The sequence below is a fragment of the Sus scrofa genome, chromosome 7 (assembly GCF_000003025.6).
Source record: "Sus scrofa isolate TJ Tabasco breed Duroc chromosome 7, Sscrofa11.1, whole genome shotgun sequence".
NCBI lineage: Eukaryota > Metazoa > Chordata > Mammalia > Artiodactyla > Suidae > Sus > Sus scrofa.
Window position 1 is genome coordinate 32,286,133 of NC_010449.5, and position 71,113 is coordinate 32,357,245.

The following is a 71,113-nucleotide window of genomic DNA, read 5'->3' on the forward strand; positions in this document are numbered from 1 at the left end:
TGGCCTCGATCAGTGGGTTACAGATCTGGCATTGCTGCAAGCTTTGGATTTGGTTAAGATGCAGCTCAGATCTGGCATTGCTATGGCTGTGGTGTAGGCCGGCAGCTGTGGCTCTGATTTGACCCCTAGCCTGGGAACTTACATATACTGCAGGTGTTGCCCTAAAAAAAAAAAAAAAAAAAAAAGTAATAATAATAAATAAGGTAACAAGTCCCATTAGATGACAGTCTGATTGGATTACTCATCCATTCCTGAACTACTGGGGGGGGGTCACTAAGAACAGAAATGATTCAATTAACTGGGGGTGCTGATGTCTCTCCCCCCTGAAAAAGTGGAGTGTAGCACCCAACTACACCTAAATGTGGTCAATAATGTGGTCTACTGTGAGAAAGGTAATTCCTCAGAAAAAATCGAGAGATGTTTGTTTGCATATGATACATATTTCTTGTCCAAGAAATTCTGTTATGCTCTTTTTTTTTCTTTTTCAGTTATGTCCTTTTGATGCTTCCTGGAGCTCTAGGGTCTAGACAAGAGTAGTTGATGGTTGAATAAATTTAAGGGAACATTAAAGTATTCCATAATTTAAATGGATAAATCACTTGACTGCAGTTAGCAGAAGATGGAAAGTGTGTGTGGATGGGCGGAGGAGGTTCAAACGGTATTTGGGAATACCGTTGGAGGGATTAAAGTGCTCCATTAAGATACACACTAGAGGTCCTGTTGTAGCTCAGCAGGAAATGAATCCGACTAGTAACTATGAAGCTTTGGGTTTGATCCCTGGCCTTGATGAGTGTGTTGGGGATCCAGTGTCACCATAAGCTGTGGTGTAGGTAGCAGATGAGGCCTGGATCCGGCATTGCTGTGGCCGTGGTATAGGCTGGCAGCTGTAGCTCCATTCGACCCCTAGCCTGGGAACTTCTATATGCTGTGAGTGCAGGCCTAAAAACCAAAAAAAAAAAAAAAAAAAAAAAAAAAAAGATACATGCTGGATTAGCATTACACACACAAACAAACAAACAGGAAAAATGGTGGTAAAGAATGGGATACTGATATGTGAAAAGAACATTTGGGAGTTTCCATTGTGGCTCAGCTGAAACGAATCTGATTATTATCCATGAGGACAAGGGTTCGATCCCTGGCCTCACTCAGTGGGTTAAGGATCGGGTGTTGCCATGAGCTGTGGTGTAGGTCGCAGATACAGTTCGGACTGGAGTTGTTGTGGCTGTTGTGTAGGCTGGCAGTTACAGGTCAGATTCAACCCCTAGCCTGAGAACGTCAATGTGCCACAGGTGCAGCCCTTAAAAAAAAAAAAAAAAAAAAAAAAAAGAACATTTAAAAAGAGCATTTTCGAGCAAGGGTTGTGCCAGCTTATTTATCTGCATTATTTATTTTAATTAATTAGATAATTAAACAAATATGTATTGATCATCTGCTCTCTGCCAGACTTGTTTTCAGGCCCTGGGGAGGCGGAGTGAGCAACAACAGTCCAAAGGTGAAGTTCCTGGAGTTCCCACTGTGGCTCAGTGGTTAACGAATCCAACTAGGAACCACGAGGTTGTAGGTTTGATCCCTGGCCTTGCTCGGTGGGTTAAGGATCCAGTGTTGCCATGAGCTGTGGTGTAGGTGGCAAACACAGCTCGGATCCCATGTTGCTGTGGCTCTGGCGAAGGCCAGCAGCCTACAGCTCTGATTAGACCCCTAGCCTGGGACCCTCCCTATGCCACAAGTGCAGCCCTAGAAAATACAAAAAGACAAACAAAGTTGAAGTTCCTGTAAGTGGGGAGACTGCATGTAACAACCCTGCAAGGCTTGGTGTAGTTACCCATTTTACAGAGAGGAAACTAATATTGAGATGGTAAGGGATATTTCTCCAGACACTTTAGCAGTAAGTAGCAGCAGTACTGTGGGTCCAAATATAGGACTGTCTGACTTCAATGGCTTTGCTTTGATAGAAGGAAATAAAAAGAGGAGAAAAGCTTACACAGGAAGAGAGGAGCAAATCAAAGCAAATAGAAGTAAGCCAGAATAGAAAAACATTTAGAGAAGGAAAGAAGAGGAAGAGAAAAGCTTTGCTAGAATTCCTACCTGGGAAAAACCCAGGTAAGACCAGCTCAGGGCTTGGCTCAACAAATGTAGTTTCCATTCTCCCTCTTCCCTTGCCAGTATGAAATCCTCGTTTTTTACAGGTGTGAAAACTCAGAAACAGTAAGTCGTGTCTCCACCCCACATGGATAGATAAACTTCTTAGAGCCACAATAAGAGAATATCTGGGAAAAGGAAAGCAGTGAATGTTTGGCATATCTTTCAGCTACTGGTGGAAAAATACAAGTTATTATTTTTCTTGAGAGCAGATTTAGATACGTTAGTAAGTCAGACTCCACTGAAAGGGGAGGAAACCAGGCAACCCTCTTAGCTGAACTCACTGTTCCAGAGAGGAAGATCTTGGTGATTTTTCTAACAAACCATTGGTATTTCTCTCCCAATAGTTAATTTCGTGGCTCAGTTCTTTTCAGAGGAAGTGGAAAGCAGAGAGGAAGGTGTTAGTGAACCATAGACCCCCCACCTCTGAGCCCCGGTCAGTACAACAGCCTTTGCCAGAAGACAGACTGGTATTCGTTGCGGAGGAGAGGGGTGCCGAATTCAATCTCCTCAGGAACTTCCTTTTATACTGTTACTAAATGCGATACTTTCTGGATGGCCTGACCCGTCTCATTTGCCTTTGAGTTTCTATTAAACATTTCAAGAGTCCAAAATGATGACGCCATCGTCTCTGCCAAATCGTGCAGTTTGGGTGAGAGGTGGCAGACCAGCCAGAGTTGGGCCGACTTTCCGTGACTGGGCTTTTCCCCAAGTGTGGGACCCGGAGGGGCACAGTGTGGTGACAGCGGGTTCACAAACAGCCCCGTGACCTTGGGAGCAACTCCGAAGCACGTTTGTAAACGTGATGGTCTCAGTTCCTGCCTAACCGCTCATGCGGAGCAGTAATTAATGAACTCATTTTATACTGTAATCTTATTGGGTGCAAAAGGCTCTATCAGTGTTTGGGTGTGACCGGCGATGATGTTATTAAATCCCTATTAATAGGCTATTTGGAGATGAGGGAGAGGTGACTGAGGAGAACTCGGCAACAGGAGAATTACACCGAGGGAGCTCTGGCCCTGAGGCACGACGGCTGCGCGCGTCTCCACCGACGAGGCAGCACAACCAGAGAAGGCTCTCAGCAACCGCGGTTCTCGCAGCGTTTGTGGCCATTACGTCACGGTCTTCTTCGCCTCTCATTGGGCGAACCCGTCCAATCATGTGACTCCAGGATGGCTTATAAATACAGGCGAGGAGACGGTGTTGGTCCGCCATTTCGTGGACGCCGGATCGGGGAGAGTATCTGCTGGAGCCAGGCGGGAGGGGAGTGGGAAGAGACAGCCGCGGGTGCGTGGATTTGAGTCTTCGCATTTCTAATCTAAGATCTCGGTAAGAGACCCAGCGACTAAAGGAATGAGGTGGGAAATGGGCCTTAACAGGACCGAGGTGGGGCCAGGCCCAATGGCGGCGCCAGATTGAGACAAAGAGACGCTGCCGCCATTTTGTGACGTTCAACACGGGGCGGTGGAGGGGGCTCCCGGCCCCCCGGAGCAGGCACCCAGGCTTCCAAGTGGAGGTGCTTATAACCCTTCCCTGGGGGGCTGAATCGGGAAGTGAGATTGCTCGAGTTGAGGCAAAGGGGGTATCGGTAATCGGTTGTACTCTAGATCGCGGCCATTCAATTTATGGCGCCTTTTTTTTCTTTTTGCCCACGTTTCCTTAAGTAGCGGCTTAGGATTTTTTTTCTTCAAGTCACTACTCAAGACTGGACCCTTCGATCCATATTTGAGGATTTCTCTACTTTCTTTCATTTTCGTGTTACTTTAACTTCACTTTTTACAGCCTGAATCCAATAACTATTTTTTTTTAAGCTGATCTTTCTTGAGCTGTATTGTTCTTATAGCTGCTTCGCATTAAAACTGGTCAGGGTAAAGTTTTTGGGAAAGATTAATTCACCAACAATGGGTTTGGTCTCGGAACTTCTGGGCACAGGGCGGGGTCACACAAATAGGATGTGTCTGGGCGGGTATTTTTTTTTTTTTTAATTGGATAACGTGTTTATGAAAAGCCCTTAAGCTGAGTTTTTGGACAGGCTGCTTTTCGTATGTAATCTACAAGTTGATTAGATTCGTTGCTGAGGCGGCTTTATTAGTATTGAAGGTTTTTCAAATGTAAACTAAAGTGCCTTAAGTTCTTGCACAACAAATAATCTATTTTTTTCCCCATGAGGTGGAGTTAATGTAACATTCATTTTAAAGTGCACGATTCAGAAGCATTCGATACCTTCACAATGTTGTGTAACTATCACCTCTATCTAGTTTTAAAGCATTTTATTATACCCACTAAGGTGACCTGTACTGTTAAGCAGCCACTACCCTTTTGGCCTGCCCCTTTCTCTCCCGCAGCCCCTGGTAGCTACTAATCTGTCTCTGGATTTACCCGTTTCGGATATTTCACATACATGGGATGGTATTACGTGTATTTTTTTTGTCTGATATCTATAACTTAGCATGCTTTCACGTTTTGTCCATGTTTATGGGTACTCGTTCCTGAATACTCCATTGTATGGGTAATAATTTTGCTTCTCCATTTTGTTGCTGGACATTTGGGTTAACACCTTTCGGCTGTTGAGGGTAGAACAAGATATATATTTTTAAAAAACAAGTTTGTCCTGCTTGAGTAAAGTTTTGGCTTGTGAAGGCACATTACTATCACTTTTTTAGTGGTTTAGCCTTAACTGCTGTCTTGTCTTCACTTGTCATTTTGTTTTGTAGTCTCCAGGTTTTGCTTTTAATCCTACTTTTCAAAGTTGTTCCTCCCCCCCCTTCAGATAACTGAAATAGGTTTAAGTCTCTCAGTTCCCATTTTGTGGCATATGCTCCCCTACTGTTTCCTCCCTCCACTTCTCTGGGAGGTGATTTTTTTTTTTATTTTCTTACACAGCTTGGCTTCCAGGTGGTTATTGGCAACGATTGGGGTGTTTCAAGGGTAGTGCCTTTACCTTTTTTCGGTTTTTGAATTCTTTCCTAAGGATCTGTTTTTTACTGTGTGGGTTATGATATTTTGGATTTTTTTTTTTTTTTTTGTTACAGAAATGCATCGTGATTCCTGTCCATTGGACTGTAAAGTTTATGTAGGTAATCTGGGAAACAATGGTAACAAGACTGAATTGGAACGAGCTTTTGGCTATTATGGACCACTCCGAAGTGTATGGGTTGCTAGAAATCCTCCTGGCTTTGCTTTTGTTGAATTTGAAGATCCCCGAGATGCAGCTGATGCTGTCCGAGAGCTAGATGGGAGGTAATTTGTTAATTTTTGCTAATAATATGTTGTTTGTCCTTTTAATATTTAAAATCTCTAGGATAAGAGGTTTTTAGATGGCTTTGTGGAGATTTACATAAATTTTTTTTTTTCTGGCCAAAAAAGGACAACGGTTTTAGTGACGATACGTAGGGAGAGTTTATTCAGTTTGCCATTGAAGAAAAGAATTTTATTTGCAGTTGGCGGGTGGAGAGCAGCATCCAAAATATGACTGAAATATTTTAATCTAAATCCACTATAAATAGTCATGTTGTAAACTTTGAAATCTAAAATTGTGGAATCAGACATTCCCTTATGGTCACATCCTGATTGATTGTAGCTGGATGATGGTTACATGGGTTTATTGTACCATTATCTTTACATGATAACACTTTTTTTTAGGAAGTGTGGGTGTTATTTCCCTATGCTTTTAGTGTCTTGTTGACTGGCTAAGTAACACCTGAGGTTAGTTGGGTGTTTTGTTTTGTTTTTTGGTTTTTTTTGTTTGTTTTTTCTGTGCTAGTGGCTTGTGGATGTTCCCAGGTTCTGGGATCAAATGTGACAGTGCTGCATTCTATTTTTTTTTTTCTATTACTCAGTGAACTTATTACATTTTTAGTTGTACGATGATCATCACAATCCAATTTTATAGGATTTCCATCCCCCAACCCCCCCAAACTGTCTCCAGTGCTGCATTTTTAACTTGCTGAGCCACCGGGGAACTCAAATAACACCTGAGTCTTAAAGTGAACTAGTGTTGCCCTTTATCCTGGCATTTGCAAACCACTGGATTTCATGAAATCAAGGAAAACTTTGATCCTTAAGATGGAAAACTGAAAGGATCTGAGAGTTGGCTGTAAAGCTATATGAAAGGTCACTTAACTAAGCAAATTGCAGAAACTGGTTGAGAGCCCCACCTCTTCCCAGTGTCTGTCCAAATGTGGCTTATCTAAACTTAATGGTTGTGGACCAATGAAGAGGTGGGAGATAACTTTCTTACTGTTCTCACTTGCAATTTCTTGTCAACTATTGTGTGATGATTGAGTGGAGAGGGTTGTATTAAATAAATGGCCAGAATGCTTCTGTCCTGTTTACTGCTCTTTACTTGGAGGTATGAAGAGAAAGGAGACCAACAAATATAGTAAGGTTGGTAAACAATTGCTGGGACCTCAAAGGAAGTAGTCACACCAGCATGTACAGATGAACTAATTCTTTGAGAATGGATCCAGGGATTTTCACACTTAATATTGTCACTGTGATCATTGAACCCAATGATCACACTGACTAACAAAGCAATAAAATGTAAGGAAGGTGTTTTTTACCAGAAAAAAATATAGAAACTAAACCTTGTTTTGGTGTTAAGAATTCTATGAGCATTCAGATGTTTCTTACACAGAAACTAGCTATAAATGAATGTTGGGGTTTTTTTCCCGCTTTAATGTGTATCTTTTAATCAATCCGGCTGCTTTAAATTTAATGTTTCTTCCCTCTTAGAACGCTGTGTGGCTGCCGAGTAAGAGTGGAACTCTCTAATGGTGAAAAGAGAAGTAGAAATCGTGGCCCACCTCCTTCTTGGGGTCGTCGCCCTCGAGATGATTATCGGAGAAGGAGTCCTCCACCTCGCCGCAGGTACTTAGAGAGAGCGTGTTTAGAGGTATTGGTGTAATGGAGTAGCTGATAGGAACAGGTATTCTCTTAAAGTTTGTTGGTGGGTTTTAAACTTTGAAGAATCAGAGGTTTTTATGAAACATTTGCTGGGCGTAGCTTGGGGTATGTGAGTTGTGCTGAGTGTTGGCTTTTGTCTTAGGTCACTGTTCATGTTGGTAGTCAGTAACTTCTATCTTGGATCTATCTTCTAGTTCATCTTCTAGTTGCATCTTTCCAAGTCTTCCCTTATACTTCAATTTAGGCCTTTTTCCATTTCTTGACTCCATAATGACAAACATTACATTCAATTCTAGCTCTTCACCAAAATGTGTTTTCTACTATTGTAATATTTATCAAACAGGCAGCTGTTTTAATGTTGCAACTGGTAAAGTAGAAGTCATTCTGAAACTAACTTAAGTCACTGACCAATAAAGGGGGCTAAAGTAATCCCAGTCATCTGTTCTTCAAACCCAAATAGGAGAGAATTCAGTTTTTTTATAATTAAAAATGGCATCTTTCTTGGACCAGGCAGTATTGTCTGGATGCTAACTCCACATCTCCTCAAACCTCCAAAATAGTTTCTATAGGACTGAATTTACCTCTTACAGGTGAGTGAAGTCCTTCTAGGAGATAGGAGTTCAAAATCTTGCCCCTTTTGCTGTTTTGAAAAACAAAACAACACACTGTTGCCCATCATAATAAAGAGTATTTGTTAGCTAATAGATGGTTGTACTGATGGCTTGTTTTTCATTTTTTTTTTGTGCTTTTTGGTCCATCTATTAATAAAAATGAACCCCGTTACAGAGTCACCATCATGTCTCTTCTCACCACCCTCTGAATCTGCATTAGCCAGTCAACTAGCCCTTTCAGCGTCATGTGACCAGCGCGCCCCATTCAGCTTGGCTGGTGTCGTTTCACATGACCCAGGCATGGCCAGTCGTCAGGTTGCACCGCCCTTTGGTTCCCGAGCATGCTGTTTTCTCTCAGCCTTCTCTCCAACCTTAACCAAATCGGCAGCAGCCACCTCGACCGCCCACACATTCCTGGCCAATCAGCTCAGCTGTTTATTTACCAAATGTCTTCACAACAACTACAGCAGCAGCCTTCGGCTAACAAAAAAGCAGGAAAAATCCACAACACCCCCTTCGCCAACCAACTAAATCCAACGCAACATCTGGCAAAACCTTTTCAGCAAATTCTTCCTGGCCGTCAGTCCGGCAGCCTCACCTCACCATTTCTAGCTTGTTGAAACCCAAAAACTAGTAAGTTTTTCCTGCTTATACAGTTTACTGCTGGTTAAAATAAGGAGTAAGCGGCTTAAAGTAATTCTTTTTTCTGGATCAAAGGCTGGCTGTGCATAATTGAATGGTAACGTACATATATATTGCTTGAATAAAACTTTTAAGGGTGATAGGGAACTCATAATGTAACTAGACCTTCAAGTGAAACTTATTTGCATGTTTGAGATGCCAAACTAAAATTTTAATAATTCTAACAGATTTAGCTTTCCTTTCTAGCAAAAATTTGTTGAATCCTATCACCTTTAAATGGTTTTACTAACAGTTTTCAAAAATTAAAATTTTGGGGGTGAAGTGGGCCAAGCTAAGGTAATTTTGATAAGCCTAAACACACTCTTAAATGTGACGATCACAAATGGCAGTTCTAATGTAGCACTTAATGGCATCAATATTTACACCTAGCGCGTTTTCACAGAATTACACTATCCACCTGGTACCTAAGTCTTGTCATGGACTTATAGGTTTGCATGGGTTCCAAATACTGATTTATGGTACTGTTTTTGGAACTATTGTGGGACTACATTTTGGTGTGGTGTTTGGGTAGTGAAGTTAGTTTGACATGAAAGTTTTGCATTGGACAGATCTGCTGTGAAGCATTCTTTGTTAAAGTGAATCCATGGTTGGATACCTGCTTTTCACTTGAGCTTTTGGTTCCTTAATCCTTCTGTGCCTTTTTTCTTTTCTTTAAAAAAAAATTTTTTTTATTATTTTTGGACGATGGGTGCCAGTTCTTCGGCACATTCACTGGGCCCAACAGTGAGATTGAAAAGTTGGGAAATGCCTCACGCCATAAATGCTAATTGACAGTTAGTCTAATTTTCCTGTTTCTGCTTTTAGATCTCCAAGACGGAGAAGCTTCTCCCGTAGCCGGAGCAGGTAAATAACTACTTTTTGCGGGCCACGTTCTCAGAAATGGGAGTATTTGTGCTGTTCCTAAGCTGTTTTCCAAATGACTTAGATAATAGTAATAGATGTTGACTTTCATAATGACTGAGGTAGTATCTGTAACCACTGTTAAGTTGTAAGAAAAATTAGTTTTTAGTTTTTCAAAATCTTGGAAATACGGGTGTATGATCCTGAATGGCCCTATTTTTTTTTTCCCCTCTGACTTCAGGTCCCTTTCTAGAGATAGGAGAAGAGAGAGATCACTTTCTCGGGAGAGAAATCACAAGCCGTCCCGTTCTTTCTCTAGGTCTCGTAGGTAAGATCTTTAATGACCTGAGGCATAAAAGACCTTGCATACATAATGTACTAAAAACAAGTACTTCTTTTAAGTCATTTTGATACAATTTTTGTAACTTTTGGTTTTTGTTTTTAGCCGATCCAGGTCAAATGAAAGGAAATAGAAAACCAGTTTGCAAGAGGAGTGGTGTACAGCAAATAACTTCATTTGACAGGAGTATGTACAGAAAATTCAAGTTTTGTTTGAGACTTCATAAGCTTGGTGCATTTTTAAGATGTTTTAGCTGTTCACATTTGTTTGTCTCTTGGCAACAAAAGTAAAGATGTAATTTTTACACATAAAGATGTAATTCTCTATGGTTTGAAATGAATCATATGAGGCATGTAATACCAAGAATTGTTACTTTACAATGTTCCCTTAAGCAAAATTGAATTTGATTTTTTTTTTTTAAGTCTTGCATAGATTGATAATAAACCTCTAACTCCTGCCCAGCTAAACTGTGATGTTCAATATTACTGAAGCAAAACCGGCAAAAATTTGAGAAGACTTTCCATAGCTGGAATATGGTGTGCAGTTGTAGTTGAGCAAGCAGTCTTTAAAAGCTGCTATGAATGCAAACCAGCAGGTAAAAGTTAAAGCTGCATCATTAAACTACTAGATTAGAGGTTTAAAAATCCCACTAGTCTTCATAATGGACAGGATATTGTCCAGTTGTATAGAATCTAAGAAGTTTCAGGAAAATTAGTTTACTTTTGCTTTAGGTCATAAGTTCCTTCTGTGATTGCTATATATGAATACATAGCTCTTTGTAACATTCTTTATTTGAAAATTGGAGACTATTCAAGATACATTCTGATGTTCTACCAGTTTAAGGGTACATTGTAGAGCTGAACTTTGAGTTACTGTGCAAGATTTTTTTTCATGCTGTCATTTGTAATATGTTTTGTGAGAATCCTTGGGATTAAAGTTTTGGTTACAAATTGTTGTTTAACCTGAAAGCCTGTTTTTCCTTGCAAAACTAAAATCTGTGAGCTTGGTACCAAGTCCAGGTATAACATTCCTATTGGAAGCCATACTTATATTTTCTTGTAAAGTGCTTTTGACAATAAAATATTAGCATAATTGTGTAATAGTCGAACCCACTGTTACCATAGTTCTTGTCCCATAGAAGGCAGTTGGTTACACAAATCTTAACTCTGTAAGCACAGTTGAGGCTTTTGAAATGAAAGGAATTGTGTCCACCTAAGTGATAAAACTTAAATTTTTAGGCGTAGAAGCCAGTTCAAAAAGTCCATGATACTCAGTGACCAACATTTTAAAGTATAGCCACCTGATACATTATAATCCAAAGTTGCCCTTTAAAAGGGGCTTTTATCATTAGCATGAAAACTTTAACACAGAGCTTTAAAAATTGCTTCCATTTTATATAATTTGAGGTGTTGCATGGGAATTCTAAATTGGTCCGTCATGATGTAAAATCCACTATATGGTTAAAATGTAACAGTACAGAGTTGCATACGGAGGCATGCATAACTTTCCTCTTAGAAATCTAGAGGAGTTGTAACTTCAAATTTTTGTGCAATTAGATTAAATCATAATACAACAGTCTTGTGGCTTAGTTTCCTTAAATGTGCTATTTAAAGACAGTTTTGGATTATGCTGTACTGACTTTAATGTGAAAGATAAGTCATTAATCTGTAAGGATATTTTATAAGATACAAATCCTAAACACTATTTCCAGTGGTCCTTCTTAACCTTTCATGCAAATAATCAAGGGAGGAGAGTCTTTTGGTGTTGGTGAAGTTCAGTATGAGCCTTGTTATAGAAGATATTGTTAAGGCTGCCTGGTGATTTATTGGAGCTCAGATTTAGGGCCTTTTGTCATTTCATAGCTTAAAAGCTTTTGTTATGAACAAAGCAAGATAGCCAAAAATTCATGGAAGTAATAAGGTATATTAATTACACTGCTCTTAAATTTATATGGGCATTTTTGGCAGCATATAACTTGAAGAGACTTAAATTGGAAGGGTTTCTGTAAAAAATTATGGCAAAATGTGGCTGATACATAAAGTTAACCTCAGGGAGTTACCTTTAGGATCCAAATTTGTAATCACTTTAACCAGAAGCCCTAACACAAATTTATGGCTTGTTAAAAATACGGAAGATAGAAATTGTTAAAACCGCATTCTACATTTAGATTGCGGCTGTTCACTAGTTTCTGAAATTGTAAGTCCCATTTGTCAGTCTGTCTTGCATCATCAGTTGATGATACTGAAAACAGTCATAAAAACTTTGACTTGTGTATGATTACAAATGTTTGCTTACTAATATTTGGTGATAATTCAAGGAACATACCTAGGGATAAGTTGTTTTTTATGCTTACAGAAATATTTAACACTGATTCTCAGTTCATTGTGGATTACTTACCTCCATGTCTTAAGCAGAAAGATAAAAACAAAGATATATTAGCTGGAGAAATTTTTTTTTAATTTTACAAGATTTAGATACCTTTTGTCTACTGTTTCTATACTTTTTATAGTTTCTTAAAAAAGATCATGTGATCAGTAGATGGCATCTCCAGGTTTTTTCACCCATGTATGGATAGATAGGAAGCTCTGGTTGCTTTTTGTTGTAGAGTCATGGTTCATGTTCTTACAGTGCTGCTTTATCAGGAATGGTGTTAATCATAGCAATTTCCAAAATAACACACATCTGATTCCAGACCCACTGACTCATATTTCCATTCCTGGTTACATAAGAACCACTGGTTTAGAATTTTGTCTTAATGTGCTTTTATTTTCAGAATCCTGAACATGATTTAGTTGTCAGATCTAGTTGGTGGTAATGTCTTCCAGGTTGTATATTTTTGTACTAGACTGCTGCCTTCTGGTTTCCTCTTTTTCTTTTAAGAATATGAAAGATTTTTGTAATTAAAGTAGCTGAAGAAAAACTGGGTTGGAGTATATTTTTACCAAAATCTGATAGTGTTGAATTAAATTTTATGTCCACAAAAGCTTTTTTCATCCTGTTTTATTCATTGGATACCTCACAAGAATTTAGTTCTACAGCATACTTGTGAGGTTCTGAGAAAAGACATTGAAAATAAGGTCTTTTGATAAACCTAAATAACTGCTTAATTTTGTTCATGCAACTTTTCCTGTATTGGGACTGTAGAAATTTATAATACAGTATTCTTGTCATTTTGTATCCCAATTTTTAATTATTAATGGAACATACGACAGCTGAGATGTTTCCCAGGTTAACATGAAATAGATTTGGAGAACATTACTTTCCTCATATTTAGTTTTTCCTTGGTTCTAAAGTCTTAGAATCTGGCCACTAAGTGCCTTAAACTATTAGTATGTATATACACTTAAGAAGTGAAAAATCTTAGAAATGTTGACACTTAGCTTCATTTAGGGCTTGTTAAAAACATGGAAGATAGGGGAGTTCCCGTTGTGGCTTAGCAGAAGTTAATCTGACTAGGAACCATGAGGTTGTGGGTTTGATCCCTGGCCTTGTTCGGTGGGTAAGGATCCGGTGTTGCCATGAGCCGTGGTGTAGATCACAGATGCAGCTTGGATCTGGCGTGGCTGTGGCGTGGGCCGGCAGCTGTAGCTCTGATTTAACCCCTAGTCTGGGAATCTCCATGTGCCAAGAATGCGGCCCTAAAAAGCAAAAAAGGAAGATAGGAATTGTTAAATTCCTGTTCATCATTTGAAGAGGTCCTGGGATGGAGAATATTTCGCTTTATTTCCAGAGCAAAATTAAGCTTTCCAGAAAAGTAGTTTGTAGGTGACTGAGTTCTTGTCACTTGTGAATTTGTGCCTTCGCTTCACTATTACCTCATTCAGATTGCATTTGGGGCAAGTTAGCATCCTTCAGTGGTTGGGGCTTTGTTTTGTTTTGCTAAGTCCCCAAACTTTATAGCCAAGGGGAAAAGTTGCTGAAAATTGCTTATTGAAGGCTTCCTTGGAGGAGGGTGGGGTGTTATTTATAGTGATTTGGGAAGGGGAATGATCAGTATATGAAATGGAACATTTGGGGGAGTTAAAAGTTTTTTTGAAAGAGTAACCACTTTAGAAAACATTTTTTAAATCTTCTAAAACTTAGGCAGCTGGTACTTATTTTCAACCCAATTTTTTAGTTTAGAGAAAACCGTGTTTCAGCAGGAGTGCTTTGCAAATAAATACAAACTGGAATATTGATTTGTCATTTAATCCTTTTTGTGTCACACCTTCCCCACCTGGCAGTGTATGACACAGGCACTTGGGTGTACAGTGATAAGGCATGACACCAGCTCAGTATCTAAAAACATGTAATATTTGATTTGTCTTCAATATTAGGATATTGAAACCTCAATTTTTTCATGTATACCTGTTTTAGATTAGGATAATTCAAGATGTGTTGGTTTTATGGTGCTTAATGCCCTAAGAGAAAGGGTCTTGGGTGAGGTGGCAAGTAATCTTGAGGGTGCTTTGAAACCCTTTAGCTCCTAAAAGCAGTGGAAAACAACTGAGACAGATGGTAAGGTGCATAAGGGGTGGGGGGTGGTTACTAAAGGTTCAGCTCACAGATAAAGGCTATAAAGAATCTGAGGTGAAGAAGAGTGGTACAGACAGAGTACCTTAGTCATAGAGTAGATACTAGTGAGCAGGAGCCAACTGAGTTGCATGGGTTTGGAGGTGAAACAGGATTCCAGTCTGGTGATTTTTTAAAGTTTTTATTTATCCCACTGTAGTTGATTTATTTTCAGTGTTATGTCAGTTTCCACCATTACAGCAAAGTGACCCAGTCATAGACGTAACATACATATATGTTCTTATATTCTCCATCATGTTCCATCACAGGTGACTAGATAATAGTTCCCTGTGCTATTCAACAGGATCTCACTGTTTATCCACTCCAGATGCAATAGTTTGAATCTATTAACTCCAAACTCCCAGTCCATCTCACTCCCTCCCTCTCCCCCTCAGCAACGACAAAGTCTTCTCCAAGTTCATGAATTTTCTGTGGAAAGGTTCATTTGTTTGTAGGGAGTGTTTTATATTACATACTCAATATAATTTCTAGTGATTTCTTGATTCAGTTTTGGCAGGCTCTAAATTTCTAGAAAGTTGTCCATTTCTTCTAGATTGTCAAATTTGTTGGCATGTAATTGTTAATGGTATCTTCTGGTTTTTCGTATTTCAGGGTGAGCCTGAGGTCTTACTCCTTCGCCGTCTTGATCCTTCTCCCAGTCTGATGATTTTTGATTTTCCTTCAGCCCTACTGCTGAGTAAGCAGTGTGGGCTTTGGTACTGGTAGGAAGGCCAAGAAGCTGGAAATGTTACTGTCCTCACATTGAAATGGCTGGCTTATGTGTCCCAGCTGTTTGGGGTTTAATGGGGACAAGAAATTGAACCGGCAGTCCTGTTTGGTCTTCAGTTGGCAATGTATGCCAAGCAGTCCATTTGAAATGAAATTGGTTTCCAGAAGGGAGGTTGGGAGTAGAAGTTGCCTACTTTTTTATTTTTTTTAGATAGGGTTTCACTCTTGGAAGTTCCCAGGCTAAGGGTTCTAATTAATTCGGAGCTGCAGTTGTCGGCCTATGCCACAGCCACATGGGATCTGAGCCAAGTCACTGAGCAAGGCCAGAGATCAAACCCACATCCTCATGGGTCATGGGTCACAGTGGAAACTCCAAAGTTGCCTACTTTAAATAAGGTGTAGGTGAACTCTGATAATTTGGAGAGGGCTAAGAACTGAATATTTGAAAACAGATTGAAAATCTTAGATTAAAAAATCTTAAATAGATTTAAAATCTTTTAAAGTAAGCTTCTTTTAGGATGCTGGAAGCTTGGGTGGAAGACTTGGAGTAGTCAGGTAAGGAAGGTTTTAAATTTTTTTTTTTCTTTTTTTTAATTCATCTGCCCTACCACACCTACTCTGGCCAGCTATGTCTTCTAGGAAGATAAATTTTGTTTTTCAGTACCAGTCTGCCAAACATTGTCCAGGGCCTTTTTCTTCTGTAATGCTTATCACTCACTTAAGGTGAGTATCTCTATTAAAAGAGGGCAGAAAAAAGTTCCTAATATCACTCCTTATGCTGCTAAACAAGTACACAATTTCCGACTTAGGATGATTCAACTCGTGGGGTTTTTTTTGTTTGTTTTGACCTAATAATGGTGTGAAAGCAACTCTGGAAACCAATTTTTTTTTTCTTTTTTAGGGTCACACCTGCAGCATGTGGAAGTTCCAGGTTGGGGATTGAATTGGAGCTGCCAGCCTACACACCACAGCCACAGCAATGCAGTATCCCACCCACATCTGCAACCTATGCTGCACTTTGTGGCAGTGTGGACCCTTAACCCACTGAGTGAGGTCAGAGATCAAACCTGCATCCTCATGGATAGTAGTTAGCTCCTTAACCCACTCGGCCACAATGGGAACTCCAGAAACTTTCAATTTTGATCTTTTCCTTGGCTAGTGGCGGGCAGCACAAAACTCTTGGTGCTTGGGCAGGGGCAACAAGCTAAGGCATGGCTCCCAGGCAGCCATGCAATCACAAGAGTAAACTAGTATACTTCTTCTGGACCTAACTATTCTGCTTTTCACTCTGTATTCAGTAAATTACATGAGATATTCAACATTTTGTTGGATAGTTTTGCCCAGCTGTAGGTTAATCTAAGTGTTCTGAGCATATTTAAGGTAAGCTAGGCTAAGCTTAATGTTGGGTAGGTTAGGTGTAGTATAGTGTTTTTAACTTAAGATATTTTCAATTTATGACTGGTATATCAAGGTGTAAGCTGAGGAAGATCTGAGAACATACTTGTCTCCAAAGCCTTTGTTTTCTGTTCTGCATTTTTATAACCCAATCATAAGGTACCATTTCATTGTCACTTAATGACAGGATTTAGTTGTCTCTAGTTCTAAAACATGCTCATGGTAAAAAGTGTAAATTGTATGTATACTGGGAAATAATTATTTCTTCCTTTCTTGAGGTAACGTGTTGAATTTTTGTTTTCTAGAAAGTTAGGCATACTGTAATGAGCAGGTATTTATACAGCTAGAAATAAATGGAAGTCATGTGTCCTTTAGCTTTTCTCTTATTACATATCTGAAGCATGCACTTCTGAGATGTTATGTTCTACTGAAATCCACGTCATCATCTGGGCAGGGTACCACTTGTTAAGTAGTCAAGATATTTCTTGGCAAAGGCCTACCTGGCTTTATCCTGATGCTTAGTGATGCTTAATTTAATGTGACTTAAAATGTCATTGTCAAGGAGGACAAAGCTGTGCTAATGTGAACGGGTTGATAACAAGTGTCCTTGTTCACTGTTAACCTTGAGTCATGGGCAGCCTTCAAACCCGTGACTCGTTGCTATGGCTATTCCAGTTTCCTGGTCTTGACATCACCCCAGTTTTAACCCTTTGGGGAACGTGATAGCAGCACTACTGAGTATTACATTTTACATAAGGACTGGTACACACCGAACTTTTAACATTTATGTTTGATGGGGTTTTTTTAGTTAACTTTTTCAACTATTTTCAACTATTTTCCCAACTATTTTTCCTTTTTCCCCAAATGGACTCTGTTATGGTGAACACCTAAGAATTCTATGGTCAGACAGAGATTCATGAAAGCACCTACCTCCTCTGGTTTCAAAACCAGTGGCTGTAGTTAGGAGTCTGCAGCATTTCTTAGTTGCTGGAGGGGGGGAAAATGGTCTAAATTAAATGGGAATATTTGAGTGGTCACTTAAATTTAAGCTGTTGAACTGCCTTCAGCAGCTGCAGTCTGTTAACTTGGATGAATGCTCCATTCCTTTCCTCAAAAGATTTGGAATAATTCTAAGGTGAGTGGGAGAGTTTATAAGTGCATCATCTAGACTGGTTTCTGTGTCACCTAGCAGCCGGATGTGATTGTTTTCATCAGAAAATGCTTCCTTACTCCTTAAGTTCACGGTGCTTGTGTTGGGGATATCCCTTGAGCAAGGTATGGGACAGAAAAGGTAGACACCAGGCTGGGAACTAAAACTGAATTACCATGTTCTGAGCACACATGTGGTGCTTTTTCTCATCAGCTCTGATGTTGGGGTTATCTCATTTACTGAAGAAGCTCAGACAGGGAAAGTGATCTCAACCCTCATAACCCCTTGGGCCCCCTTTTTGTAAAGAAAATTTTGTAATGATCTCTGACTATTCTGAAATGAAATCTTTTTTTTTCCCCTTTTTAATGGCCACGCCTGTGGCACACAGTTCCTAGGCCAGGGATTGAATCTGAGTTGCAGCTGTGACAAGTGGGATCCTTTAACCCACCACACGGGGCTGGGTACCGAACCTGCACTTCTACCGTGACCTGAGTCATTGCAGTTGGATTTTTAACCCACTGCTCTAGAGCGGGAACTCCATTTTTTATGTTAATTATTTTTAAAAAAATCAAGATGAAGAGCTCCCTGGTGGCCTAGCATTAAGGATCTGTCTGGCATTGTTTACCTGTAGTTGGTTCAGTCCTGTGGACATGGGCAATTCTTTGTGTGCCAGGCATCGTATCTTCATCCCCTTCCCCTAAAGTCAGTTATGTTCCCCGGCAGTGTGACCATCACTGAAAAAAAACAAAACAAAAAAATCCTGGTTGCTCAGTGGGTTAGAGATCCAGCGTTGTCACTGCTGTGGCTCTGGTCACAGCTGTGATGCGAGTTCAGTCCCTGGCCCGGAAACTTAAAGAGGCGCAGCTGAAACAACCAAAAAAATCAATAAAAAAGAAAAGTCAATTTCCCAGGCACCCACTAGGTGGCAGTAGTGCCCCATTAAGAATACTGCTTTGCGAACACTGGGCCAAATTCTTTGCCTGAGGTCACTACCTGTTTAACAGAATTGAATGTCCAAAGACTTTTTTCCAGTAAGTTTTTTCCACTATAACAATAAAGATAGTAATACAGGCAATAGTGATAATCAGCATTTCTTGAACTCAAGTGCCAGCATTTTGCTAAGTATTTTACATATACATACCACCAGCTCACTTAAACCTCACCACTTGAGTGAGGGCAGTTTCTCATTTTGCAGCCAAGGCTTGGGTTCAAGACCATGTTAAGTGTTTTGCTTTTGTTTTGTTTTTGTCTTTTTGCCTTTTCTAGGGCCACTCCTGCGGCATATGGAGGTTCCCAGGCAAGGGTCGAATCAGAGCCATAGCCACTAGCCTACACCGCAGCCACAGCAACGCAGGATCCAAGCTGCGTCTGCAACCTACACCACAGCTCACAGCAACACCAGATCCTTAACCCACTGAGCAAGACCAGGGATCAAACCCACAACCTCATGGTTCCTAGTAGGATTTGTTAACCACTGAGCCACAATGGGAACTCCGTTAAGTGTTTTGTTTTGTTATGTTTTTGTCTTTTTGCCATTTCTTGGGCCGCTCCCGCAGCATATGGAGATTCCCAGGCTAGGGGTTGAATCGGAGCTGTAGCCACCGGCCTACGCCAGAGCCACAGCAACGCAGGATCCAAGCCGCGTCTGCAACCTACACCACAGCTCACGGCAACGCCGGATCGTTAACCCAGTGAGCAAGGGCAGGGACCGAACCCGCAACCTCATGGTTCCTAGTCGGATTCATTAACCACTGCGCCACGACGGGAACTCCTTTTTTTTTTTTTTTTTACTGAATGAATTTAGTTGTACAACAATCATCATGTTAAGTGTTGTGTGTAGAAGAGGTTGTACTTGAGCTAAACTGAAGAATGGGATCAGGATAGAAAGCTGGCTATCTAAAGGAAAAAGCCATCTGCATAAAGGCAAAGGCAGGAAACAGTGTTTATGTGGACTGACAAGTTTAAGACCCTATGAATTTATTCAGGGATTAGAATTGTACATTAGTATAAAGTCACAGCTAGAGAACTTGGGATTTTCAAACTTGAAGACTAGGCAAACTTTTTTTGGAATGAGATTTTATATAACTATAAATGATATTGCTGTAAAAAGTAAGTTCTAGCAGATAATATTGACTTAGAAAGGTAGGAAAAGTAATGTTTTGATGAATTGTAGTCAATTAGATTAACCTCAGAACCCAGTTTTTCCTGTGCTTTGTTTGTACAGAGAAGTGAATGCAAATGGAAACTTTTTTTCTGTGGCACAGGGGGTTCCCAGGCTAGGGGTTGAATCGGAGCTATAGCTGCTGGCTTACACCACCGCAACTAGGAATCTGAACTAAGTCTTCAACCTACACCATAGTTCACAGCAACGCTGGATCCTTAACCCACTGAGCAAGGCCAGGGATCAAACCTACATCCTCATGGATACTAGTCAGATTCATTTCCACTGCGCCACAATGAGAACTCTGGGAACATGTTAAACACCTCATTTTGCAATCCCAGAAGTAACAGAATAGGAAGGTCTACTTCAGAACAACCTAGGAACAGATTAACTTTTGTCATGTTAACAGGCATAAAGATGAACAGGTTTTATGTCTAAAAAAAAGTTTAAAAAATCATTAGCAATGCATGGATTCATTCATTTATGGCCCACCTGCAGCATGTGCAAGTTCTCAGGCCAGGGATTGAACCCATGCCACAACTGCAACCTGCGCTACAGCTGCAGCAATACCAGGTCCTTAACCCACTATGCCACAAGGAAACATCGACATGGATATATTTTAAATAACATCAAATGTGTGCTTAAATCACAAATTTAAGACTCCTGTAGCACTGTGTGCAAATTCCTATGCCGCCCACATTTACCCTGCAGATAAAGAGCCTGAGGTGAAGGGCCATGGGAGTGAGTTGCTCAGATTCATGGAGCCCAGCGAGGGCCATCTCTGGGTGCTTTGGCCTCCTGAGTCCCAGCCCAGTGCTCCTTCTGAGAGACCAGTTGTCATCTGGTGTGGCAGCATGCCACAAGCATAGCTGTACAACCCCTCACCTGAGAGGGCCCTGGCTGCCTGCCCATCTCCCTGGCAGATAAGGCCTCAGACAGAAGGCAAACAGTACGTGGCTCCAGGAGTCAGTGCAAGTCTGATTCACCCAGTGGTTTGTGCCTGCGCCAGCCCCAAAGGCTGTCTCCTGGTCCTCTGCCTTTTTTGTTTTAATTTTTGACTCTTTAGGGACACACCTGCACCCGTGGCATATGGAGGTTTCCTGGCTAGGGGCCGAATTTGGAGCTGTAGCCACCGGCCTATGCCACAGCCACAGCCACATCAGATCCGAGCCACATCTATGACCTACACCACAGCTCACAGCAATGTCAGATCCTTAACCCACTGAGTGAGGCCAGAGATCAAACTAGCATCCTCATGGACACTAGCTGGGTTTGTCAACCACTGAGCCACTACTCATTTCCACCACTTCCCTCACCGTGGCCAGATTCAGGACTCTTGAGCAACAGGCAGACACCTGAGAGCTCCAGAATGATGCTGACTCTTTTAAGGAGGGTTTTCCAGGCCGAATAGAGACTTGTCTGGTGCCACACAAACCCCCCCCATCAGCCTTGGTTTCAATATCAGGGTGGAGCAGCATTGTGGGTGGGGGCACTGTGTTCCTAGGTCACAAACACGCTGGTAACAGATGGTGCCTCTGGAGTGTGGGAGAGAACAACAGGTGGGCTACCTATCCCCCCAGGATTTAAAAAGTATTATTTATCAGCATTTGCCTTTTGAAAGAAGCAATCTGCTTACAAATGGTAGGGCGTTTAGAAATTTGTTTTTTTTTTTTTTTTTTTTCAGAAAAGCATCATTAGAAGACATTTCTTATCAAAGTATAATAGCTTTTGTCTTTTGTCTTTTTAGGGCTGCACCTGCAGCATATATATAGAAGTTCCCAGGCCAGGGGTCAAATCAGAGCTACAGCTGCCAGCCTATACCACAGCCACATCAATGGGATCTGAGCTGTGTCTGCGACCTGCACCACAGCTCACAGCAACACTGGATCCCTGAATCACTGATTGAGGCCAGGGGTCAAACCCTCAGCTTCATGGATACTAGCAGAGTTCATTACTAATGAGCCACAAAGTGAATTCCCAGTATATTAGCATTTTTATTTAGAAAATGTATTCTGTTGCCACTGAAGAGAAGCAAGCAATGTTTTTATACAGAAACATGCTGTGTGTGTGTGTGTGTGTGTTTGCCATTTCTAGGGCCGCTTCCTGCAGCATAGACCCCAGGCTAGGGGTCTAATCAGAGCTGTAGCCGCCGACCTACACCATAGCCACAGCAACATGGGATCCGAGCCGCGTCTGCGACCTACACCACAGCTCGTGGCAACACCGGATCCTTAACCCACTGAGCAAGGCCAGGGATCGACCCCGAAACCTCATGGTTCCTAGTCAGATTCGTTAACCACTGTGCCACGATAGGAACTCCCAGAAACAAATGCTTTTTATTTTATTTTTTATTTTTTTGTCTCTTCGTCTTTTCTCGGGCTGCACCCACAGCATATGGAGGTTCCCAGGCTAGGGATCCAATTGGAGCTGCTGCCGTCAGCCTACGCCAGAGCCACAGGAACTTGGGATCCAAGCTGTGTCTGTGACCTACACCACAGTTCATGGCAACGCCAGATCATTAACCCAGTGAGCGAGGCCAGAGATCGAACCCTCAGCCTCATGGTTCCTGGTTGGATTCGTTAACCACTGAGCCACTACGGGAACTCCAACAAATGCTGTTTAAAAGTAAGTTCAGGGAGTTCCCATCGTGGCGCAGTGGTTAACGAATCCGACTAGGAACCATGAGGTTGCGGGTTCGAGCCCTGCCCTTGCTCAGTGGGTTAACGATCCGGCGTTGCCGTGAGCTGTGGTGTAGGTTGCAGACGCGGCTCGGATCCTGCGTTGCTGTGGCTCTGGCATAGGCTGGCGGCTACAGCTCCGATTGGACCCCTAGCCTGGGAACCTCCATATGCCGCGGGAGCGGCCCAAGAAATAGCAAAAAGACCAAAAAAAAAAAAAAAAAAAAAGTAAGTTCATACACTGGAAACTTTGGATGGAACAGGCTGTTATTTATTAATCAACCTGACCTTGACCTAGAGCAGGTCCCTCAGAAGCAGGTTCCTACAGCATTGCTCTGCTGGGAAAGGCTTGTCTCTAAGGCCGTGTGGTCACGTTGCAGGAGAAGGAGAGGTTCTGCTTTCTTCAGAGTTGGAAGACTGACCTTGATCAAACTGCTATGCGACTGTATACCCGCTCCTGGCACGTCACTGTGGCCTCTCGTGATAGTAAAGCCTTTGGCCTCTCTGGGAACTCAGTCTCCACAGCCGAGAAGTAGCAGCCACGCTACTTCCCTTCTAGGCTGGTTGGGACAAAACCTGAGGTAAAGCTTCAACAGCTGCCTGGCAGAGAGGAAGCCCTAAAAGTTGCCAGGCTCATCATTATTCACATTAGCTCTACTCCAACTCCTTTAATTACTCATTTTTAATTCAAAGGTAATCTGTGACATGGTAGAAAAATTAGAGAACGAACTTAAAACAAAAAAGGAAGAAAGTGACCCAATAGCTTCTGGTTTCTGTGTTTTTCTATCCTGTTTTCTTTACAATGTGTGCTTGGAATGGGAAGTATCTTCATTTGCACTTGGGGGTGTTGGAGAGGTGATATCATGGCCCCACTCTGCAAAAGAGGAAACTGAATTCCAGAAAGAGGAAGTGCCTCCCCCAAGGTCATGCAGATAGTAGGAAGGTTAAGCCAGGTTTGAAACCCACAGCCACTGAGTCCAAGCCCAGCACTTTCGTCAGGACCAGGAGGGACTTCAGAAGAGTCTCAGACACCTGCCCCCAAGGCTCCATGTGTGCAGGAAGCCTGTGCCTATAATAGCATATTTGCTTCATGATGACTTCAGGTACTTAACGATTCCCCACTGAAGTTCGTATTCTGTAGCCTCCCCAGTCCTAGAGTCCTAAGAGTGGGCAGACTGTGCATAAATAACTCACTTAGGGTTTTTGGATCCCTGAGTTTTGCTTTCCTAAGGATACTGGGTTGGCACCGTCTTAAGGTCTGCAGGCACGTAAGTCCTTCTGGGCTTTTCCCTCGCTCTTTTTTTTTTTTCCCCCCGGCTTTTTAGGGCCGCACCCATGGCATATGGAGGTTCCTAGGCTAGGGGTCGAATCAGAGCTATAGCTGCCAGCCTATACCACAGCCACAGCAATGCAGGATCCAAGCCCTGTCTGCAACCTACACTGTAGCTCATGGCAATGTCAGATCCTTAACCCACTGAGTGAGGCCAGGGATTGAACCCGCATCCTTATGGTTCCTAGTCGGATTCACTTCCACTGTGCCACGACGGGAACTCCTTCCCTCACTTTTTTTTTTTTTTTTTTTTGGTCTTTTCTAGGGCCGCTCCTGTGGCATATGGAGGTTCCCAGGCTAGGGGTCTAATCAGAGCTATAGCCGCTGGCCTAGACCAGAGTCACAGCAATGTGGGATCCGAGCCACGTCTGCAACCTCCACCACAGCTCATGGCAATGCTGGATCCTTAACCCACAAGCAAGGCCAGGGATCAAACCGGCAACCTCATGGTTCCTAGTTGGATTCATTAACCACGGAGCCATGACGGGAACTCCCTTTTTTTTTTTTGTCCTCCTTTTTTTTTTCCCTCACTTTTAAAGGGTGCTTTTTGGGAGTTCCTGTCATGGCTTCATGGTAACGAAGCCATGGGGACACAGGTTTGATTCCCTGACCTCAATCAGTGGGTTAAGGATCCAGCATTGCCATGAGCTGTGGTGTAGGTCACAGACACAGCTCAGATCCTGTGCTGCTGTAGCTGTGGCCAGCAGCTATAGCTCCAATTCAATCCCTAGCCTGGGAGCATCCATATGCCACAGATGAGGCCCTAAAAAAGCAAAAAAAAAAAAAAAAAAAAAAAGTAGTTCCCAGCAAATATTTCTATTCTTTTCTAAAAGAAATGCCTAAAGTAACAAATATGCATGGTGCATTTCAAAGGTTAAAAATATGCATGGAGGTAGAGGTCAAGTGGATTGTTGGCAAATTGTTTCCTTAAAACCTATTAGTATAATTTTTATTCCAAAACGATAATTTTAAAGAATTTGAAAAAGATAAGGACATCAGCTCATGAACTCTAATTGTATGATTGTAAATAGTCACTTGTGATGTAGGCCCTGCCATATGCTGGTCCAGGTAGCACACACACTTATCTCCTGTGCCAACCAGGCAGTCATATCTAGTAGCCCTGAGGGTCAGGTGAAGGAAGAGAAGGGATCCTCACTTACTTGGTAAGCCCGTCTGCAGGAGCAGGGACAGCTGGGCTGGAGGTGGCATGTTACCTCACATGGTGGCCTGCACCTTCTCCTTGCACCCTGTAACAAATGTCTGCCAGCTGAGCTCTGACTCAGCTTTATCCACTGCTTCAGGCGGAGGCAGCCCATGATTGAAGACAAGTTTGTTACACTGGGACCAAATGGCCTGCAAGGTCTTTTTCAGCACTGACATTCTAGAATTTGGCAAGTCCAGAAAAAGAATGAGGTGTTTTTTTGTAAGGATGGCAGGTCCAGACAGTCATCTTCCTGGAGGGGAAAGGAAAAAGGTTCAATGCATACAGTGGGTGACAATTCATCCAAAGTAGGAGCATGCTTTTTAACAGGCTTTTGTGCTACAGCAGTCAGGCAAGTGTTAGTATTTGAGATTGGAGCAGTCTCAAATCTTAATCCTCATGCAGCTCTGTTAACAGTTACTATTCCCACTGCACAGATGTGGAAACTGAAGCTTAGAGAAGGAAACTAACTTACCCTAGAGTGAGGAAATGCCACAGCCAGAACTAGAACCCAAAGCCTGACTTCTTAGGCCTAAGCGCTTGTGGCACATCTCAGCTGTGTGTATATGCTCTTAACAGCCTTGGCATTGGGATTCACATTCATTCAGAGGCTACATGGATACCTGTTAAACCCCTGGAGGAAGCAGGTTATTTCTTAGGGAGGGCCAGTGGGTGTGAAGGCCGCAGTATGGGAAAATGATGCCAATGAAGAATGAAGACTGCCAGGGCCAGGAGTTGTCTCTGCAGTGGCCACTGGGTCGTCTTTCATTGCTCAGAGCAACATCAAGAAGGTTCTTCACAATATCTCCAGGTTGCGCCTTGGGATCGAGTTCTATGGCTGTTTCTAGCGGGAGAGCACAGCATTCAGAGTCTGGAGACCTGGATTTGGCTCCGGGCAATACTGTTACGCAAGCGTGAGCATCTTCCATGGCTCCTTAGGCCTTGGTCTTGTCATCTGTAAAATGGAATTAATATACTATTTTATAGGGCTAGTATATGGTTTAAATGGGAAAAAAACCCACCAATAATCTTTAATGAAAGTTTCATAGGTGCCCAGCACTGTTCACCTTGTTAACGATTTAATCACAGCAACCCTCAGAGGGTAGGTGCTATTACTATCTTCAGGTTAGAGAACAAAGGCAGCCTTGCCCAGTCGGGTCACCCATGGGCCACAATCCTGAGGTTATGTTCTAGGAAACACAACTCAGTGAAAAAGTGCAGTCACTTCCATAATCACTAATGCAGAGTCTCAGTGAACACTTAGGGCACCTGCACTCTTTGACAGGTATACATTAACCCTTTCCCAAACACATTAAATAACACTACTAGGAAAATGGTAATGAAAGAATAAGGCACTAGGCAATGGTGTATAGCAACACATGCCTAAAAACCCTGCACTTAGAATACATATAGATAAAAGGATACACTAGAATGGCTGCCTGTGGGGTAGGGGGATGGCAGTGATCCACAGGGTAAAGGGGAATACATAAAACAAGAATGGACTTGCCAGGACTAGTGATGACTGTGAGCCATCATCTGGGGTGTAGGATTGATTCATCGCACTGCATCAGAGGGCCAAAAATAAAATCGAGTAAAATAAGAGATGAGATGAAATCACTGCCTGAAACACATTGGCTATGGGCTCAAGGAGGAAAGGGGGCATACCTCCTGGGCTGCCTCACCAAAGGCAGAGGCCTGGAAGTGTCCTTGAGTCGGGTAAATGAGGTCAAGGGGAGAGCCAGTCACACCTATGTCTATAGCTCAAGCTCTAGGCCAGAGGCCACAGGCAGACTTTCAAGGCCCTAGGCAAGGAGCAAAGGGCAGCTCTTGGGTTAGTGTCAGATGTCACAAAGTTATCTGCTATCACACCTTCCTCACCAAGGTTTAGCCAAATCCACTATCAGGATGATTCGAAGGATGTCAAGGAGTTCCCACAGTGGTGTAGAGGAAACAAATCCGACTAGTATCCATGAGGATGCAGGTTCAATCCCTGGCCTCGCTCAGTGGGTTAAGGATCCAGTGTTGCCGTGAGCTGTGGTATAGGTCACAAATGTTGCTCAGATCTGGTGCTGTTGTGGCTGTGGTGCAGGCCAGCAGCCGCAGCTCCAATTCGACCCCTAGCCTAGGAACCTCCATATGCCATGGGTGTGGCCCTAAAAAGACCCCCCCCCCCGAAAAAAAGAGCGAAAGAAAGAAAAGAGAAAAAGACACCGATGTAAGTCAGCAATCCTATGATTATATGATGATTGTTGGCTTCTTCACCATAAGAGTTCTTCCACACACGGTCTAAGCGGTACACCCACCCAACTCCCATGCCAATGGACTGCATATGACGATCAGGTAAAGGAAGAGGGTATCTTCATTTCCTCAGATTGCCCATCTTTAGAGAGGGTCAGCTGGATGTAGACCTCCCTCAACAGCCCACGTGGGTACTGGAACCCCCTAGGCAAGTGAGTATCCTCTGGGCACAAAGTCTGCAGTTCTAGGCTCAGGACACAAGGTGGCAGCATGGGGAAGAAAGCTAGTTCTCAACTCCATGCAGAGAACATGCAGGTTTGCTTGTAAGTATAGGAAGTTAGGGACCATGGTCCTTAGAGGGTGAGTTGCTCATTTATTAAACATGAAATAAGGCAGAAGCCTATAACTCCAGTGGCTAGGAAAGGGCATTAGGAGAAGCAAGCATGATTTCCTAGAAAGTAGTCCTCACTCATTAACCACCACAGAGGTGGATGACTGTATGTGTGTTAATGTACGAATGCTTATGTGTGTCTATGTGTGAATGTATGTGATCATGTATGTATGGTGTATGTGACTAGTGAGACTCTGAGTGTGCGAGGGTGACTGTACATGAGTGAGAGAGTGTGGGGATGGGGGTGGGGGAAGAGGGAAGCAGCAAGCTCAGGTGTCGCCAGAAAGGCTGGGAGGAAACTATAAAGCTGGGCGATGCCGTCTTTATCAGGCAGCACTTCTGAGTCAATAGGGGCAAAGCGCAAAGTTCACATAGATAGTAGTGACTGGGAGGCATGAAGCATGGCCGTGGTATTGGAGAGGAGGCAGTGGCACTCTCCTGGGAAAGAAGGGCCCACACTAAATTCCACTTAGCTCTAGACTCAGAGAATGGATTCTGGGCCCAGGTTCCATCCAGCTGGGACATTTTCAAGTGGTGCACGGGGGACAGTTCATCTTCCTCAGCTTAAGTTTCTCCACCTTAAAATTGCAGAACTAGTTAGGCCTGCCTTCCTGGCTGCATGTGAGGATCAAAAGAGAGCCATGTATGTAATGCATGTATGAGAAGGCCTAGTATGTGATGAGTGTGTGTCTGTTGGCGGTGGAGCAAAACATGAAACCATGCTATTCAAGGAGCCTCATGGACAGCTTGGTGTGTAAGTGCCACCAGTAAGGTCAGTCTCCTGTCCTCTGCCTGCCCCCAGGCTTCTGAAGACAAGCAGTGGGCCTTCTCAGGAAGTGGTGAGTGCTCTGTCTCTGGGGAAGGGCCCTTTGCAGGAGACAAGCTTGCTTGGAAGGGGCTATTAGGCCTACAACCTTCTAGATCCAATTCCAGATCTGACATTGAACACTCTGGGTGGTTTAGAATATGGACTCATGCAAATTCCTGTTCAAGTTTTGCCCTTGTTTCTTTTCTTTTTTCTTTTCTTTTGGTTTCTTCTTTTTATTAAGGACTGGGTGGAAAGCATTTGGTGTCATTAGGGACTTTGAAACTACCGCCTCACACTGGGAGTTGGTTTGAGTCAACTGGTCACCATGGAATTTCTTTTTTTAGCAGATAAACAGCCAAGTTATAGGCAGCTGTTGCCCTGTCCAGGGCAGAAAGCAGCCTGTTAATGCAAAGCTGCCTGGCTCCTGTTTCTTGGGCAAACAGATGCCATGTCTCTCAACAATTAGGAATCCCAGAAACTGTGGTTTGGAGACCACATGTCTAGTTCTGTCTAGTTATTCAGGTGCCTTTACCTGGGAAGTTCTCTCTCAATGTCACAAGATAAAGGACATATATAGTAACTGGGGACTCTACTTCTTAGAGGCCACCCCAGGAGGCAGTAAACATTAAGTGCCAAGTCAGTGAGGAAATTCTGTTTTGGAGCCAAAGTGTAAAAAAACCCATCCACAAACCACTGAGCCTTTACTGAGTGCTCGTTTTGTACAAGTTCTGAGCCTGAAGGAGGAGGCCCTCTGAAGGGAGGGGAGGCAGGAGCTGGAAATTTTAAGTAGTAGGAGGAATTACATTGGAATGGTAAGGCCCTTTAAGAAGTGGGAATGGGGTGAGCAAAGGCATGGAAGTAGGAAGGTATAAAGTATGTTACAGGGAAGAGTTTGGTTAGAACAGAGCATTTACAACAATGAATAAATTAACATACATTCATTAGGCATCTACTATGTACTGGACACTGTTCAAGTTACCTGGATGAGGTTGGTGAACAAAAATCCCTCCTCCATGGACATTGCAGTAAATAGCAACAACATAAATAATAGCTCACATTTATTGAGAGCTTACTACATACCTGGTACTATTTTAAATACTTTATTCATTTTATCTTCAAAACACCCATATAAAGTAGGTATGGTTATTATCTCTAGTCCACAGATGAGGAAGCACTGACACTGAGTGGTGGAGGCAGAATTCAAACCCAGGGCCCATGCTCTGACCATGACACTCTGCGACCCTCAGTGAGAAAGGGTGAGAAGTCAGGTTGCTGGGTAACATGGGCTGGTCCAGAGGGCAGCAAATGTTGGACAAGGGGACCCAGTGCCTTTATAAGATTAAACTGGGGGCATGTGGTTGGAAAGATTTGGGAGTTCGGGGGGAAATGCAGCCCCCTGGCCTCATTGAAGAGGTGGGAGAAGAGTGAAGAGAAAGAAGATTAAGTACATAGGGCTTGGAATATTCCTTAGGCCATACCTTCTCTGGAATTAATGAACTTGGTATAAATTGTTCCCTCCCCATCTAAGAGGCCACCAGTTCACTGTGGATTATTATTTGTATTATTATTAATTGCAATTCATGAGGGGTGAAGAGGCCTTTCTGGTGGGTCAAGCCCTGAGCCAAAAACAAGGCGGCTCAAAGGGTCTCCCAGACTTGGCCAGAAGACAACGATGCTTTGCGCAGCATCCAGCCTCAGGCCCTCTCTCCAAACTCCCTCAAACCCAGTGTTCAGGTGAGCCACAGCCCCACCCCCATTCTCTCCCATCCCCTGCTCTGCAGGTCCCTTCACATTTCTTCATCAGAAATCCCAATGCCAGCCCCTCTTGGTGGCCAGCTTGCAGCTCCCTGTGCACGGCTGGAGCCACACTTTTGTGTGGGTGGTACCACTGCTTTTGCCTCCCTGTCTGCCAACCACTGCCATGCCTGCTCCAGACACTTAGAAGCACAAGCCAGATCCTTGTTTCAACCTTTTCCAGTTTTCATCCATGTTTCCTGAACGGATATAAAATTTCATTCTGGTTTAGGTAAGAGCAGCCAACTTTATTTTGGCTGCCACCACCCGCTGCTGCCAGTGCAGCCTCTTGGAGTGCCCCTCCCTGCACCTGCATGCACACCCTCTTGGCTGCATAGTTTGGCCAAGCCTTCTCCTTCCTGGATTCTGCCTCGGGGAAAGGCCCTGATCACTGGAATCCCACAGAGGCCTAGTCCTCAGACACATGCCCCCACTTTGCGTCCCCTCCCCCTCCCCTCCCCATCTTAGCTCCACTCTGACCCTCAAAATGCCACTTGACTTCATGCATATACACTTTCCAGGGGTCACGTATTCCCGTGAGTTGGCAACAGTGTTAAGAGCGAATTTCCAGATTGCCCTTTAAGAGTGTCTTCAGTCAGGCTCAGCCCTTGAGGGCTGGGGATTCCTGCCTGGGAATTTTTCCAATATTCTGCCAGCTGTTTCTTCTCTTTCTGTGGTTTTATTATTTTTCTTTCTGTTCCAACTCCTCCTTTCGCTTTCAGTATGGCAGCTCAGGCCAAATGGTGGTAGAGGGTGGGGACCTGGCATTTGCTGAGGTAGGAGCTGTGGCCATGGTCATCTGTGCCAAGGGAGGGGATGTGATGAAGGAGGAAACGGGAGTGGAACAGAGGAAATGAGACCAGCAGCAGGGTGGCCTCTTGTTTTTCTGGTGATCTTCACGTCATTCAGCTCTGGGCATACGGCCTTGTCTCTTCCTGGCCCCTGTGAAAACTGCACATTTGCTACTTGGGAGGGTGACACATTAACCCAGTAACACCAATCCACTTGTCAGATGTGCTAGCTATTGCCTAACAGAGCAGAGACCAAGAAGAAGGGCACACGGAAAAGATAAGCTGTGAAGAAGAGTATGGGAAGGGTTGGGCACGTGGAGCACGTGTTTGGGGAGGTGCTGTGGCACTTCTGAGCAGGAAGAGGGTGCCAGATACCCCAGGTATTGGGTAAAATGGATGAACCTCTTTCACTACGTAATTAAGCTCCCAGAGGGTGGGTAGGGTGAGTAGGGTCCTTTGGTAAGGTCATTTCCCTAGTGTGATGCTGGCATCACAGCATTTGCTTGGGTTACTGGGTCTACAGAGTGGGTCTCCTGGAAAACTTCCTGATGGGACAGCCACTGGTCTCTACCTTTAGATAGAGATTAAATCCAGCAGCATGTAACAGAAAAGTAAAATAAGTGGCTTAAACCACAGAATGCTTTACTTGTCTTTCACATGTGTACAAGAATTGTGGAGACAGAGAGTCTTGAGCATTTTAAAAACAATACTTAAAGGAACTGAGACATCCAGGTACCCCTCACCTTCCTGACTCTACCTCAGGGACTTTTCCCAAGCAGGCAGCTCATCCTGTGTAGATTTTTTTCTTCTTATTTTTAAGGCCTTACCGAGGCATATGGAAATTCCCAGGCTAGGGGTTGAATTGGAGCTACAGCTGCTGGTCTAGGCCACAGCCACAGCAATGCAGGATCCAAGCCGTGTCTGCAACCTACACCACAACTCATGGCAGCACCAGATCCCTGACTCACTGAGTAAGGCCAGGGATCCAACCCTCATGCTCATGGATACCAGTCGGATTCATTTCTGCTGTGCCCCAGTAGGAATTCCCATCATTCTGTGTAGAGCTTGATTAATGTGCCCTGCATGGGCTTCCTTCCCTCCCTGCCTCATGGCTTCAGGGTCCCATGTGCTTCCTCGGCTCATCTCCCAAATTGTTATCAGGGGGACTCCCCAGCCAAGACACTAGTATTAGTGAGCACTTACTGCATTCAACATTTTATCTCATTTCTTCCTCAATCCTGTCTGGTGGGATGCCATTATTAAGCCCCATTCTAGAGTAAGGCTATAATGTGCTCAAGGGCACCCACCATTAGAGCCAAGACTCAAAAAAAGCTGATCATTTTGTGATATTTCCTTGGGATGTATTCCTAGACCTGAACCCCCAGGTCAGATCATGCATCTTTTCAGGCTTTTACTTGTTATGCTAAATGGCCCCTGGGTAAAGTCAAGCCTACTGCCCCTCCCTACCAGCCGTGTGGACTCACATCCTCATGGTCAAGGGCTCCTAGCGCCTGTGAGACCATTCCTCCAAAATACGTATTTTTTGAGTTCCCTGGTGGAACAGTGGGTTAAGGATCTGCCATTGTCACTGCTGTGGCTTGGGTTGCTGCTGTAGCTTGGTTTGATCCCTGGCCTGGGAATGAGCACAGCCAAAAAACCCCAACAAAATATGTATTTTTTAAAAGGCAGAAAGCAAGAATATTAACTAGCCTGTTAGCCTTATACTAACAGATGTGCAATATTTGTGTGTGAGTTGAGCTGAAGAGATGGGAACAACTGGACAAGTTCCTACCCTGAGCAGAAGAGTCTTCCTGGGAGTGTACCTCCGCGTGCCTGGCTCCCAGGAAGGGAGATGGGTAAAAGGTGCAGATGGAAAATGGAAAGTAAGGATCAAGAAGGAAGGGCACCTGATGGCCACTGTGTGGTGAAGGCTGGGGAAGGACCCTGGACAACTTTGCTCTCTTCCACTGCATTCCTTTTCTTGGCAGAAATACCAGTGAGGTGGGAGGTGGCTGCACCCACAGTCCCCTATCTCTTCTCCTTAGACATATGAACAACCTACCAGCAACTCCCGACCCAAGCGTGTTGTATGCCTGAGGGTGTCAAGAAAGCGTGTAGGCAACTGGTGGGACTCACCAGAATTCTTCTCACCAATGTGTGAAGCTGCCCTTCCAGATGTCCTTGGTGAGCAGGGAAACCTACCCATGGCTCCAGAATGGGGCTGTGCCTGCCTGACCTCTTTCTAATAAAACTCTCCTACTGGGCTTTATAGTATCTGAAGCACTTTCACATTAGGGAACCCCTTTGATCTTTCTTCAACCTGTAAAGTGGGCTGAGCCAGGGTATCATTATCCCCATTTAACAGATGGGGAAGTTTGAGGCTCTGATTAAAATGATGGTTTAATATCACACGCTATAAGTCAAGATTTCTGAGCCTTGCCTACTAATTATCATAATTGTAGTGATAACCATGTTCTGTGAACATTATTACGTGCACGTACTGCGTGAGGCTCTTTGTCCCAGTTATGTCTTTCAGTCCTCACAAAACCCTCTCAGGTGGGTAGTCAACTGCATCTGGTAGAGCTGGGATTTGAACCTGGGCTGTCCAACTCCATAGTCAGGGGTTCTCCAAGTGTGGTCCCCAGATGAAGAGTTTGAGTCAGGAACTTAAAATATATGCACATTCCTGGGCCCTGCCCCAGAACTATTGAACTGGGGAAAACTACTAGAGTAAGGCTTGGCAGTCTATGCCTCACATGCCCTCTAGGTAACTTTGATGCACTCTCAAATTTGAGAACTGCTGTCCTAATACATTCTTTTAACTCAGTGAATTTTAATTCTGACTGCACAGTGGAATCACTGGAGAGCTTTAATAAACACCAGGGCTGGGCCAGACCAGAGTCCCTGGGGTGCAAGCTCAGGCATCAGTATTTTTAGAAGCTCCCCATGTGTATTTCACTGCCTTTGATATGCACCAGGGAGCCGCGGAAGGCTCCACAGTTTATCAGAAGGTTCTAAAGTAGAAGAACAGGATAGCCTGTTCCAGAGAATCCTGGAGGGAATGAAGAAAGATGACGAGTCCAGAAGGAGAGACTGGGGGCTTAGCTCCTCTTTCTTGAGATGCCTCCATGTGGGCCTAGGAAGCCTGCAGCCCTGGTGGGGTTCAGAGTATCCTAACTGTTTGTCTTGGCAATTTCTCAAGCAGGCAGTTGTGTAGAGCTGCAGCTCTTTTGTTTGTGTGGTTTAACTGTTGGCCCAGTTTTTCCAGGGCTGATTAGATATCCCTGCGAGTAGCACAGCCCCCTCTAGTCCACAGGCTTCCCGAAAAGGGGCTGAAGCAGCTGTTTCCCCTTAGAGTTCAGGCAAAGAGGGGGTATGGGGTGCTAGCTCCTGTTTCTAACTGTATCACTCTGGGCCTCAGGTTCAAGGATCTGATCAATCAGCATCCAGTCAGGAGCCAGAAATCACCCTGGTCATTTTGACAGAGAGAATCTAATATAAAGAATTATAAGATGCAGACTATTGCCTTTGGAATGGATTAGCAATGAGATCCTGCTGTGTAGCACTGGGAACTATGTTTAGTCACTTATGATGGAGCATGATAATGTGAGAAAAAAGAATGTATACGTGTATGTGTAACTGGGTCACCATGCTGTACAGCAGAAAATTGACAGGACACTGTAAACCAGCTATAATGGAAAAAAATAAAAATCATGATATAAAAGTTAACCTAAATAAATAAATAAAAATAAAAAAGAATTACTAAGTACAAAAGAATTGAAAAATCAAAGAGAGAATGTTGAAGTCAGTGGGTTACAACCCACAGGAAGCAGTAGGGCTTCCCTAGGGATGGAGAAACAAAGGGAAAAGGTTGCAGTTGTTAAAACAGAAGCTTGCAGGACGGCTGACTTTATGGCTGAAACACAGACCTTGGGAGAGGGAGTGCCAGCCGATGGTGCTGGGGTCCCTGAGGGAAAACCATGAGGCTAGTCCTGTGAGTACTAGAAAAAAATGCAAATTGGAATCAACTGCTACTCCTGGAATGAACTGCTGCCATCATCGGGGTGGAGGGGAGGAGGGGTGGTGTGTGTGTGTATGTGCGCAACGGGAGCATTGCCAGGGAGGAGGATGCTGGGTTTCTGATTGTCTAACTTCTCTCTACTCTTGGGACCCTCCATCCTCATCTCAGGCTCACTCTTTCCGTCTCTTAGTTTTCTTCTTTTTTAGGGCCAATCCCAAACATTGTGGGTTCAATCAATAAGCCTTTACTGAACACCTATTATGCCCTAGGCCCTAAGGTCTGAGTTCCAAATATAGTAACAGCACCCCCATTCGCTGGAGCACTTGTCTACCTGTTCCTGCTCTAAGCAGCTCACGTGCATTAACTCATTTACTATTACCCTCATTTTACATATGGGGAAATGGAGGCACAGAGACATTAAGTAACTTACCTAAGGTTATTATTTAACTAATAAGTGGCAGAGCCTGAGTATGAACACAATCAGTGTGGTTCCACTACCCACATTCTTTACCAAGTCACCTCACTGCCTCAAGTCCTAGAGAGATGGACGTGTAAACACATTGACTGCAACAGAAAGTAGAGAATGCCACATGCTGAGGGCCCTACAGAGTTGGTAACTCATTTTATCCATCCATACAATGAATCTTTAGACAGAGGGGTAAGGATGAGCAAGAAGAGACATTCTATCTACTCTTGGGAAGCTTCTAGTAGAGACACAGACATTAATCAAAATTTTACACCCAAAAAAAGTTAGGTCCACTAAAGCAGGTTCCCTTTGCTATGAAAACTGTAATCATAGAGATTTGTGATAAATGTGGAAATGAAAGAAAACTGCTTCTTGGAGGAAGTGATGCTTGGGCTAGGGCAGACAAGATGAATGGAAATTAATCAAATGAAGAAAGAAGAGAGCTCCAGGCAGAGGGAACAGCATGTGCAAACATTCTGTGTTGGTAGGACATGGTGAGCATGAGAACCTGCCCCAGTCCTCCAGCCAGCTGACCTTGGCCAGCCCTCCCAGGCATGTAGCCCACCTGTTGGGACCTCATCACCCCAGCTGAAGCCCTATGGCTAACTCTTCCTGGATCATGCTGGAGACTGGCCATCCTCTGCTAGTGGATCCCACCCTCCCCTCAGCTCCAAGTGACAGGCTGGCCTAAAGGGCCTCCTAAGGGAGGCCTGGAAAAGCCCCAAAGCTGGAAGCTGTTCTAGGGACTGAAAGGACAGTCCTGTCAGATAGGGAGTGGGGCAAGTCCCCAGGAAGCCTCTGGAGAACTAGTGACTGGGTGTACCACATAAATAGCCTTTATAAAAAGAAGCCTGAGGGCAGCCTGGGGCACAAATGGGCAGTGACAGACCACCCTCTTTCCCCAGTCACCAGAGCCTCAACTGGGAGTCTTGGACTACTCAACACATTCCTGGACCGGGTAAGAAAGCAATGATTAAGCCTATTTTACAGGACAGGGAAAGGCAAGGCTGGAGAAGGAAGATACTGTTTGGGGTGGCTTCTAGGTCTGACCCTTTTGAGAAGCAGCTGGGCCTTTGAAGAATGAGATTCTAAGGAGCTATATGGAGGTTTTGTAAGGATTCAGAGAGCCTTGGAATGAGTGAGCAAGAGCCTAGATTCTCAATGGGTGAGGAAAGGGGGAGAGACAGATTAAAGAAAAGGAACCATCTCTTCCTAGGTTTCTCAGTGCCTCCTCTCTGCCTTGTTTACAGAAAACAAAGTGCCTAGGCTGACTCTGGACGGGTTCCTTTGAAACAATTGGAGCAACCACTGTCAATGCTCCCAGGAGGGCGCCTTCCTCCCCCATCCTGCCACTCACACAGTAGGGCTGAAGGTCCAACTAGTGGGCTTCATGCGGGCATCTGTTGGGATCTGCCTGCCTGAGGTCTCCAACCCCCTCCCCCAACCTAGGCAGCACTGAAAGGTACCCAAAGTCTTCCAAGTTTCTGTAGACCCAACCTAATGAAACATTGAGGGCTGTGTCATCGTCATCACTGGGAATCTCCGTTGAGGAGGAACATCAGTGAATGGGCCTCTCTGATTCCTAATAGGAAAACAAGCCCCTCCCTTCCTGACACCCCACCCCCCACGCCTGCCTGAGGTAGGCCTTTCAGCAGAACCACCTGACCAAAGGCTTGGAACAAAGACAGCTTGAATTCTCTGAAGCTTCCTTCTAGGGCGAGGGTGAGGGTATGTGCACAAATCCCTGTTGTGTCCTGCTGAGTTGGGGGCCCTGCAAGATGCTTCCACAATCTGCCATGCTGCCTAGGCCCTGGGGCTATTGGAGGACAGGGGAATCACCTGATGGGATGACACAGGCCAGGATCCAAGGTCCTGGGTGGCGGGGTGGCTGACAGAAGTGCAGCCCCCACTGATTTATGGGGGCTCAGAGACTCTTTGCCTTGACACCCCTTGCATGCCGTCTTTCCTACTGGCCTGCTGCACTGCTGCACTAAGGGGGGGGGGGTTGTTTCTTTCTCCCTCCACTACTTTGTTGCCACCTGCCTCACCCCAGGTCTGGGAGTGTGCTGGAGCCAGCTCATACAGGCTTGTAAGAGCCAACTGTTACATATTTTGGAGTTCAGTGAGCTGGTTGTTAAATGTAGCCATTATTAAAAATTAAACTATATGAATCAGTGTTTCTCAAACTTTTGTTCATTACTGCCTCAAAAGGAACCTTTTTAAACATTTTACCCCTAGTCTCCTACCACCCTCCCCATGAATTTTAATATCACAGACATAGTGTGTGTTTATGCACTGGATGTATATCTGATGTATATCTATGCTTTGTGCATAAAAAGTTCTTCAGCCCCTGCTAAGAATTAATTTTCACCTCTATTGACAATGTATGAGATAAATTCACAATTAAATAAATTATATATTAAATATAATAAAAGTTATACTCAAAATTCATCATGTCTTAGTTATTTAACTACAATTTTATTATTATGATTCTAAGTTATTGATATCTCTATTTTTCTCTTGGAGAGCTGGCTGTTCAACATTTACCAGCCAAACACTGGGCAAATCTTTTGGAAAAATGACAGACACTTTGAGAGGTGGTCAAAGAAAGAGAGGCTTGCCTAGCAGAAACCTAACTTGAAGATATATGGAAAACACAGAGAATTCCTGTGAGTGCAAGGAGAAGAGGGAGGAGCCTGGAGAGAGAAAAGACCCTCTGATGCTGACTCCATGTTGGCTAAGGATGTCTCTCTTGTGAAATGTTTAAAAAGAGGAAAAAAAAAAAAAAAGACTGTGTTGGGAGGGGTGCAGGCATATATAATCTACATCCTCATGTTCTAGGAGGGTCTGTGATTAGCAATTGCTAGCTTTTTCCTTAGGTTTAGTGTCTGCCTTTACAGAATACAATTAGGGGTCAGAAACATAAAGCTGAGATGACCCACCCCACCCCAATACCATACCCACTGTCCCACCTCCTGCCAGTGTCTTTTGTTTAAACACCTGAGTCTCTATTCTGAACCATGCTGGATCCTCCACAGAGCACAGAGAACGTTGCTTGGCCTTGGAGTAAAGGCAGAAGACAAGACTTTCACACGCAGATAACACAATGTGGAAGCACTGCATCCTCCTCTCCAGTCCCCAGTTTTCTCACCAGTGAAATGGGAAGGGTGGAGTGAGTTCTCACGAGGACCTTCCAGCTCTCACTGTCCTTGCCTGGGAAACTATCTCCTCTTCCTTCCATTTGGACAAAGCTACAAGGTTCTGCCCAGGCACTGCCTCCTCTCCCTCTAACTCTGCCCTCACTCATCTCCCATCTGCTTTCAGGGTGGCTTTTTAAAACTCAGCCCAGCCCCATCTGCTTTTCCCATGAAAGTTGGAAAGCCTACAATATGTGAGAGGGTGAGGCATCAACTCAAATGCTGTGCCTTTGTCAGCTGGAAGACCATGAGCCATTATCAACCTCTCCCAACACCAGCTCCCTTGTCTTCAAAAAAGGAATAAGGCTCACAGTGCCCAGCCTGGGGTGAAGGTGCATGAAGTAATATGCTGTGCACATAGGTCCTTGTTAGGGACTGAACTATTCCCCAACCCCCTACCCCAACAAATTCATATGTTGAAGCCCTATCCCCCAGTACCTTAGAATCACATCTAACCAGTATCCTCATAAGAAGGGATTAGGACACAGAAACACCATTTGCGTGTGCACAGAGGGATGATCATGTGAAGGCAACTGAAGGAGAGAGGCCTCATGAGAAATCAGGCCTTCTGAATCTTGATCTTGGACTTCCAGCCCCCAGAAGTGTGATAAAGTAAATTTGTTCAAACCACCTAGTCTGCGGTACTTTGTACTAGCAGCCCTAGCACTCTGATATAGTCCTTAGAAGGCACCAGTTCTTTCTGCCTTTAATTTGTGTCAACCTTACTTTTTTGGGGGGGCCACACCCACAGTATACGGAAGTTCCCAGGCTAGGGGTCAAATTGGAGCTACAGATGCCGGCCACAGCCACAGCCACAGCAACTCAGGATCCAAGCTGTATCTTTGACCTTCACCACAGTTCATGGCAACGCCAGATCCCCGACCCACTGCTCCGGGTCAGGGATCGAACCTGCATACTCATGGATACTAGCTGGATTTGTTTCTGCTGCACCACAATGGGAACTCCTGTGTCAGCCTTGTTTTATGTGTGGGGAACCTTGTTCCTCTACTTATAACAATTCAGTGCCAGGCACAAAGTGTACAAAGTCAGACCTCTGTCCTCACTATGGGCTCCACCCACCTGCAGACCAGGGTGGGGGCACCCAGCTGCTATGCATCAAGGTGGTCTTCAAACTGCAGGACATGGAGTCAAGTTAGTGAGTCACATGAGCACTTTTCAAAAATAATGACACAGGAGTTGCCTGATGACTCAGCAGGTTAAGGATCCAGTGTTGTTACTGCTGTGGCCTAGGAACATCCACATGCTGCAGGTGTGGCCAAAAAGAAAAAAAAAAAAATAATGACACAGAATAGAAAATGCTAGACTGCATCTCAGGCAGGAAGAGGATGCGTTATTTCATGAAACTTGCACTTGGTTTTACGTATTTATAAATAAACAAAAAATAATTACAAACTATCCTAAGTGCTATGAATTATGTTTGTGTGTCTGGTTGTTGCATTGTGGTGTGCATTTCTTACTGCTGAGTTACAATTCCAAAACGCTGAAAAAACACTGCCTCCTACCAGTGTTGTTCAATTTCTCTTTGAGTAAGTTTATGATTGAAAAGCCAATCAGCTGTTCAGGGGAAGGCTGGGTGGTGTAGAGGCAAGGACCTGAATGGGAGGAGTCATTCTGTGCAGGTCAATAGCATTGAGCCCTGGCCTTGGGTACCTTCCCTTCTGTGTCCCAGAATAAGTTAACATGACTTCACTGGGCCTTAGTTTCCCCATCTATAAAGGGGGACTTACAAAACCTCTTACAGGGGTGCTAGAGGATTATCAGGAGCCAAGGAACCTGAAGGTACCCACCCACTGATATAAGAGGCAGTTTTGTTTTTTTTTTTTAATTTCATCATTTTGTTATTTCATCATTTCATTGGGTCTGTCTGTTTTAGTAGGTGAAGAGTTTCTTTCCACCTCACAAGAAAGGAATGTACTTGCCCCTCACCCCTTAGGAATCCCTAGCTGGTGGTGGGCCAGGGTTGAAGGGGTATCCAGAAAGGTATTTCGGAGGCTAAATTCCAAAGTGAGACTTTCCTAAGGATTTTATGCAGAGAAAATCAGATTCCGGTATATTTTCAAAGCAGCTTCCCAAGAGCAGTCAATGTCTCAAGAGGCCAGGAGGAGTAGCCTCTTACCCTTTGTTCAGGAATCAGAGGGATCTGGGCCTGCTGCCACCCCTCTGCTCTGGCTGGGTTCCCAGGAATATTGCCTACAAGCCCTGAGTCACTGCTAGAAGCCATCCTGGGCCCCTGGGAGTGCAGGGTTGGGACACTTTCCTCAAGATGGCCCCCTGAACCTGGTGGTCCAGCAACCCCCTCCCTTAGCCAGGCCGCTTCTCTCCCTGATACTTCTCTGGACTGATGCCTTTCTGAAATCCACGTTCGCAAACCTGCTTCCAAACAGGGAACTTAGACATGAGTGGAATATGTGGAATTCCTGGAGGATTTATAACCCAGCAACTGGAACAGGTGTAGGTAGCTGACCCCCTACCCCTATCCTGGCTCCAATCCTGCCTCCAGCTCCTGCATGGATCTTCCCTCTCTGGCCCCAGAGCCATATCTAGGTCACCATTCTGACCTCCATCCCCTGGTTCAGAGCAAAGAGCACTGGATACAGAGTCAGGAACTCTGTTTCTAGACCTCCTACTACTTCTATGAGTAACCTCAGGCAGTCCACCTCACTTCTCTGCGCCTCAGTTCTCTCACTTGTAAAATGGATGGGCTGGTGTGGGATGGATTGGTACTTGATTTTCTTTAAGAGTCAGATCTCTTAACTGTTCTTTCTAAACTTCTAGGAAATGAACTAGAGGAGCTAAAACCATGCTGATTTCCTTCCCAAACAGAAATTCCAGCACCTCTGTTCTTGGGGATACAGGTGGAACTTCCAAGCCATTAGACCACTTTCCAATATTTGGAATCTGGTTGATAGGGTGGGGTAAGCATCCTTTCTGCAGCCAGTACCAGCAGGGTGAAGACTCTGTACTGTGCAGGGTGTACCAGAGTCTGGGGCAGGGCAAGGAGAGTGGTCATTCCCCCCACAGCAGCTGTATTCTGCACCAGAGTGGGGAAATGGGGAACTTCTCCTCCGTGGTCCTCACTAGCCATTCTCCCTTCTCATCCTTTGTCTCAACTTACAGACTCTGCTTTATTTTGGAGATACCCACTGTCCAGGGCTGATAAGTGGGACCCCCAAGTCCCACCCACTCAAATCACTCAAGTCTGCCTCCAGATCATTCCTGTCACCTCAAACACACCCAACTATTCTTTGTGAGTGAGGAAGCCAACAAATATTCAGCCTCTCTGGCCTAGAATTTCACTGAGTGAAATTAATCTTCAAAAAAGAGACCCTTGAATGCTGTTCTCCTCTGTGAAGGCTGCCTTGACCAATGCCTTGTCCAGAACCTTGTCCCCTTTCCTCCACATCAGACATTATTTAATCATTTTTCATCCACTCAATGTGTATTGAGTGCCAGCTACCTTCCCTGTGCTCTTCTGGGTGCTGGGACAAGGAGAGCAGAAGCAGACCCAACTCCTCCCCCATGGGAGTTTAGGGCCTAGAGGGGCAGGAGCAGGCACTCTTCTTACACATCCCTTCCTCCTCACCCGCCTCCCAGCCTCCACTTGCTCCAAGACCAGCTCCCAAGGACAGTGCCTATGTTTTATGCATATTTGTTTCTCAGCACACAGCAAGTGTCTGTCATCTAGAAGGCCTTTAACATATTGCAGATTACATATGAGTGGTCAAAAGGGAAACTGGTTTATCCCTGAGGCTGGTCCCAACTCTGTTATAGGGATAACAAGAGACAGAGAAAGTAATTAAGGCTAGACAGAGGGTTAAATCATATGCTGCTGCCACTAGCCTACAGAGTGGAATTTGGCCATATCTATCAAAATTATAAATGTATTCACTTAATTTTTTTTTTTGGAGTATAGCTGACTTATAATGTTGTGCATTCATTTTTGACCCAGTAATTCCACTTTTAGTAGTTTATTCCACAGATGGATGCTCACACCTGTGAAATGATATATGTACAATGTTAGTCTTGTAATACTGTTTGCAAGACCAGAAATAACAAATACCCATGTATGGGGCCTAGTGGTTAAAAAATTTTTTTTTTTTTTTGTCTTTTGAGGGCTGCACCTGTGGCATATGGAGGTTCCCAGGCTAGGGGTTGAATCAGAGCTACAACTGCCGGCCTACGCCACAGCCACAGCAACACCAGATCTGAGCTGCGTCTGCGAACTACACCACAGCTCATGGCAACGCCAGATCCTTAACCCAGTAAGCGAGGCCAGGGATCAAACCCAAAACCTCATGGTTCCTAGTTGGATTCATTTCCACTGCACCACAATGGGAACTCCAAAATTAAATTTTTTTAATTGATGTAATTTGTCGTATAACATTGTCTAAGTTTCAGGTGTACAACATAGTAACTTTTTAAAAGTTATATTCCATCTGTAGTTATTATAAAATATTGGTTGTATTCCATTGTTTTACTATATATCCTTGCAGCTTATTTATTTTATTCATAGTAGTTTGTACCTGTACACCTATCTTGTTTCTCCCTGTATAGGGCCTAATTTAATACATTATGCTACACCTACATAAAGCAGAATCCTATGTGGTGTTAAAAAAAAAAAAAAAGAATGAGGAAGCTCTGTTTGAATATAAATAGACCTCTGTTGAGTTAAAAAAGGTGAGGAAAAATGTACATAGTTCATTATTCTTTGTGTCAAAAATGTAAAGATGGAAGTTCCCTCCCTGACCTGGGAATTTCTATGTGGCAGGCACAGCCAAAAAAAAAAAAAAGGAAAAATGGAGAAGGAATACATTTAAATATAATGTATTATTTAGATATGTAAAGAAGGGTCCTTTAGGAAGGGCCCACAAGGAACAGTTAACAGTGGGTGCTGTGAGAGGAAAAATCAGGCGAATGAGGAACGGGTGGGAAGAAACCTTTCCACTGAGTTTCCTTCAATTTTTTGAATATTATATTATGTAAATGTGATACCTATCAAAAATTAAAGCAAAAATAATTATAAAGACTATGAGATAGTATCAGCTAATAAGATAGGTGGGAAAAAATTTAAAAACTATACCCAGTAGGATTAAAAGTATGTAAAAAAAAAAAAATGCAAGCTAAAATTTCCATCTGTGGAAGGAATATTCTAGGTAACTTTTTTTTTTGTTTTGGCCTCATTGACAGCATGCAGAAGTTCCTGGGCCAGGGATCAAACCTGCACCACAGCAGAGACCCAAGCTGCTGTAGTGAAAATGCCAGACCCTTCCTTAATCCACTGTGCCACAAAAGAACACCATTCTAGGTAATTTTGGTTTTGGGGTTTTTTTTTTTTTTTTTGGCCTTTTTTGTTTTTTAGGGCCACACCTGGGGCATATGGAGGTTCCCAGGCTAGGGGTTGAATCTGAGCTACAGCTGCTGGCCTACACTACAGCCACAGCAATGCCAGATCTGAGCCGCGTCTGCAACCTACCCCACAGCTCATGGCAACACTGGATCTTTAACCCACCGAACAAGGCCAGGGATTGAACCACTGTCCTCATGGATACTAGCTGGGTTCGTTAACTGCTGAGCCACGAGGTGTATTCCATAAAATATAACAATATTTTGTATTACTTTCATGATGGATGGATGGAAGAAAGGAAGGAAATTAGTGGAAGGGAATTCTTCAAAATAAATTGTGTTAGAGCAGTAAGATTATGGGTCATTTTTTTGGTCCTTTGTTTAATGTTCCAAACCTGCCATTATGTGGTTTTGTTGTTATTTTAGCAAGAATAAAACCCTCACTGCTGCAGGGTGGGATTTCACTCCCCAAAGTCCTGCTCATTTGTGTTAAAGAGCTAGAACTCCCAGTTGCTGTTAGCATTCCAAGTAACAAGGCCTAAGGGGCTGCTCTGGGTAGTGGGAGCCTGCTACTGGTGACATGTTGCTAGGGAAGAAGCAAAATGTCACAGAGAACCCTTAGGCCCCTAAAGTGTCTTAGCTGGCAAATATTTATGGAGCCCTGAGTGCTAGGCTTAGTGCTGGGAGAGTAGAGGGCTGCCTTCCCTGGGCTCCAGCCTCTTACGGCATTCTAGTATGTTTCAGGCAGAGATGGAAGGAGAGCATAAGCCTGGCAAGATCAGGCCTTGTAGGCAGTGACCAACTTTGCCAAAGGACAAAATTAGGCTGTCCAAGAGTTGAACCCTCACTGGTCCTGACCTGCCTTGTCACACTGAGCACATGTCCACTCTTAAGCTTCTTTTTTTTTTTGGTCTTTTTGCCATTTCTTGGGCCGCTCCCGCGGCATATGGAGGTTCCCAGGCTAGGGGTCGAATCGGAGCTGTAGCCACTGGCCTACGCCACAGCCACAGCAACGTGGGATCCAAGCTGCGTCTGCGACCTACACCACAGCTCTCGGCAATGCCAGATCCTTAACCCACTGAGCAAGGCCAGGGATTGAACCCGCAAACTCATGGTTCATAGTCGGATTCATTAACCACTGAGCCACAACAGGAACTCCTACTCTTAAGCTTCTTCTTCTTTTTTTTTTTTTTTTTTGGTCTTTTTTTTGCTATTTCTTGGGCCGCTCCCGCGGCATATGGAGATTCCCAGGCTAGGGGTCCAATCGGAGCTGTAGCCGCCAGCCTATGCCAGAGCCACAGCAACGCGGGATCCGAGCCGCGTCTGCAACCTACACCACAGCTCACGGCAACGCCGGATCATTAACCTACTGAGCAAGGGCAGGGACCAAACCCGCAACCTCATGGTTCCTAGTTGGATTTGTTAACCACTGTGCCACGATGGGAACTCCCCTTTTAAGCTTCTTGATGGAAGGATACCACTAGTGATTACAAAGCAAACTGCCCAACAAAGGTTTTGGTCATCCAAACTCAGAGATCTGGGTTCTGATTCTGGGTCTGCCATTAACCAGCTATGGGATCTGGGACAAGCAATTTGATTTTAATGAGCCTCAGGCTCCTCATCTGTTAGATTGGGAGAATCATAATAACAATGAAAAATACCTGCTCTGACTACCTTCCAGAGTTTCTGTGAGGATCAGGTGACACAGTGTACATAAAAAGCATTTTATAAGTATAATGGATGTCAGCTGATGAATGGATAAACAAAATGTGGTATATCAATACAATAGAATACCATTTAATCTTAAAAAGGAATGAAATACTGATACATGACAACATGGTTAAACCCTGAAAACATTATACTAAGGGAAAGAAGCCAAAGGCCACATATTATAGGAAATATCCAGAATGGGCAAATCCATAAAAATAGAAAGTGGATTAGTGGTTGCCAGGGGCTGAGCGAGAGGGATAAATGGAGAGTGAGTACTTAATGGGCACAGAGTTTTCTTTTAGGGTGAGGAAATGTTCAGGAATAGGCAGTGGTGTTCGTTGCACAACATCGTGAGTGTATTAAATGCCATTGAATTGCATACTTTAAATGGTTAAAATGGTAAATTTTATATGAATTTTACCATTTTTTAAAAAATAATGTGATGATTCAAATCTGAGTTTATTCTGATTATCTCCACAATTAATAATCAAAGGCATTAGATATTCAGAATTTCAGAGTTCTTTATCTATACTAGGGCACAGTGAGAAGTGACTAGAAAATGAAAAAAGAAAAAAAAGGAAATCCCACTCAGAAGGTATGCAGAGCCCCAGGGACATGAACCCTTGGGCCAGGAGCAGTGTGATCTCTGGGGAAATCCAGAATTCCAAGGCTAGGGAAGCACACTGACTTGAGAATCTCAAAACCATCTGTGTGGGTTCACCATTTAATTCAGTGGCTATGTGATTCCTTTGGGAAGATTTAAACACCAGCCTCTTGCCCTCAAATTGTTTCACGGACAGACTGAAAGAGTGTTTTCTGGCTTCTGCCCCAGAGGCAAAGGGCTGCTTCCTGGACCCAAAGGAACCCTCAGACCTGTAAGTCTTCAGAGCTAGAAAGGCTCTTGGATGGAGACTTCTTGATGACAATGGTATGACATTTTGATGACTATGATGATGTGACATCATCAAGAGCAACAATTCACTCACAGGACACTCAGAAGACAAAGAAGACATTGGTTGTTGGGTATTTTTTTTTTTTCCCCCTCTGTTACTGATTTAATCTGTCTCATGAGCCCACACCTCAGAGAGTGGGAGGTGGGAAGGGAGGGGACAACTTGACAACTGGGCATCTTGGCCTGCTTCCATTTCATCTGCATCTATCATATATATGTAGTCATGTAGTCACCTCATTAAAACGACCGTTTCTCTCTTCCCTTCCCCCATGTACCCCGGGAAGGGTCAGTTCTCAATCCTGAAACCTACTGCTCTCCCTTGCCCCTCTCCTTCTCCTCTCACAATGCACCAGGGCCTGAGGGGCAGGCATACCCTCTCTGTCAGGGTTTCCTAAATTTCCTGGACAAGAGTAACTGGGCACTGGCTTAAAATGTTCCTTCAGAGGCTCCTACCATGGAGAGTCCCATCAAATAATTTGGGGCAGGGCTCAGGAATGTGAGTTTAATTCTCTCCCACAGAAGTTAGAGAAATATTGCTCTGTGCCATGTAACTGAGTTCTCACTAGCCTGGCTTACAGTAACCTTCACAGTCAAGTCCTCCAGGCTGACTTACGAGTGGGAGCCTAAAACATTTATAAAATCATTCTTTCTCCCCACAGTCTGTCTTTCAAAATTACTATCTTACAAGGAGGTCCCCACCACCACCAAAAAAAGGGGAAACTTGTTAATTGAAGGAGAAGAATGACTTTGTTGTATAAATTTGTATCTGTTCCTCTTTTGATGTTCCAGAAACCTGTTGATTCTGGTCTGGGGAGCCCCAAGAATCAACGTGATTGATGAAGCTCTGCTTTCAAAAATATATTTTAGAATCCCTGCTCACTAACAATAATATCTAACATTCACTCAGAACCTACTATGTACAGAGTGTTGTGTTGCATGCACTCTTATTTAATCTTCAGAGCAACCAGAGTAACTAACCCCAGATAAGGAACCAGGTGTATAGAGGTTAAACATCCTGCCCAGGGTCACACCACTAATAGTGGAAGAGACAGGATTTGAACCAATGTCTGGGTATTCCTAAGGGTTCTTTTAATCACCAAGATACTCCTTCCTTACTTGAGTTTAAGGTCTTTTAGGAACTGTCTGTGCTAACCTTCCTATTTTGTAGGTGTGGAGATCCAGGTTGAGAGAGGGAAAGTGACCTGCCCAAGGACACAGAGCTAGTCAGGAGCAAGGCTGAGAATAGACCCCAGGCCTGAAACTCCTGATCCAGTGCTCTTCCCCTTAGCCTCTGTGCCGGCATTCGACGTGTGACATAGACATTCAGTAATTGCTACTGTACAGAGCTGCTGAACTGCCTGAGGACAGCAAGAGTCTTCAGGGGACTGAGAGCTGCCCGATGGTTTCAAAAGTCCACTAGATTCTTAAAATGAGAGGGGCCCATTCAAGAGCACTGCCCAATGCTGTTGCACTGTAAACTTCTATTCATTGGTTTCTAACATGCACATTTCTTGGTTATGTCTCCAAACTATGGGCAGTCTCTCTGTTCTGGTGATTTTTAGAAAAAGGTGTGGCTGGTGGCCCCATAAAGGCAGCTCTGGACCCATAAAGGCTTGTTTTACCTTTGCAAGGTGCAGATCCCTGAGGCAGGGAACTACTTTGAGGCTTTGAGTAATTGGGGTGAGAAACCTTTTGACCTCCAGCCACAACCTTTTGTCCCAGAACATTTCACAACCTGGAAAGGGAGCTCTGACTCCCAAGTGGAGGAAGAAAGGGAGTTCACGTTTAGCGAGTAGCTGAGATGAGCCAAACCTTGTGTTAAATATTTAATTCCCACCCTCGCCCTGCAAGGCTGGCTCTATTATCCCCAGATGAATAAATCAAGGCTCAGAGAAGGTAATTTGCCTGAAGTCTCACAGTTTTTAGATTAGTTGACCTAGAATTTGAACTCAGAGTCTGTCGGACTCTGGAGACTCTATGAAGGAATCATGGAGTCATCAAGGGTGAAATGCCACCTGCAAACTTTACCAAGGCCTGCAGGTCCCTCCATCTGCTGCCAGACATGGTACCTTTCCAACCTCCCTCACTCCTTATCCTCTCCCTGGGCTGCCAGTTCATGACTATATGCTATTCTCTGGTCATGCTTGCACTCATCTCAGCTTTCATTTTCTGGCTGGGAGTTAACAGCCTTAATGAGGAGCTGTTCTAGGGGGGTCAATCACTGCATACCCACTCATGCCCTTTCCCCGGGACTCCTTACCTCAAAACTGGGATGGACACTTGAACAAGGTCAGTTCAGGTGTAATTAGCCCAGCTGCTGGTGCTTTGTAGGACCTTACTTAGCAAAAAGAAGCTGTTTGAATCACATGCCTTTTCAAGAAGTGGAAACTAGGCACTGAATCAGTAGCAGCACTTAAATTATAAAGATTGAATTAGAAAGGGGAGCAGGAAATGGGGAAAGGTGTGATGATCCACTTCTGAACTGATGAATAAATAAGTCTATGTAAGGATGAAAAGACAACCTACAGAATGGGAGAAAATACCTGCAAATGATGTGACCAACAAGGGCTTCATATCCATAATATACAAGGGGCTCATATAACTCAAAAAAACCAAAAAACCCAATTGAAAAATGGGCAGTAGACCTACATAGACATTTCTCCAAAGAAGACATAATGTCCTTAATAGATCCCTTAACCCACCCTTTCATGTACATTATTTATTTGGTGCTCTGTGCAGATTTTCTCAAATCTCTTTTCAGGCTCTGTCCCGCTCCCGATTTCTTTGTGATTCTGTTTCTAAGAGCCATGCACCTATGACTCTTTTTGAAGGACTGGTTCAGGGCTACTGGAATTGCTTCGCTCATATTCAGAAAGCCAAAAGTGCCCTTGGAGCAGTCCTTAACCAATGACTGACAGATACATGGATACATGAAAGCCCAGCTCCCTTGCCTTGAGTCGGGATAAACTCTGAGATATAACTTATACCACAGGACCTTCTTTGGATAAGGCTCAGCCCAGGACTTGGCCTGAAATTATACCCTTCCTTAGCTTTGTCTCCTTCCTTGTCCTACTCCCCCATTCCTTTACTGGATTCTCCTAGGAACACTTCCTTAATAGCTCACTTAACCCACAAATCCTTGACTCAAGGTCTGCTTCTGGGGAACTTAACCTAAAACAGTTCGCAATTATTCACTAACCAGCAGGTTGCCATGTGACTTGCGGTGCCTGGGGAGAGGGGGAATCTATTTCTCAGACCTCCCTGAGTCAAGCTTGGCCATGTGATGTGCTTTGACCAATGTAATGTGATAAGTATGCCACACAGTACTTGAATCCTAAGAATCATCACATAGTACTAGAATTGTTCTTTTTTCTGCAGAAAGGCCAAAATAGGAGCTGCTCCTTCAGCCTGGGTACTAGAATAAGATGTGCGAAGCAAAATCACATCTGACACAAAGCCAAAATGAACCTTTATAATTGAACTTTAATTATTGTAAGACACTGAGATTTGGGGGTTATTACTACAGCATAACCTATGGTGTGTAATACAGCAGTGTAACAGAGTAGTTAAAAGCATGTGTCCTGGAGTTAAGATAGCCTGAGGTCAAAGCCAAACTACCATTTACTACCTGTATAACCTTGGCCAAGTTACTCAGCCTTTCCAAGCTTCAGTTCCTTCATTTGTAAAATGGGGATAGTAGCGATATCGAACTCATACGGCAGTTGTGGGGATCAAATGAGTTAACACATATAAAGCACTTCAAACAATGCTGATAAATGCTTATACTAACTAAACTATAATTATGAGTTGCGATAGTACACCCCTAAGTTTTCAATGTCTTCTCCCACAACCACCAAGCTCATTGGTTGCCTCTATAGCAACCATTCCACTTTTCCCTCAGTCTTGATTTCTGTTTGGGTATCTATGTGCTTCCGTACTGATTTCACTGTGACTTCACTTGGTCTAGGATGAATCAACCAACCAACAGTGTCCCGTTAAACTGGGTCCCAGGAGGGCAGGTAAGGAAGCCATGATATAAATACTTCCTTTGTTGCCAATTTCAAGCTACCAATGGCTTAACAACTGGCTGGCAAAATTCTCTTTTGGGGGGGCGGGGCGTGCCCCGCAGCCTGCAGAAATTCCTGGGTAAGGGATCAAACCTGGGCCACAGCAGCGACTGCTAGCCACAGCAATGACAACACCAGGTCCTTAACCTGCTGAGCCACCAGGGAACTCCCCAAAATTCTCAAACATTTAACAATCACCCACTGAGCTAGTATGAGCCAGCTGCAGCATACCATATTCCATTCCTCTAGCCATAATACACAAGAGCAAGCTGCTCCAATCAGTGAGAATCTCAGGACTTTTGCAACTAATCAAACATAAACAATTCCCCTGCATTTTGTAAAGTATAAAAGCACTATCCAAAAATGTATTAGTTGAATACATGAAACTGCCAATACTTAACCAGTTCTGATCTACATAAAAGGCAATTCCATATGATTCAGCCTAACAGATCAAATACACAAGACAATATGCCAGAAGAAAGAAAGAGGGAGGAATGAAGATGGAAGGAAGGGGAGAAGAAGAGGAGGAGGCAGATGCCACCAGAAACAAATGTGAAAAATGACCATGTGAGGTTTAAAAAGTGATGCCAATCCTGGAGTTCCCACCATGGTACAGCTGAAACGAATCTGAGTTACATCCACTGAGGACTCAGGTTCGATCCCCGGCCTCGCTCAGTGGGTTAAGAATCCGCGTTGCTATGGCTGTGGGTAGGCTGGCAGCTACAGCTCTGATTCAATACCTAGCCTGGGAACCTCCATATGCCCAGGGTGCGGCCCTAAAAAAGACCAAAAAAAAAAAGTGATGTCAATCCTTCACTCCACAATGAGTATTAAATATAATTCTGGACAACTAGGTTCTTCGTAATTCAGTTACAAACCCTCTGGGCAGTATCCCAATATACCATACAAGTTTATCTAACATCTTCATTCTTCTAACCTTGTTTTCATTGCGGCACTAACCCGTGATTCCCTCCCTTTCCATCAAGCGCGAGAAATTCAGGAAGGTCGGAGGAGAGATTTTTGGCAAGCACCTTTCGATAGGTTTGGGGGAAAGTTAGGTTATTCGGGGGAGTTCCATTTTTCTGTGAACTTTTTCTCCTCATAAATTCATTCGCAGCAAATTGGGAAATTCGAGACCCGAGCCGGGCGCGCTCCTCCACCTCTCAGAGCCTGAGGTAACTCACCTGGGCCGTGGGGATAAGAAGGTCTCTCGGGGTCTGGCCGTGAGGATTAAACAGGAAAATAAAACGTGCAGGGCACGACGCTAACGGGAGCCAGGACAATTTAAACCCCAAAGGGCATTTCCGGAGCCCAGCCCCCAGCACGTGAGGAGAACGTTGTCTCCAAGGCCGCCGCCGCCGCCGACATCCCAGCCGCTCACTGTTGGCGCCCGCGGTGGGCGTGGCCCCGCTCCCAGAATGCTCCGCAGGTCCGTCCCAAGATGTGAGGGTCCTGCCCGGTGTACTGGCCCTAGCACCGCGATCCACATCACATTGCGGAGGCGCCCACCGTGCCCTTGCCCTCCTGCCACCTCCTACTGCTCATCCCACAGGAGCAGCATTTACAGGCTGACACCGCACAGCCAGCACAGATACGCTAGCCCACACCTCCGCACACAATACCCTATGCTTTCTGCCCACAGAGAACATACCCCACCACACAGCCCACGCGACAGTGCGCTCAGAGCATGCGCAGCATCTGTGCTCATACCCCATCTCAGACCCCACGCCGAGTACAGAACTCCCAGCCTACACCCAGGCTTCGCTCTACTTGCCAAAGACATGCATGCATCCTGTGATACGCCAAATAGCACACACCACACACTACGAACGCCATGTATTTTGCCAAGAAACTTCACGAGTCATTCACACGTTCACACCCTCTCCTGGAGTCAGACTTAACACACACACACACACCAAAACGCAGTCCCCCACCCCCCACCCCCCAGATGGCAAACATATATTCCATGCTACACCACACACAAAATACTCATTTAGGGTGTTCTTTTGTGGTGCAGGGGGTTAAGGATCCGGCCGTTGTCACTGCAACGTCCTGGGCACGGGTTCGATCTCTGGCCTGGGAACTTCCACATACCATGGTCTTGAGGGGAAAAAAAATACACACACACACACACTTAGACACACACCCCCCGTCCCCGCTAAAAAGAACACACATTCATGACACCCAAGCGGCATGCTTATATTACCCACACCACACTAAACACAACATACTATAGAAGCCCTGACATAATGCACGTGTCTTATATCACATGCACACATTACATCATCATCACACTCAGCAACATATACCCAACACCCAAAACCTCAATGTACCAACAGACCCACGCTACTATGGCCACTGTGCACAAACATGACTAATCACACGTATTCACACCTCAGCATGTATATACACCACACCAGACAAAAATCACACCCACCCCTGACCCACCCAACCCTCAGGTACACACACCAATGGTGACCAGTCATCTCCCGTGTCTGGAAATGGTCTGATTTTAGCACTGAGAGTCCTAAGTCCCAGGAAATGCCTCAATTCAGAGGAATCCAGAATGATAGTCCCCCACACATTGTTCAAGTGAATCAGACCTGTACCCTTAGTTAATACCAGTGATAAAATCTGAGCCGCTCTTGGCAGGGCAAAGAGGTGGGGGCCACAGAGCTAAGGAGACTCAAGAATGTCTCCAGTCACTATCAATCGAAGAAATGCAGCTAGGGAGAGGAAATGCCCTAAAAACAAAGTTGCTCTCAGCACCTTCCAAAAAAAGGAAAGAGGCAGAGTCCTAACCACACCTAACTTTGGGGTTTTATCCTTGGCAAAGCATTTTTACTGAACTTATCTCATTTGATCCTTACAAAAAACTGTGAGTTGGGAGTGCCTGTCGTGACCTAGTGGTAACAAATCCAACTAGTATCCATGAGGACTCAGGTTTGATCCCTGGCCTCACTCGGTGGGTTAGGGATCTGGCATTGCCTTGAGCTGTGGTGTAGGTCACAGACGTGGCTTGGATCTGGTCTTGCTGTGGCTGTGGTATAGGCTGGCAGCTGCAGCACCGATTTGACCCCGAGCCTGGGAACTTCCATATGCCGGGGCAGGTGTGGCCCTAAAAAGCCAAAAAAAAAAAACCTGTGAGGTGAGTAGCGTAGGTGCTATTACACACAATGCTGAAAAGCATAGGCACCTGCTTGAGGTCAGGCAGAGCAAATTTGGAATAAGTCCCATCTCCCTGTTCACCCCACCCAGGTTCCCCCCCAACCTTTCGGCTACCTGCATAGTCCTCTCCTTCCCCTCTCCTGGTTGAGACACAGTGCCTAGAATCAAGAAGCCACCTGTCTTGAGCCACCACCTTTCACTCCCTCCTATTAGGGCAAGGCGCCCAGGCCGCCCCACCCTCAGGGTGGATTAGGCCTCCGCCTCCTGGTTGGGGTTTAAAGTACATCAAAAGAGATCCTTGCATCAAAATAGCTCTCACAGGCCCTGTGTGGTCCCTTGAAATCACACCCAGAGAGACCCCTTTTTCAGGTAAAGGCATTGGACCTTAAGGGCTCCTGTTCAAAAATGCATCTGCAGCCCTGGGAGGGACTCCCATGCTGCAGCCTCTGGCACCATAGCTGGCATTGTCTCCTCTGTCGCTCAGTGCATTGCAACAGACATTGCCTAATGCCAGCTTGCTGATGGGATTGGACTGTCTCTAGCAAGTCCTGTGGGGATGGGGCACAGGGTGGCAAACATTCAATTGCGGCTGAGGGAGTGTGTAAGATGGGTACAATGGAGTGATTTGAAGAGGAGGAAATAGGACGAGAGAGGTATGGGCTGTTGCAAAGAATGGGGATACACCCTTGGCCGCAGTGGAGGAAGAGACCCTGAGTCCAAGAAGGAAGGCTACGGGAATGCCACGAGCTTTCTAGAGATGCCAGGATGTAGAAGAGGGTTGACGTGTATAAGCTGGGCATAGGTGTGGGATGGAGGATTGGTAGGAGAAGGCTGTTTATGAGGACCCCATGGGGAGGGGGCTGTTTGTAGGGAACACTCTAGTTCATTGCTGGCACACTGAGTAGGTCACAAAGTATTTGTCTGTGGAAGTTGCCAAAGAAAATGTAGACTTGGGAAAATATCTGTGATATATTGAAAAGTGAGAAAAAAAAAAAAAAAAAAAAAAAAAGGAGGTTACAAAACAGGACCTTAGAGTGGGATGCCTATTTTGTAACAATGTCTGGAAAAGACACTAAAATGTTAGTTGTGATGATCTCTGCTGTAGTGAGAATGACTTGCATTTTCTTCTTGGAGCCTTTCTTTATTTTCCAGATTTCCTACAAGAACCTTTTTTTTTTCCCTTTGGAGGGTGGCATGTTCCTGGAGCACAACAGTGACCTGAGCCACAGGAGTGACAATACTGGGTTAAGGAACCCACTCCCACCAGGGAACTCCTACAATAAACTTGAAATATGATTTTTGTACATATTGGGAAGGGTTATTTTAGAGAAAGAGTCATTGACTATTTATTGAGTTGTTAAATTCTACAGGATTGACACCACACATTATGCAATGTAAGCCATGGCCATGGCTCTCAGATTACCCTTAAATCCAGTCATGGCACAGAGGTACAGTTCGGTGCACAAGAATGTGGCCATTGGAACCAGACTGCCTGCATTCAAGCCCCTCTTTTATTTTTTAATTATTTTTTAATTTTTTTTGTCTTTTTTTTTTTGTGGCATATGCAGGTTCCCAGGCTAGGTCAAATTGGAGCTGTAGCCACCGGCCTACACCGCAGCCACAGCAACGGAGGATCCCAGCCGTGTCTGCAACCTACACCGCAGCTCACGGCAATGCTAGATCCTTAACCCACTGAGCGAGACCAGGGATCGAACCCGCAACCTCGTGGTTCCTAGTCGTCATCCACTGCGCCTCAATGGGAACTCCTCAAGCCTCTCTTTTGAGGCCTCCTAGCTGTGTGACCAGAGCAAATGGCTTGACCTTTGAATATTTTGGTTGCCTCATCTGTATAATGGGGATAAGAATAGTACCCGTAAGGATTAGTTGAGCTGATACCTGTGAACACTTAAAAGAGCAGCTGGAACAGGGTAATCATGACCTAAATGTTAGCTGTAATTGTTATTAGTGGTTAAGAGCTTTAGCTCTGGAGCCAGCCTGTCTGGGTTCAAATCCTTGTTCTGTCCCTGTCTGGCTTGGGCAAATGATTTAATCTCTGTCTCTACTTCAGTTTCCTAGTCTTTAAAATGGGGATGAAAGTAATGGAGTTGTTATGAAAACTCACCAAGTGAGTATGGACAAAGTACTTAGCACAGCACCTGGCACATAGAAGGTGGTCAGTAAGTGTGAGCTGCTATAACACTAAGTATTACTATTATTATCATTATCACTACTATTGGGGGAGGCAGGGATTAGGGCACCATCCACCAGAGCATCCTGTGTAGAGTCAGCAGCAGGGTTCAGGATGCATGAGATGCTGATCTGGGCACTGCAGGATGGCCCCATCTACTCTCTCTTGCCTCTCCTGTGTTTTCCTTCAGCCCAGGTTATTCTGCTCCTTTAAGTTCTAAAACCGTGGCCCCAGGTGGCACTCCTTGCACATATACCACCACCTCCCTGATCCTTGTTTAGCCACACACAGTGTGGATTTACGGTGAGCTAATGAAGGCAGGTTTCCAGGACTCTTATTTGCATGGGAAGTGCCCTCGTAATACTATATTTATAATTTTGTGTTGTTGTTTTTTTGCCACACCCTTGGCATGCAGAAGTTCCTGGGCCAGAGATTGAACCTGTGCCACAGCAGCAACCCAACCCACAGCAGTGACAAAACCAGGTCCTTAACCCACTAAGCCACCGGGGAACTCCTCCAGTCCCTTTCCTTAACTGAGCCTGGTCATGGAGACCTGCCTGGGTAGTATTTTTGCCCATGTGAGCCTGCTTTCTTTTGTTATTGTTGCATGGTATTTTGTGTCTCCTCTTGCAGCCATAGCCTCTACCCATCACCACTTGGGCTGGTAATACCATGAATAAATGAAATGAATGAATGAGTGAGTGAACGAATGAATATACTCTGCCTCTGTGTTTGTTTTTCTTTTTATGGCTGCACCTGCAGCATATGGAAATTTCCAGGTTGGGGTCAAATCAGAGCTGCAGCTGCCAGCCTATGCCACAACCACAGCAATGCTGAATCTGAGCCACGTTTGTGACCTATGCTGCAGCCTATGGCAACACTGGATCCTTAACCCACTGAGCAAGGCCAGGGATCCATCCTGCATCTTCAAAGACACTATGTTGGGTTCTTAACCCTCTGAGCCACGATGGAAACTCCCTCTGGCTCTGTTCTGTGCTCAAGGAAAACCAGCAGGAAAATGGCTGTGTCCTGGAGTGGAGAGAGGCCCTTGGCAGATAGGAGAAGCTGGACGGTCTTTTGAATGTATGTGGAGGAAGCAAGAGCTTCTGAAATCTCAGGGTGGTTGGCAGCTTGGGAACACAACTACAAGTCTAGCTGAGAAAATATTTTTATTTGGAGACTTAACCAGAAGCTAAAATTGATGAATGGTCACAGGTCAGGGAGAAAGGAGCCCTATCATACCTGTGTTATTGAGAGCTTACATTCCCCTGACATTTAGGCTTTATTAATACTGCTCTGCTGGTCCACTTTATTAAAGATTTATTTATTTATTTATAAAACGAGTGAAATTGACAAGAGAGTAAGGCTGCTTGTCTTAATGTTAGCCATGAACTCCCAGCATCTCTCTGGCTTTCTGAGGGGACTTTTCCAGGCTGTGCTCAGAACCTCCCGATTTAGCCCGCAGGAGACAGAGACACCTCTTCACACTCTTCGTGATGGTTTTATGTACCCCAGCTTTATCTCTTCTGTGACTGTTAGCTCTGGGAAAGTGGAGATTCCATATCTCACCCTGACCAACACTCAAAGCTGGAGAGTTGGGATGTTAGATGGGTGTGATGGTTAATTCTGTGTCGACTTGGTACCCAGCTGTCTGGTCAAGCACGAGACTAGATGTTGCTGTGAAGATATTTTTAGATGTGATTGGCATTTAAAGCAGTAGACTTGGAGTAAAGCTGATTACCCAAAGTCATGCGGTTGGGCCTCATCCCATCAGCTGAAGGCCTAAGAGAAGACTGAGGTGTATTTCTCCCTCCCTCTCACCACCACGAAGAAGGATCCTGCCTCCAGACTGCCTTCAGACTCAAGACTGCAACACTGGGAGTTCCTGTCGTGGCTCAGGTGTAACAAACCCGGCTGGTATCCATGAGGGCTCGGGTTCCATTCCTGGCCTCCATCAGTGGGTTAAAGATCTGGTGTTGCCATGAGCTGTGGTGGTGTAGGCTGCAGACGTGGCTCAGACCTGGTGTTGCTGTGCCTGCGGCGTAGGTGTAGGTCGGCAGCTGCAGCTCTGATTTGACCCCTAGCCTGGGAGCTTCCGTATGCCAAAGGGCAGCTGTAAAAAGAAAAAAGAAACAAATGAAAAACTGGGACTGTGGAGTTCCCACTGTGGTGCAGTGGGTTAAGTATTCGGCTGCAGTAGCAGGTTTGATCTTGGGCCTGGCACAGTGGGTTAAAAGGATCTGATGTTGCCACAGCTGCGGTGTAAGTCGCAAGTGTGGTTCAGATTCAGTCTCTGGCCCAGGGAACTTCATATGCCACAGGTGTGGCCTTAAAAAAAAAAAAAAAAAAAAAAAGCAAAAAACCCCCTAAACTGGGACTATGGGTCATCCTACATGGAGCCTGGGGGAAGGGGGGAGGGGAAGGTGTTGCAAAATATATGGCATGTGCAACTCCTTGCTTGTCTAAAATCTGAAAAGTTCCATCTGTCCCCAGATGTTCTGATGAAGGACGTGGACCTGGATGTTCAGAGACTATATTTGGAAGGCGACACAAGCAACCAGCCACAGCCTCTAGGGAGGAAATGGGTGGCTGGAGGGCAAGGATAGGAAGGAGTTTTCACTACCTTTTGCATCTTTTGACTGTATTGGCTCCTCAAAAAATAAATATAGGAAATTATGAGAAAACAAAACCTACATTTTTGACTCAACTACACACAGAATTTTTTAAGTTTTTGAAAAAATAAATTACCCTGCTGCTGTTATTGATGCTGTCAAAGCATTATTTGTCTTTCGGATTCTGCTGATTTCTGAGTATCCTGTCCACTGAGCTGTTTGTCTCTGGGAGTGGAGAGGCTTGTTTTTCATTTTCTGAGCCGAGCGCTGGGTAGGTCCCTCCGGGAGCAGCGGCAGGTGGACCCTTGCTCTTGCTTCAGCAGCAGCTTGCTCCACAGCCGCTGGCGATTTTTTCCTGGTTGGTAGTTGCTATTATTATTTTTGAAAAACCAAGAACAATCATGCAAAACAAGCAGAAACAGGCTGGGTCAGCTGAAAATGCCCACACGCTCCCGCCTTGGGTCTCCCGGTGATATAATTAGCCGGTTTTATCCAGCGGTGAGTGGGCGGCTTGCGCCCCTGGCACCCGGCAAGGCCAGAGGATGATGCAACAAAAGGCAAGCCCGGGCAAGGCCGAGCCTGAGCTGTGCCGGCCAAAGATGCTGATGCGATACCCTGGGGCGGGGAGGGGGAGGGGAGGGCTGGTTCAGAGCTGCAGGGGTGCGGGGGTTCTGGCTGCCCAGGAGGCAAAGCCGGCCTGCTCCCTCAGCCTCCAGTCCCATCCCACCTGCCCTAAATCCCTGCTCCCGCCTCCCTTTCCCCACCCCCACTCAGTGACGGAATCTAGTCTCAGATCTCTCATTCTCACTGAGATGGAAAGGTCTGCTGAGAACTGGAGGTGAGAAAGGGGGCCCTCAGCATAAATAGATGAAATCAGGGTTCACAAAGCCCAGAGGCTGGAGGCTATGTAGGTTTCAGTTACTGGAGAGATTTTTTCAAAATGCCTGTATTTTGGCTGGCACAATTTTAGTTCAGTAGGTTCAGATGGGGCTCGAAATTGGAATAGGTTTTTTTGTTTTTGCTTTTTTAACTTTTTTTGGCTGTGCCTGTGGCATGTGTAAGGTCTCAGGCCAGGAGTCAAACCCTCGCCACAGCAGCGACCAGAGTCACGGCTCTGACAACACTAGATCCTTAACCCCCTGAGCCATGGAACTACCTGGAATAGATTTTTAATTTTGTTAATTATTATTTTAAATGGAGTTAACTGTTCAGAATATATGCAACTAGAGATTCTCATAGTAAGTGAAATAAGAAAGAGAAAGACAAATAGCATATGATACCACTTATATGTGGAATCTAAAATATGGCACAAATGAGCATATCTACAGAACAGAAACAGACTCACAGACATGGAGAACAGACTTGTGGTTGCGGGGGAGGGGAGGAGGGAGAGGGAGGGATTGGGATGGACCGGGAGTTTGGGGTTAGTAAATGCAAACTATTGCATTTAGAATGGATAAGCAATGAGGTCCTACTGTACAGCACAGAGAACTATATCCAATCTCTTATTGATAGAACATGATGAAAAATAATATGAGAAAAATAATGTATATATATGTATGACTGGGTCACTTTGCTGTAACAGCAGAAATTGATACAACATTGTAAATAAACTATACTTTAATAAAAAATTTAAAAATATATATATTATGAGGAATAAGCCTACCTTGTATCTGGAGTTGTTATATAGCACAACTCCAGGGGGCACTATCCACACACATTCAGATGGTGCTAATGGTGCCTGTGGACATGGGTGATGGGAGACTTGCTCTTCTCCCCAGGAACAATCACTATCATTGTTTCTTGTGGCCCTCTCTCCCCCACCGGGGCCAGGCTGGCTCTGCACACCCCATCAAGAACCTGTCAGGGTCCCTATACCCACATTTCAGGCAATAAAAGGCCTTTTCTTAGTAATCCTTCTAGGCCCCCCAGGAGGTTTTCAGATGGGTTTGCTGAGCAGGGAATTTTCCTGCATTTCAGTCCAGTGACTTAGGCAGACTTTGATGTTGACTAGTCCAAACAAAACAAAACAAAACAAACCTGTGTACCAGAAAGGGGAAACTGGTCCTGCTGTGTGACTTGAGACAAGTCACACTGTCTCTTTGTGTCCTGGTTTCCTCCTCCGGCAACTGGGGAGCATCATGTCTACCTCGTTTTTTGTTGTTTTTTTTCAGCCTCTCACTAAGGTTATAAGATCCTGGGTAGGAAAGTACCCGTTTTATAGATGGAGGTATTGAGGTTCAAGGTCCTGCAGCTCAGAGGTGGCACTGTTGCTCTCTGGCCAAGTCCAGAAGCTCAGCAGGAAAAGATGCTTCTGTGGGAACAGTGGGAAGAGGGAGGGGTTCCTATCTGCCTCACTCCTCTGCTGTGGCAGAGGTGGCTAGCAGGGCAGCACAAATCTGTGCCCCCATCCAGGAGGCAGAGACCCTTGCATCTAAGGGGCACCACCTGACAGGTCCTCACCCATGGAATGTGGGTGGGAAATGATGCATGGCACTTCTGAACCGGGTGTGAAGAAATGCATATACCCTCTTCATCTTCTTTCTCTTTACTCCAGCTGGAAGCAGTCCTGATGTCCCAGGGCACGGTGGAGCCACAGGGTGGAAAGAGCCTGAGTCCCTGAATTATCACATGGAGGTCAGCCCCTTGCCTAGCAGGACACCTCTATTGTGTGCATATGTGAGAGAGAAATAAACTTCTGTTGGGTTGTCACTGGAATTTCAGAGCTGCTTTTCTTTTCTTCTTTTTTCTTTTTAGGGCCGAACCCATGGCATATGGAAGTTCCCGAGCTAGGGGTTGAATCAGAGCTGCAGCTGCTGGCCTATGCCACGGCCACAGCAACACCAGATCAGAGCCACATGTGCAGCTTATACTCTAGCTTGTAGCAACACCAGATCCTTAACCCACTGATCGAAGAAAAGGATTGAACACACATCCTCATGGATACTAGTTGGATTCTTAACCCGCTGAGCCACAACAGGAACTCCAGAGAGATTCTTTATTACAATGGCTAGTGTCATCCTAAGACACCACCCCCCCCGCCCCGCTTTTCTTCCTAAGTCCAGCATTGAGCTGCTGCCTGTACCCAAAAAAGACACATGGGCAATCTTTCCTCACAGCAGGTGCAGGGTTGTTCAAAACCACTGAGGGTGGGGACAGGGAGGCATCCTTCCTCTTAGCTCTGAGCTTGAGGCTACCAGCATTTGGGGCTTGGGGTTGCAGCTGTTGCATTCCATTGTGGCTCTGGTGGCATTTTGACCACGTGTCACATTCAGCGCCATCCCAGGGAAGCAAAAATAAGGACGAGCAGGTGATAGGGGGAGCAGAGATGGAGGGCCACAGCCAGGGCCCTGGGTCCTCCCTGACTCTCTGCCTGTGTCATCTCAGCCAGCACCTTCTGGGGCTTCCAGCACCCCATCCATAGTATGAGTCTAACCATTGGTCCTGGAGTTCCCGCTGTGGCACAGTGGGTTAATGATCTGGCTCATCTCTGTGGTGTTGCTGGTTTCATCCCTGGCCCAGGGCAGTGGGTTAAGGATCCAGAGTTGCCACAGCTGTGGTTGTGCAGCAGTGGCATAGGTCGCAGAATCGGCCCAAATTCCTTGGACTTCGGATTTCAGTGGGTGCAGCCAAAAAAGGAAACAACAAAAACAAAAACAAAACCCACCTGTCCTGGACGGAGGGGGGAAAAGGGAGGTGGGAATGGTGAAAAGTCAGATAATGGATCCAAAATCCTGAAATTACTTTCTAAGACTCCACACTGCTAGGAAATCGGAGGATCCAAACCCAGGACCCTCAGAACTTTGAGGTATGCTGGGGCTTTTTCTTTGGAGAGGCTTAAAAATAATTTGTTAGCAAATTAAAAAATGAAAATGTGTAATTCCTACCTTGAGGGGATCGTTCTGAAGTCTGTTTTGGGCTAAAGGGCATGAGGAGAGGGATATCTTGGGGACTCTGAAGGCCAGCTCAGAGGACTGAGCTCAGTGTCTGTGGGCTGTTCCCCTCACCAACAAATGTCTACCCTCGGGTGTCCAGTATCTGAAATTCTACCATTAGAGCTTCATTCCTTTGGGTTCCTTTTTATTCCTCCACAAAAATGCAAGCAATGATAATCCCGAACATGTGTTCACTGCTTTATTTAGACTCGTTCCATTAATCCTGAAAGACACAAACAGGTCCAAACACCAGATGTGGGTACTTCACCAATCACTTTTCTTCTGACAGGAAGATTGTGGGGCAATTTTACTCCTAGGTATGTATCCAAGAGAAACTCTTGCACATGTGGCCCAAAGACATGAATAAGAATATGATTGCCAAGGGAAAGGGAGGGCAAGGGTGGGAAGGATTGGGAGTTTGGGATTAGCAGAGGCAAACTATTATATATAGGGTGGATAAACAACAAGGTCCTACTGTATAGCACGGGGAAGTATAGTCAATATCCTGTTATAAACCATAATGGAAAAGAATAGAAAAAGAATGTATATATATGCATAACTGAGTCACTTTGCTATACAGCAGAAATGAACACAATATTGTAAATCAGCTATACTTCAATAAAAAATTTTAAGAAAAAGTGATAGCATCCCTGTGCATAATAACACAAAATTGGAAATAACTCAAGAGCCCATTGACAGGAGCAGGGACTCACTGGATGTTAAATAACAGCGAACATGACTGAGCCCTGTTTTAATTATGGTCATAACAGACCATATGAAAACAAAGTGGCAACGAGAATCATTTACCTGCTCACAGTTCTACAGTTTAGTCAAGGACTCAGTGGGGATTGCTTGTCTCTAGTCCATGTGGCTTTGACTGGGGAGGCTTAACTGAGGATGAAAGATCAGCTTTTAAGATGGTCCCACTCACATGGCTGGCACGTTGAGGCTGGTTGTCAGCTAGGAGGTCAGCTGGAGCTACTGTTTCTGTTGGGGTTGGAGGGTAGTAGCTTCAGTTATCTTGCACATGGCCTCCACATGACTTTTCTCATCATGGTGGTCTCATAGTAATCAAACGTCTCATGTGGGTGTCTCAAGGGCCCCAGAAATACAAAAGCAGAAGTTGCGAGAGCCTGAGGCTTAGAACAGGCACGGGGTTACCTCTGTCTCATTCTATTGGCTGAAAGAGTTGTAAGCCAGGGGGATTCAAGGGGAGGCAGTTACAAAGAGTGCAAATACCCAGAGGTGTACTTCATTGGGTGGCACAGACTTCTACAAGCCACAGCCACCCATAGCCATACAGTTAAATCTGAGATGGGTGATGCTGCTGGAACAAATAAGCTTCCCATCTCAGTGACTTCACCCAACAAAGGATTGCTTCTTTCTCACATACATATCTTACACAAGTTGGTGGGGTGCTTGGCTCCATGCAGTCACTCAGGATCCCAGGCTGAGGGAAGATCCACCATTTTGAGGTGGCACCATCGGGGACATAAGACTTCACTTTGTCACAGCCACTCAGGACAGAAAGGCTCAAGACTCTCACTTGACCTCAGCTCTAAAGAGACAAATGTCGCTTCTTCACATTTCGTTGGCTAGAACTCATCACGTTACCCTGTCTAAACTACAAGGAGGGCCTGGGAATGTTGGGAAGCACATAGAAGAATGAAGGGAAGAGTATTACTGTCTTGGTCACAGGTGATAAAACTGTTGAAAACAAAGGAAAGTTCAACAGGAAAGTCAAGATAGTATTTACTTTGGGGCAGGGGAGGAAAAAGTCAGCCTAGGAGAGGAACTCACAGATAGGTAGGTATCAGTGATTTGTAATGTTCTAGTTCTTGGCTTTAGCAGTGCGTGTTAATTACATTATTTTTTAATGAATAAATGAGTAAATAGATGAATGAATAAATAAAAGAGAGGGCTCAGAGGCAGTGACACTGAAGCCTAACCTCACAACACAGACTGAAAATGGCTCTTCCATAAATATTCTCTGAACTTTGGCTGAGGCTGCTAGGCTTTGAAGGTACAAAGATGAATAAAATATGGGCTCATCCTCTCTAGGTTCCCAGCTCAGAGGATGCAGTAGGCACATGAACCAGGCAAGCCAGCAAAGTACAGTGGAGTGGATCACTTACCAGGAGCTCTGGGAGCCAGAGAGAGCCCTGAGGAAGTCTTACCCCAAGGGGTCATGTAGGTTGGGTCATGAGGGATCAGTAGGAGTTCAATAGGTAGAGAAAGGAGTCGAGGTGGGGCAGATTGGTCAGGAACACTCATTCCAGGAAAAGGGTACAATATGTGCAAAGGCACAGAGAGCCCGTCACTCCTCAGGTGGCCTGTATTCACAGCATTTCCTTACCACCTTCTGGTCCCTAAATAATCTGATCAATTCAAATTGTGCTGTCACCCAGAACACTCTGAAAGACTCAGGCACTCATTTGCCCCACTGATTTCTATGTGGCAGGCATTATGCTAAGCATTTTGCCTATATGCTCCTTTTTTTTTTTTTTTTTTGCCATTTCTTGGGCCGCTCCCGTGGCATATGGAGGTTGCCAGGCTAGGGGTCGAATCAGAGCTGTAGCTGCTGGTCTATACCAGAGCCACAGCAATGTGGAATCTGAGCCATGTCTGTGACCTACACCACAGCTCACGGCAACGCCGGATCCTTAACCCACTGAGCAAGGTCAGGGATCGAACCCGCAACCTCATGGTTCCTAGTCGGATTTGTTAACCACGGAGTAACCACAACGGAACTCCATCCTATGTGCTCCTTTAAAAAAAAACTTAATTATTTTGTCTCTTTAGGGCCACACCTGTGGCATATAGAGGTTCCCAGGGTAGGGGTCAAATCAGTGCTGTAGCCACTGGCCTACGTCACAGCCACAGCAACGCAAGATCCGAACTGCATCTGTGACCTACACCACAGCTCATGGCAATGCCAGATTGTTAACCTACTGAGTGAGGCCAGGGATTGAACCTGCATCCTCATGGATACTAGTCAGAATGGTTTCCCCTGAGCCACAACAGGTATTCCCTATATGATCTTATTTGATGAAGAATGGAATTAATGCCAAAGGAATGACTTTCTAATGGTGAAATTTCAGATTTAGACCAAATGAAATTTCTAGCCTGGGGAGGCTGAAAGCATGTGGTACAAATTCTGTCACAAATTTTTCTACCTCACTCTATGGTCAGTCCCGGCTGACCATACTGGCTGAGTAAAGCCCTCAGAAGGTCAGGGGTGGTCTGGGGGGAGCTCCCAATCTCATTCTTCCTTAAAGAAAAAGCAAGTGGGACTTCTGCTCAGTAATATAATAATGTTTCTGTTCTGCCTCTTCTCTGGGGTCTCACTTTTGGGAGACTGCTTGGAGGTGAATTCCTCTGAATCTTGACTGCCCCTGTTAGGGACTCCCCAGGCCTTTTCTGAGAAATTGTGACATTGTTCCCAGCACTTCCTCTCCCTTCCTGGGCAGCTCCTGTGGCCACCATTGAGCCTTCCTCACATCCTCCTTCTTCAGGCTAGGGCTTTCCACCTTTCTGTTCTGCCATCACCTCCTTCCTGGGTGGGGGCTGAGCTGGACCCTCTTGTCCCTCGAGCTGAGTCTCACTCTGTCCCTAAGCCTCCTGCTTCCTAGGAGTCTTGCCTGGGCAGCAGGTTGTGGTCCTGACTAGCATTCAGGCTCTCAAGAACATGTCCTAACATGTTGAGCCTTGGCATAGAAGAAGCTGCTGGCTGTTTTGTCCTCGGGGCCACCTGCTTTCAGAGAAAAGGTGGGTGGTAGGAGGCAGGAGACCCCCAGAGACCCCAGGGAGACCTTGGTCTGAGTTTCTCTGAAAAAATATATGATTTGCAGCAGATCCCTTGGGAGTGGCCTGAGACCTGTTGTGTGTGTGTATGTGTGTGAAGGCGTGCACGTGCATGTGTTTGTGTGTGTTTTAGGAGTCAGATCTTCCCTGTGGCTTCTAACAACCTACTTCTTAGCCTGTTCAGGGCAGAAGTCCTTCTTTAAGGGTATAGGTGGCTTGGAAGTTCCCTGTGGCGCAGCAGGTTAAGGATCCAGCATTGCTGCCACTGTGGTGAGGGTTCAATCCCTGGCCCAGGAACTTCCACATCCTGTGGATGTGGCCAAAAAAACCACCTGGCTACACATTCAAGTGTATGTCTGGAAACTTTTTTGGAAAAGTACTGAACCGTACTAGACACTTAGTAGGTGCTTAATAAATATTTGTTGAATTCTGTTGTGGTGGTGGTGATGGGCTAGAAGTTATAAAAAAATTCACTTCCTAACAACAACAACAACAACAACAAAAAGAATTATTTCATTGTGGAGTTCAGTACCACAAAACTTCAAATAATTCAATACAAGCCTTCATTAAAATTTTTTTTCCCCAAAGTAAACAGACTAACAATGTCAAGTCTATTTGAAATGCCTGAAAGCCAAGGGGATTCAAGGCAGTAGGAGGATGTGTCTGTTCTCTGCTGGACATTTGACAACTTAGCCTTTGGGTGGTGTGGCCATACGGGTGCACCGGAGGTGGGGAGGGCTGCTGCAGAGGTCCCTCGGCCTTTTTGAGATGCTTTTGAATTCTGGCTGCAATCCTGGCCTGACTCGAATATCAGGTCAGAAAGGGGGGCTGGTAATGTCCCCTCCCACCCCTGCCCGGGCTCCTGCCCAGGCTGTAGAGGAGAGGGAGGCCTGTCCTCCCCGAGGTCAGCTGCATTAGAGGAAGAAGACTGGGCATGTCCGGGCAGAGATTTCAAGACACTGAACAGCCCTAGATGTCAGTAATTGTAGCTGCTCCAAGCCTGGATTCTGTTTTTTAGTGGGATTTCTGTTTAGATGAACACTGTGTTCTATGTTATTTTTTAAAAGCAGAAGGTGTAAATGTTTTTGGTGAGGGGAGGAAAAAAGGTGAGGTTCAAGAAGGGCTGGGAGGGTGAAGGTGGGGGGAAGCACCTCACTGGTTTTTGTATCTCTCAGAAACACAGGTGGACATTTCCAGAATTGTCTCTCAACAATGTCACCTCAGTATACTGCCTGGAAATGAGGGGTGCAGGGGGTTTCCCTCATTCTAGAGCCACTGAAATAGAGAGGACAAGGAGCAGAGAGCTCTGAGTGAGAGGCAAAAGGCTTATGTTCCAACCGTCACCATTCATTTGCTATTTTACCTGAGTCAGGCCACCAAGCCTCAGTTTCTCAGCGGTGTATGTGGGCTGTGTGGGGACTATCCAGGAAATAACCCACCCACCAAATCCCTTTCCTAGCCATCAAATCTGCTGCAATCACAGAGCTTTCTTCTGCTGAGGTGAGAGGGAGGTGGGTGCAGGGAGTGAGGAGGAGGGGGGAGGAAGACTAGTTCAGGGTCCCTTTTCCTTTGGAGACCCTTTTCTTAGCAGTGTCCCCAGTCCTTTCCTTCCCTGGGGCATTTGACAAATAACAGCTTTTCACCTCTTTAGTTCTGTGGGTCTCAGTTTCCCATCTGTGAAATAAAGGGAATTAAATCCTGTAGGGCCTCCAAGAATGCTTTGGTGGGGATGTCTGGATGCCTCAGTGATGGGGAGAGGTAGTGTAGTGAGGGACCGGTGGGAATAGTGGTGGTATAGTGAGGCTTTTCTGGGAATTGTAAAGCCAGGTGTATCTTGTAGTAGTAGTAGTAGTAGTAGTAGTAGTAGTAGTAGTAGTAGTAGTAGTAGTAGTAGTAAAGGATGTTATTTGTTAATGTCACCCCTTGTGGTCTATTCAGCTGCTTTGGGTAAATCTTTGCCCAGAGGCAGTCGGCAGTGGACCTGAGAGGGGGTTTGTCCACGATGCCGACACCTGAAGGAGAATGCCAACTCACTCCCCACTTAAAAAAACAAACAAAAAAAAAACCCAAAAAACAAAAAAACAGATTTGGGGCCCAATTCTGGGGCGGGAGGAGGGGCGGGAGAATGTGTCAAGCGTACAGACTCGGGAATGGGGAGGAGGGAAGTGACTTCGCGAGGCTGGCATCAGAGCTCTGAGCCAAGGGAAGCCGCCAAGAGCCTGGGTCCTCCTGGTGCGAGGCGGTCCCTAGCACGCTGTGGGCGGAGCATCAGGTCCCGCCTCCCGAGTCCTTTTATGAGCGCTGAGCCGGGCGGCGCCAGCTGAGGTGTGAGCAGCTGCCAGAGTCGGTAGTTGGGAGATCCGGAGCTGGGCGCGGATTCTCGGAGACACCGACCCTCAGAAGAGGTGAGGGAGCCAGGGCAGGCAGGAGCGGATCCCCGGCTGCGGCTCTGAGCTGAGCAGAGCGTGTCCGCGTGCGTGTCGGCGCACCTCCGTGGGTGTGTCCGTGGGGGCGTTGTATGTGCTGTGTTCACAGGTGAACGGCGTGCTTGGGTCTGTGCGTGGGTCTCGGTTTTGCGCACACGGGGGTCTGTACGTGCGCCTGGGACCGGGGCCGGGATGTGCGGAAGGCTCTGGGCAGGGAGAGGGGGCACGAATATCGAGGATCCTCGCCGGGCTCCCTCCGCTTGAAACTGCTGGGGCCAGGGAAGTATTGGACCGGACCGTGGGTGCGCCCTGGGCGCCCGGCTTGGCGCGGTCAAGGCGTGGGGATGAAGCCCTGTCCACGGAGGGCTCCAGGAGGGGCGTGGAACGCCGAGCAGGGCAGGTTCATCTGAGATCCGTTCCGCGGTGGCTCTTGGATCCAGTCAGTGAGGCCCCAGCCCAGACCCCCGAGGTCTGGGTCCCTAGCGCTGCCGTGTCCGCCAATAGGCTGGGCGCTGAGGTCAGCGCGGACTGTCCTCAGCCCTTGGGAACGTGTCGGGACACGTCCCTTAGGGGTAAGCAAAGAGGTGACTCTCGGTGACAAGAAGACCCTGGAGGAACGGGCTGGGTGAGGTCAGAACTCCGCCAGCGCTGGGAGACCATGGCTCCCCCAGAAGTCCCCTTCCCTGCGTCCCCATGGTCTCTGACCCCCTTCAGCACAGTGACTTATTTGCCTGGCACAGAGTGTTCCCAGGGAAGCCGGGACGCCGGGAGGTCCACCACTGGGTTCCGGTCCCCGCCCCGCGGCGCACCCTCGGGGACCTGGAGTCGCGGCCCCGCGATGGGTGGGCTTGTGCCTGTCAGTTCGAGAAGCATAAAGGCCGGACCTAACTTTCTCGCACCGCCTCCTAGAGAACCCCTGCCCAGCCTGCAGCTGGGTCGGGCGTGTGGACTCAGGGGCGAGAACCGAGGCCGGCTCCGCTGCGCTGCGGGATACGCAGCCCCCGCCGGGGTGGGAGGCAGGAAGGGGTCGCGACTTTGAGAAATGGGGCTTCAGGGTGCGACACTGTTCAGGGCCTCTTTCACCTGCATTCGTGGGCTGCAGTCACCCCAGCCTAGTCCAGAATTCCGTCTCCGAGGGTGACCCGGCTGAGCGGAGCTGGAGGGCGAGTCTCCCTTCGGGCGCCGCCGCCGCCGCGAGAGGACTACCGTGCGTCGGTTTTGTCCGCCGGGTCCGGGGGCCCTCGGGGGACACTTGCGCCCTCCTCGTGCGGAAAAGAATTTTGGAAATGGGTTTGGCACTTTAGGCCGTCTAGGCAACTCCCTCCCTCCTTCCCTTCCTCCACGTTGCGTTTCGGGGAGGACTTTCGAGCGGTTTTGTTTTCGTTGCTCCCGTCTATTTTTATTTTCCAGGGATCTGACTCATCCCCTGGTTTGGGCGTGGAGATAAGGTGGAGAGACCAGATCTCTGCGCGCGCCTGTGCGCGCGCGTGTGTGTGTGCGTATGTGAGAGAAAGAGAGTTAGTGTGTGAGTGTGTGTGTGTGCGCGCGTGTGACAGGAGACGGCGCGAGAGCGCGCGGTTTCCCAACAGTGGCGGCGTTTCGGAAGCCTGGCTGGCTCAGCGTGACGTGTTTGCGGCCCCCGCTCCCCCTCCCCTCCCCCTCCCCGTCCAAGGGTGACGCGCAGCCGGAGTGGAAGCGAAGTTTTGGCGGGCGGGGAGCGTTTTGCAGGAAACTGACTCATCACAACTCCCTGCCGCTGTCCCAGGCTCTGCCCACGCACCTCCCACCCCGTGCGTGATTTCCTGGAGACCAGCGTCCCCTTCTGGCCCCAGCGCTAATAGCAAATACGCCTTCCCAGCATGAAGCTTCACCCGCCTTTGCATCCTACAGGGCTGATCTGAAGTCACTCCCCGCCCCTTAGAAAGAGTAACCCATTGGTTCAGCAGTGTTTACTGAGTGCTTACTATTTATTTAGAAAAGAAAATATGGTTGAAGTCTAAGGCACAGAGGCCAACAAAGGAAGCTATTTTCAGTTACTTGTTTGTAAAACGAAGGTTTGTGTTTGAGTTTTCTCTGAGGTGGGAGTTTTAATAATGGGCCTGAGGGTGGATTTTGGTGGGGAGCCTATGAGAGCCCTAAGGGAAGGGGTGGTAGAAATGGACGGCGTCCCTGCCTGGAAGCCATCTTTAGCTCCTAGAAGCCAGGGAATATACCGCTTCCTGATAAAGCCCTACCTGATTTCCTCCTCCCTGTGCCCACGAAGCACTGAGACTTATTATGTCTATTACAGCCATTCTGTGTGATCCTTCTTGGATAGCACCCCAAGCCTGCCCACCTGGAGAACTATCAAACACTTGAAATAAATTGGCCTGGGGAAGGAGGGGCCTATCAATCTACACTTTGAAAAAGTTCCCCAGGTGATACTAATGGGTCTTTCTGGTTTAAAAAA

General features: G+C 45.5%; 2 protein-coding genes and 1 long non-coding RNA gene across 6 annotated transcripts in view; 2 read left to right on the forward strand and 1 right to left on the reverse strand.

The window, feature by feature from the left end:
- Window positions 3,332-12,520, forward strand: SRSF3 (serine and arginine rich splicing factor 3). Of its 3 annotated transcripts, XR_001297835.2 has the most exons (7): window positions 3,341-3,468; window positions 5,172-5,379; window positions 6,874-7,008; window positions 7,831-8,288; window positions 9,162-9,200; window positions 9,439-9,525; window positions 9,643-12,520. XR_001297835.2 is itself a non-coding variant. In XM_021098646.1 (6 exons), the coding sequence occupies exons 2-6, from the start codon at window positions 5,174-5,176 to the stop codon at window positions 9,668-9,670; spliced, it is 495 nt and encodes a 164-aa protein (XP_020954305.1). In that variant the 5' UTR covers window positions 3,332-3,468; window positions 5,172-5,173; the 3' UTR covers window positions 9,671-12,520. The 3 variants fall into 3 exon arrangements, 2 of the variants coding, with proteins under 2 accessions (XP_020954305.1, XP_020954304.1); XM_021098646.1 differs by lacking the exon at window positions 7,831-8,288 and having other exon boundaries at window positions 3,332-3,468; XM_021098645.1 differs by lacking the exon at window positions 7,831-8,288 and having other exon boundaries at window positions 3,335-3,426.
- On the reverse strand, window positions 9,945-52,188 carry LOC102161912. 2 transcript variants are annotated; one of them, XR_304410.3, is made up of 4 exons: window positions 51,716-52,188; window positions 25,356-25,687; window positions 24,692-24,985; window positions 9,945-18,096 (listed from the first exon to the last, which is right to left on the reverse strand). It is a non-coding gene; the product is annotated as an uncharacterized LOC102161912 (long non-coding RNA). The 2 variants fall into 2 exon arrangements; XR_002345690.1 differs by lacking the exon at window positions 9,945-18,096 and having other exon boundaries at window positions 24,320-24,985; window positions 25,208-25,687.
- The window catches only part of CDKN1A (cyclin dependent kinase inhibitor 1A), an 8,996-nt gene continuing 6,526 nt past the window's right edge, over window positions 68,644-71,113 (forward strand). The window contains 1 exon segment of the mRNA XM_013977858.2: window positions 68,644-68,773. The gene's annotated coding sequence lies outside the window, so the exon portion shown is untranslated.

Coding starts and splice junctions, on each gene's coding strand:
- SRSF3 (XM_021098646.1), top strand. CDS start 5,174: ATGCATCGTGATTCCTGTCCATTGGACTGTAAAGTTTATGTAGGTAAT. Junction 7,009..9,161: donor AGTCCTCCACCTCGCCGCAG/GTACTTAGAGAG, acceptor TTCTGCTTTTAG/ATCTCCAAGACGGAGAAGCT. Junction 9,201..9,438: donor TTCTCCCGTAGCCGGAGCAG/GTAAATAACTAC, acceptor CTCTGACTTCAG/GTCCCTTTCTAGAGATAGGA.